The 72089-nt window shown below is 39.1% G+C and overlaps 1 protein-coding gene and 1 long non-coding RNA gene across 3 annotated transcripts; one reads left to right on the plus strand and one right to left on the minus strand.

Annotated features, from left to right (window-relative positions):
* Window positions 1–13115: 13115 nt before the first annotated feature.
* SRD5A2 (steroid 5 alpha-reductase 2) lies at window positions 13116–51984 on the minus strand. The gene is made up of 5 exons (NM_001287064.1): window positions 51704–51984; window positions 23284–23447; window positions 18575–18676; window positions 16053–16203; window positions 13116–13569 (listed from the first exon to the last, which is right to left on the minus strand). The coding sequence occupies exons 1-5, from the start codon at window positions 51982–51984 to the stop codon at window positions 13503–13505; spliced, it is 765 nt and encodes a 254-aa protein (NP_001273993.1). The 3' UTR covers window positions 13116–13502.
* LOC102156534 lies at window positions 38877–45487 on the plus strand. 2 transcript variants are annotated; one of them, XR_005372284.1, is made up of 4 exons: window positions 38877–39094; window positions 39412–40254; window positions 44292–44328; window positions 45305–45487. It is a non-coding gene; the product is annotated as an uncharacterized LOC102156534 (long non-coding RNA). The 2 variants fall into 2 exon arrangements; XR_005372283.1 differs by lacking the exon at window positions 38877–39094 and having other exon boundaries at window positions 39288–40254.
* Window positions 51985–72089: the final 20105 nt, after the last annotated feature.

Below are 72089 nucleotides of genomic sequence, written 5' to 3' on the forward strand. Positions count from 1 at the left end.
AATAATAATAATAATAACAACTCAGGATGGATTGTAGACCAAAACTAAAAAACATAAAGCTATAAAAATATCTGTCTAAAAGAAAACATAGAGAAAAAAAAGTCTTTGTAACCTTGGTTTAAGTTCTTTAGTATACCAGTATACCATATGCCAGAAGTATGCTCCATAAATCAAATCTATCAAAGCTAAAATTTTTTATCTATTAAAGGCACTTTAAAAAGGATAAAACGACAAGTCACAAACTGTGAGAAAGTATTTTCAATACATATATTTGACAAACATTTGTATTCTAAATATATAAATAACTCTCAAAACTAACTCTCAAGCTAGAACAACCCAAATTCTTTTAAATGCAAACGATTCAGGCATTCAAATTGGCAAAGAAGAAGTCAAACTCTCTCTCTTCACCGATGACATGATACTCTACATAGAAAACCCAAAAGTCTCCACCTCAAGATTGCTAGAACTCATACAGCAATTCGGTAGCGTGGCAGGATACAAAATCAGTGCCCAGAAATCAGTGGCATTTCTATACACTAACAATGAGACTGAAGAAAGAGAAATTAAGGAGTCAATCCCATTTACAATTGCACCCAAAAGCATAAGATACCTAGGAATAAACCTAACCAAAGAGGTAAAGGATCTATAACCTCAAAACTATAGAACACTTCTGAAAGAAATTGAGGAAGACACAAAGAGATGGAAAAATATTCCATGCTCATGGATTGGAAGAATTAATATTGTGAAAATGTCAATGTTACCCAGGGCAATATACTCGTTTAATGCAATCCCTATCAAAATACCATGGACTTTTTTCAGAGAGTTAGAACAAATTATTTTAAGATTTGTGTGGAATCAGAAAAGACCCCGAATAGCCAGGGGAATTTTAAAAAAGAAAACCATATCTGGGGGCATCACAATGCCAGATTTCAGGTTGTACTACAAAGCTGTGGTCATCAAGACAGTGTGGTACTGGCACAAAAACAGACACATAGATCAATGGAACAGAATAGAGATCCCAGAAGTGGACCCTGAACTTTATGGTCAACTAATATGGTCAACTAATATAAAGGAGGAAAGACTATCCATTGGAAGAAAGACAGTCTCTTCAATAAATGGTGCTGGGACAATTGGACATCCACATGCAGAAGAATGAAACCAGACCACTCTCTTTCACCATACACAAAGATAAACTCAAAATGGATGAAAGATCTAAATGTGAGACAAGATTCCATCAAAATCCTAGGGAAGAACACAGGCAACACCCTTTTTGAACTCAGGCCATAGTAACTTCTTGCAAGATACATCCACGAAGGCAAAAGAAACAAAAGCAAAAATGAACTATTGGGACTTCATCAAGATAAGAAGCTTCTGCACAGCAAAGGATACAGTCAACAAAACTCAAAGACAACCTACAGAATGGGAGAAGATATTTGCAAATGACATATCAGATAAAGGGCTAGTTCCAAGATCTATAAAGAACTTATTAAACTCAACACCAAAGAAACAAACAATCCAATCATGAAATGGGCAAAAGACATGAAGAGAAATCTCACAGAGGAAGACATAGACATGGCCAACATGCACATGAGAAAATGCTCTGCATCACTTGCCATCAGGGAAATACAAATCAAAACCACAATGAAATACCCCCTCACACCAGTGAGAATGGGGAAAATTAACAAGGCAGGAAACCACAAATGTTGGAGAGGATGCGGAGAAAAGGGAACCCTCTTACCCTGTTGGTGGGAATGTGAACTGGTGCAGCCACTCTGGAAAACTGTGTGGAGGTTCCTCAAAGAGTTAAAAATAGAGCTACCCTATGACCCAGCAATTGCACTGTTGGGGATTTACCCCAAAGATACAGATGCAGTGAAACGCCGGGACACCTGCACCCCGATGTTTATAGCGGCAATGGCCACGATAGCCAAACTGTGGAAGGAGCCTCGGTGTCCATCGAAAGATGAATGGATAAAGAAGATGTGGTCTATGTATACAATGGAATATTACTCAGCCATTAGAAACGACAAATACCCACCATTTGCTTCAACGTGGATGGAACTGGAGGGTATTATGCTGAGTGAAGTAAGTCAGTCGGTGAAGGACAAACATTATATGTTCTCATTCATGTGGGGAATATAAATAACAGTAAAAGGGAATATAAGGGAAGGGAGAAGAAATGTGTGGGAAATATCAGAAAGGGAGACAGAACGTAAAGACTGCTAACTCTGGGAAACGAACTAGGGGTGGTAGAAGGGGAGGAGGGCGGGGGGTGGGAGTGATTGGGTGATGGGCACTGGGGTTATTCTGTATGTTGGTAAATTGAACACCAATAAAAAAATAAAATAAATGCAAACGATTCAAAAACTTCACCAATAAAGAATACAGATGACAAGCATATGAAAAGATAACACCATTAGTCATTAAGAAAATGCAATTATAAAAACATTTTAAAAATTACTGTTATATACCTATTAGAATTGGTTTCTTTAACAATATCAAGTGCTGGGGAAGATGCAGAACTGGAACTTGTAATACGTTGTTGTAAAATGATGTAGCCACTTTGAAAAAAACCAGTTTGGCAGTTTCTTATAAACATCTACAGAGCATAATCCAGCACCCCACTCTTAGGTATTTACCCAAGGGAAAGGAAACTTACGTTCACACATAAATCTGTACACAACTGTTTATAGCTGCTTTATTTATAATTGTCAAAAACTAGAAACAGCCTAAATATCTGTCACTGTGTGAAACGGTAAATAAAATGTGACGTACTCGGCAAATTTAATGCAATTACTTGGCAATAATAAGGAATGGAGTGATCACACAGATGTATCCCAGGACTGTTATGCTGAACCCCATACAATAGAGTACGTCTGTATGATTCCATTTAGGTAAAATGCAAACTAACCCACAGTGAAAAAAAGGCCTATCAATGATTGTCTGTGATGAGGAGCGGAGGGAAGAATGCACTGCAAAGAAGCATAAGGAATCTTCTGGGAATGAGGCAATATTCTGTATCTTGATTGGTGGGCTGGTTTCACAGGTATATGTAACTGTCAAACTTACAGAATTTACGCTTAAAATAGATACAGTTTATTGTAAATAAATTATTTACCATCAAGTTGATATGGAAAAGACATCTCTAATAGTCATTTTACCTTCTTGTATTGTTCTTCTTTCTCCTAAAAATGAATAACACATAAAAATTTTTTTCTAGTAAAGTGATTTGCATAATCAAGTCACTAATATACCATCTTTCTAGAGTCTCTTCTCATCTATCACAGTTTTCCCATCTTTTTTTCTTCACCAGCTTCCTTGAGCTCAAGTAGCATACATGTTCTGGAGCACTAATCCCACTTCTCTAGACAGAAGTTCTGTAGCTAAATTCTTTTCCCCAGAATTTGGTGCTCAGAATGATTTTGTTTTCCCTTGAATTGAACTAAACTTCTTCGATTCTGCATTTTTCCATCTACTCATGACCAGGCTCAGTCTCAGAGCTCAGTGCAACTGAATTATGGTTGCCTGGGGAGATCCTATTCCAATTCTTATATAGAAGCCAGATTGGCTCAGAAAAACTTGTCAACCAGGAATGGTGTCTTCAGTGCCTAGCTCTCAGAGTCCACAAACTCAGACAGGGGCTTGGAGAACACTAGTCCAGTCCCTGGCTTCCATTCCACCTGACCCTCACCACCAAGGCATCTTCTAGCCTTTTCTTGAACACTCCGGTGATGAGGAGCTCACAGCCAGGTTTATTGTCTTCCTTATGATTAATCAAGTCTCTCTCCTTAAAGTTTATTCCTTGTTTCCTTTCTGGCCTTTCTCCCCACTTTCTGGGGTGCGCAGAGTTCTCATCTCACCTTCCAATTGCCCAGAGCCCCTTCTGCACATCTAGGCAGTTCCCAGCAGAGGGCACTCCAAGCACTGCTCGTTACCTCCTCTGCAGACTCTGCCTCTGTTTCCATTTCTTTATCCTCTGCCCTGTGACAAGGTGTCAGCCCAACTCATCCCTGCCAAGAGATACTTAGTTGTCATTTCAGATTACTTAGTGCTTTAAAACCAAGAAAAAGTAGACAGATACCTAAAAGTAGAATTGCTGGATTATATGGTAACCCTATATTTTAACATTTTCAGGACTACCAAACTGTTTTCCAAAGGCATTGCACCATTTTATACTCCCACTAACAATGTATGGGGTTCTGATTTCTTCCTATCCTCTTCAACCCTTGTGATTGTCTGTCTTTTTAAATTGTAGCTATTCTGTTAAGTGTGAAATGGTATCTTTTTTTTTTATTTTTTTTTTTTTTGGTTTTACCAAGAAATCTCACAGGTACTATATTTATTCATTTCAGAAAACAGATGTCAACTTAAATATTGTTACTTGAGTAGTAAATTGTTAAATAGACAACCAGTCAGAGTTGCAGCTTTTCTAAAATCATTCTATTTTACAGTCTCTAGTGTGGGTATTTTAAGATTCCTATGTTTACATAACACTTGTTTTTTGGGGGGGGGGGTTTATGAAGCAATTATTTTTATTGTTTTTTTAAATTTTTTATTGGAGTTCAATTTGCCAACATTTAGCATAACACCCAGTGCTCATCCCGCCAAGTGCCCCCCTAAGAGCCCATCACCCAGTTACCCTAACCCCCCCAACACCTCCCCTTCCACTACCCCCTGTTCATTTCCCAGAGTTAGGTGTCTCTCATGTTTTGCCACCCTCACTGATAAGTGAAATGATATCTTACTGTGGGTTTTTTTTTAATTTATTTATTCATAGAGACACACACACAGAGAGAGAGAGAGAGAGAGGCAGAGGGAGCAGCAGGCTCCATGCAGGAAGCCTGACGTGGGACTTGATTCCGGGTCTCCAGGATCATTCCCTGAGCTGACCGCAGCGCTAAACCGCTGCGCCGCCGGGGCTGCCCTTATTGTGGTTTTGATTTGCATTTCCTTGATGATTAATGATGTCGAACATACTTTATGTCCTTATTCATTTCTATGCCTCCTGTGAAGAAATGTCTATTCAAATCTTTTATCCTTTTTTAATAGAGTTATTTATTTATTATTAAGTTGTAAGCGTTCTTTATATATTCTGGATAAAAGTCCCTTATCAGATATATGATTTGCAAATATTTCTTCTCAGTCTGTTGGTTTACTTTCTTGGTGGTGTCCTTTGAAGTAAAAGTTTTTGATTTGGATAAAATCCCACTTGCCAATCTTCTCTTTTATTGCTTGTGCTTTGGGTGGCATATCTAAGAAATCATTGCCTCGCCCAACATCATAAAGATTATTCCTATGTTTGTTTCTATACCTTTTTATATTTTCGCTCTTACATTTACCTTCATAATTCACTTTGACTTAATTTTTTTTGTTTATTGTTTGAGATAGGGGTTCAAGTCCATGCTCCTGCATGTGGATATCCAGTTGTCTCAATATAGATTTGTTGAATGAATGAATGAAAAGTTTGATATGACTTGTCTTTAGAGATCACCAAGCTTCTAGGTTTTTACTATAGTTCTTATAGGCTAAGGGAAAATAATGAATCTAGTAAACTGGTGCCGGATGGAACAAATCTCCCTAACATATTTCTAGGGCTTTTAGAATGAAGAAGAGAGTGCATGAGAACTATTGATAAGATGTGATGGCACTTCAGCCACCTTAGGCTCTGCTGATAATTCTGCTAGTAGCCAAGTTGGGAATGGAAAGGGTTAGAGTATTTATAGCACTTGTGAATTTGGGAAGACAAATGCCTTGTTTATGGGGGAAAAGTAGACCTCAGCTCAGTTGAGAAGACCAGATAAAGATTACATGGAGCCCCTAGAGTCCAAATGACTACTGTATATAAGACAACAGGCCTTATTTTCATCCTTAAAATTTTCTATCCCAATTTTCAATTAAATATATGGGGAATTTTATCCATCTTTTTTTAAAAAGATTTTATTTGTTTATTCATGAGAGACACAGAGAGAGAGAGGCAGAGACATAGGCAGAGGGAGGAAGCAGGATCCCTGAGGGGACCCCAGTGCGGGACTCAATCCCAGGGCCCAGGGATCATAACCTGAGCCAAAGGCAGATCTCAACCACTGAGCCCCCCAGGTGCCCTGGGATATTTATCCATCTTTAAAATTCATTTCTAGTTTCATTACGGCCATAAGGAGGACCTAGTCTGTGTGCATTTTCTGTGAATGCTTCCCAGACTCTTCTAGATAACTCTGCCCTCATTATTCCATCTACCCTGGCTTTCCCAAATCCTCAACTCTGTCCTCCAACTCACTGAGACCATCAGCCTCTGTTTGGATTTCCCTTCCCTGTGCTGTGGCTTGGAAGCTTTCTTTAATCAATAATCAAGGAAATTGTGGGCTCACCTTGTTTGTTTCCCTTTGCTCAGTAACCACTGTCATGCACTATTGTTCAACATTTGAACATTGTTTCATATATTTTTCTAGTATTCTAGTTATAAATACAGTCCTGATTTTGATGTCATGATCATTTGTGGATGTCATGTGTCACAAATTTCAACATGTCATATTTTTCATTTTCATTTTTTTTTTCTTTTTTCTTTTCTTTCTCATTTTCATTTTTATTCAGAATATTCTTTTTTTAAGATTTTATTTTTAAAGTAATTTCTACACCCAACATGGGGCTCAAACTCACAACTCTGAGATCAAGAGTTACATGCTCTATGGACTGAGCTAGCCAGGCATTGCTGATTCAAAACTTTTAATTTATTGTGCAATTTCTCCTTTGACATATAGGTTATTTGAAAGAGTATGGATAATGTCCACAGAGAGGTGTGTTGAAATTTGACTGCAATTATGGATTTATTTCTCCCTCCAGTTATATAAGTTTTTGCCTATATATTTTGAAGCTGTTATTTGATGCATACAAGTTTAGGCTTGTCTTTTTAATAAATTGATTTCTTTATCATGATGCAACGTCTTTCTTTGTCACTTATAATATTCCTTGCTCTAAAGCCCAAATGTCCATTGATAGATGAATGGATTGAATGGATAAAGAACATGGTGTGTGTGTGTGTGTGTGTGTGTGTGTGTAACATTACTCAGCCATTAAAAAAAGAATAAAATCTTGCCATTTGCACATGTATGGATCTAGAGGGTATAATGCTAAGTAAAATTCATCAATCAGATAAAGACAAATACCATATGATTTCACTCATATGTGGAATTTAAGAAATAAAACAAAAAAACAAGGAAAGAAAGAGATAAAGTAAAAAAAAAAAAAAATAGAAGAGAACAAACTAATGGTTACCAGAGTGGAGGGATAGGTGAAATAGATTAAGGAGATTAAAAGTACACTTATCATGAGCACAAAGTCATGTATAGAACTGTTGAATCACTATACTGTACACCTGAAAGTAATATAACACTGTAAAGTATGCTAGAATTAAATTTTTACAATATTTTATCTAAATTCAATTTGCAAACGTTTAGTCTTGGCCAACACCCAGTGTTCATCTTGTCAAGTGCCCTCCTTAATTTTAAATTTTTAAAAAAATACATTCCTTTCTCTAAAATCTATTTGATCTGATATTAAAATAGCCACTCCAGATTTATTTTAATTAATGTTTTCAGAGTATATATTTTTCCATCCACTTACTTTTAACCTGAATATTTGTATTTCTAGCAGGTTTCTTGTATCTGGTATATAGTTGGACCTTGCTTTTTTATCTAGTCTGAAAATTTCTACCTTTTAATTGGAATGTTTATACCATTTACATTTCATGTAATTACTGATATGATTAAGTTTAAATTTACCATCTCACTGTTTTCTACTTTCTCCATCTGTTTTATGTTCATTTATTTTCTGCTTTCCGTACATTATTTTGGAATAATGTTTTCCTTTTCCACTATTAGTTTATTACCTACTATCTCTTTTTTGAGTCATTGCTCCAGAGTCTATACAATATACATCTTTAACTTAACACAGTTTACATTCAGATTTATACCTCTCTATACATAGTATAGGAATCTTACATTAATGAATGCATTAAGTGCATTAATGAATCAATTAATGAAATTTAATTGATTTGATAACATTTGCTTTCTAGTCAATGCTGAAAAAAAGTGCATCCTCATAAGGAAGGATCCTTTCTTTGGGGCCTCTAGAGTAAAGGAAAACAAAGACCATGGGGCACCTGGGTGGCTCAGTCGATTAAGCATCTACCTGCACCTCAGGTTATGATCTCAGGATCCTGGGATGGAGCCCTGCCCTCCATCCAGCTCACTACTCAGCAGGGGGTCAGCTCAGTCCTCTCCCTCTCCTTCTGACCCTCCCCTCTCTCTCTCAAATAAATAAGTAAAATCTTTTTTTTTTTTTAAAGGGAAAATAAAGATGATAAAAAGGGCAAAACCTCTGGGTGCTTACTCCTCTGGAGGCTCTCATCTCCCTACCGGCCTCACCGAACTTGAATGCAGCCACACACTTCTCAGAACAATTCCTTCACCTCTTTCTCACAAGTGTCACTGCTGCTCAGACTTAAAACCATCTTTATGAGGTGAGTGGACAGAAATACAACTAAATTCTTTACTGTGAGGCACAACCATATGGCTTGTGTTTAAAGAAACTCAGCATCTTTCCTTGTGAAAAAGGAACTCTAAGAAGAGCTTATTCTCTCTTCCAGGGGGATTCTTTCCCTGGGAGGATAAAGAAGGGATCCGACTTATGCAGAGGGAAGACAGGGAAGAGAAAGAAGCTCCCTATCAGGAGAGGCCCACTCTTCCAAGGCCCTTTTCCTGACCTCATTGCTACCCTTCAAATGCCTCCAGCCCTGCTTCTGCATAACTCCCCACCCTCCTCTACTTCTCTATTCTCCCTCTGCTTCCAGCCAGCCTGCCATATGGGACAGGTCTTGGATGTCCCTCACTTAGCCTCTGTCTACGTTGAGCAAAGCCAAACCCTGAAGCCACGGAGGTTGGGACAAAAGGAACTGAGGTTAGTACATATTTAACCTTCTTCAACAATGTATTTCACTCATCCAAATCTTAAGCTGTGGTTGGTGAGAAAAAATGAGACACAGTACAAATAACATGGAACCTTTTAAGATCACAGCTTAATGGACTTACAGAGAGAATGACCAAATCTCTTACTCAGAAATTAAATCCACTCAGTGGCTATTAAATCATCCAAGCACCCACATTACCATCTGGCACCATGCCTCTTTCTTTTATCATGGGATAGTATAGATGCTATAAAACAATCAGCAGCCTTTTCTAGAAGGTTTTGCTTAACATTTATTGCTACCCTCGCCTATTTGCCATGCCTGGACCTCAGCCCACTGTCTATTAGAGAATCAAAAGTCCAGGCAAGAAAGGAAATGACTTTTCATGAGTCCATTCCTTCATGTGCCAAGAGCTTTATCCTTTGATTCTTGGTGAGATTACCATAAGGTTACCACAAAAAGTCATGACAGTTATTGGAAAACTGCAAGGCAGTAAAATCATAGGTTTATTTATTTGTTCCTGAAAGGGTTAGACCACCTAAATCACTATTTAATTGCAAATTTTGCATCAGAGGTCTCTTTTTTTCCTTTTCAAATTCAGGACAGCCAATGATCCTTAGGAAGACAAACGTTGGGGGTCGGGGGAATTTGTGACTTGTTTTTCCAGATTGAACACAAATGCCATCTGTTCTACACCACGATCTTTACTACACCTTCATTTTATGAAATAGGTTCGTGATAAGGCGTAGCCCGATCCTCTCCAGAGTGGAGTGCAGATTCCACAAAATGGATGTGACAATCTGTACATTCCTGAATCATTGCACCCCTCTGAAGCTCTGGCTAATTTTCTCCTGCCTGAGTGCCTCAGAAATCTAAATGGCAGTTCTTAAAGGGCAAAAATCATGTCTGACTCAATGATATCCTCCCACCTATTACCATTTTCCATATTTTAAATAATAAATGATTGCAGTGTGAATGAGTGTGTTCAGGCCTTAAATTCACACCCATTTATGTAGGTTGTGCTGGGTCTGTCTTATAAAAGCCTGCCATGCCCTAAGAAGAAAGACTGACTTCTGATCCTTAAAGGGACAAGAGAAGATGACCGCTCTGATCAGCTATGTGGCCCTGGGAAGCTTTTTAATACTACAGGTCTCAGTGTCTCCATCTCTTACGTGAAGGGGTGGGACTAGTGGATGTCTTAGATGTGCTTCAGCTCTTTAATTCTGAAAACAGAACACTACAACGTCTTCTACAAGGTCAGTAGGAAAACATCCTTCCGTGACAGTTTCAGCAAGAGCGAGATCGACTATCTATTTAGCTAAGCCACCATCATATTTTATCCCCTGGTTTCAAAACCCACTCCACAGAAACCTAAATTAACCATATTTTTGTAGCACTCTAGTTTTAGGAAAAAGGGGAAATACATTTAGGGATGAGCACAGCTTCCCTTTTATTGTATTCAATCTGCATACATATTCCAGCCCTAGACAGAGAAAATTGGTTGAAAGAAATGGTCCTAGAGCACTGAGAATACTTCAGCTATCAAGGGGAGAGTTAAGATTATGTGAAGTTGATTCCACACTATGTTTAAATTAAGAAGGTCCACATTCAGGGCACCTTGCTGGCTCATTTGGTAGAACATGGTAGTCTTAATCTTGGGGTTGTGAGTTTGAGCCCCACCTTGGGTATAGAGATTACTAAAACATAATTTATTTTTATTTTTATTTTTATTTTTTTTCATACATTTTTTTAAAGTTCATAATCATGTTAACTTGAAACGACAATTTCCAAATATGTAAATTAACTTGTTACATCAGAGTTGGCCTAAAAGTTCTAGAGAGCATTCTCTTATGCCCCCTACCCCCCCAAATAAGTATGCTGAATGTCAGTTTTGCCCAGAGATTGTTTTTTTTTAATAAATTTTTATTTATTTATGATAGTCACAGAGAGAGAGAGAGAGAGAGGCAGAGACACAGGCAGAGGGAGAAGCAGGCTCCATGCACCGGGAGCCCGACATGGGATTCGATCCTGGGTCTTCAGGATCGCGCCCTGGGCCAAAGGCAGGCGCCAAACCGCTGTGCCACCCAGGGATCCCTTGCCCAGAGATTGTACCTACTGGGGAAAAAAAAGGAGCTGCCATTCATTGAGCACTTATCACATTTCAAGGACTGGCCCAACTGTTCTATATAATAGTAAAATAAAGGTTTTAATAGTCAATTTTCAATGCCATGGAGAGAACTGAAAGCCTCTTATTTCACAGAGCCCAAGCTATACCTTAAGATTTATTTCTTTTATTTTTAAAGATTTTATTTATTTATTCATAGAGACACACAGAGAGAGGGGGGCAGAGGAACAGGCAGAGGGAGAAGCAGGCTCCATGCAGGGAGCCCGATGTGGGACTCGATCCAGGGTCCCCAGGATCACACCCCAGGCTGCAGGCGGCGCTAAACTGCTGTGCCACCAGGGTTGCCCAAGATTTATTTCACTCAGAATTTTTTCCCATCTTTCCTGAACATCTGGGGTGGCATCTAGCCTTAGCACATCCTCCAGTACCTTTCCTGCACCTTCTTACAGTTCTGAACCGTGGCTGAAAAACCCTATGAGTTATATTTCTCTTTTGTTTTCAACTCAGAGCCCTTGATTTCAAGTTGATAAATGAAGAGAGATAAGCAAAAAAGGAAGCTATACTTTTTTAAAGAAGAAAAAAAGTAAAAAGAAGGGTGAACAACAACAGAAAAAAAAAATCACATACTTCAACACCTTATAAGCATCTTCATGAGCTCAGGAATCTTTTAATTCAAACAAAATTATTTAACATCCATGATTTGAGAGGCATTTAATAAACATAAAAACATTTATATGATTACAATTTGTATTTTTCAGTAATATACATCATCCTCGGACCTTTCTAGTATACTATTTCTTATACAGTAAATTCCTCTACTTAGCACCTCACCTGATAAAATTGATGTTCATTTCTCAAAAGGGCTTGCTAAATTTTCCTAAGACTTGCCACAAACCTGGACCCGAGGAAACAAATATTTTCCTACATTCTAATTATGAGTATTCAGCCCCTCCCTCAGCCCAGTGTCTAAGCATCCACACTAGGATGACCCTTCCACTGAGGCTGCAAATTCTAACGCATACTCGCTGATCAGTCCCCATTCTTAGCAGGCTCTGTGGGCCCACAGCCTCCTACTGTTGCAAGGAAACTGGAATGTAGAGACCTAATTTTGAAATTTTGGAAACATCCAATGTGAAAGAAAGAAGAAAGAAAGAAAGAAAGAAAGAAAGAAAGAAAGAAAGAAAGAAAGAAAGGAAGGAAGGAAGGAAGGAAGGAAGGAAGGAAGGAAGGAAGGAAGGAAGGAAGGGAGAAAGAAAGAGAAAGAAAGAAAGAAAGAAAGAAAGAAAGAAAGAAAGAAAGAAAGAAAGAAAGAAAGAAAGAAAAGAAAGTCAAACTATGTGTGAATCCCTGTCTGAGCCAAACAAAACAGGTTTTCTGCTCAGCCCACACCTCTGGTGGCAGCTTTCAGCCTGTGCCCTCAGGAACTTGGAGGACTGATGTTCAGGTTGCCCCTAGGAAGTGTCTTTCTGAGCAGATCCCGAGGACCGCCACGAAGAAATTCCAGAAAAGTTGCCAAGTGCTTCCAGAAATGCTTCAGTGTCATTGCAAATGTTGTGTCCAGGCGAGCAACTTATGATCTTGCTCAGTTATTTCCCTTTGATACTCTCTCGTTATTCGGCTATTTCCACAGGTTTCTGAGAATATCAGAGTGGGCAGCGTCTACTGTAAAACACTTTTTTACTCTCTCAGTAGCCAACCAGAGTCATGTCTTTCTCTTTGTGGTCATGAAAACCCAACCTTCAGTAAACCCCACACCAGTTTTCTGGGATATCTGACAGGGATTCTGGAACTTTCAGGAAGCCAGAGGAGCTGAGACAGTGCACAAATATGAAATGGGATTAATGCCTCCTTGTGACTTCGGTAATATGAAGAGAGGGCTCCTCTATTAAAAGTCCACTTGATCATCTCATATCTTTCATAATTAACAGAGGAAAAGAAAAGTGTGACTGGGTTTTAAGGAGTAGACTTACTCGGGGTCCATGCAGCTTCAGAATTTCAAGATCTGCTGATCTGTATGATTTGTATGGACCTAAGTAAAACACGTACCTTTAATAAATTCTCTAAGCACTGCCCTCGACTGAAAACTTTCCCAACTGCAGAGCTGTCGGACATTGATCACCCAAAGAAGAAAATATATAGGGAATTTCTGCACTTTCTAGAAGGAATAGATAAGTTGCAGACAGATGCCTCTGTATGGAGAAGAGCCTTGTGGAAGCTTCAACAGGAGATCAGGAAAGAGACTCTGGGAGGGTAGAGTACAAAATAAGTAGCTGCCTCACAGCATCTCCAGGCCAGCTGTCAAAACACAAGTGGTCTCCAGTTACATATACACGGTGGAACTTTAAAAGTTACAGGCTCAGCAGCTTGATGGTGTTCAACAGTCATGTGGGAGCTTTGCTCCCTTTTTATCTGGTTTCTTTAAAAGAGAAATGGAATGAGGGCCTTCCGAGATTTGGGGTAGTCCTCAAACATCTTGAGGTAGAACCTAAAAGACAAGACAGGAATAATTAGAACAAGCAGCAGTCAACAGTTGTGGTTTGCTGGGTCTGAAATTCTTGTTCCAAACCAACCTACAGTTACTCAGGGCCTCACTCTCGCAGAAGATGCCCATTTGCCCACCTCCTTTCTCCCTCCCGCATCCTCTCCTATAAATGTTGAAGCTTCTTATGATGGGAAATAACAAATAATAGCCAGAGGACACTGGCGGTGGTTGCACAGCTTTATGGATGTACCTAATGCCACTGAATGGTAGACTGAAAATGGCCGAGACAGAAGATTTTAAGTTATGTGTATTTTACCACAATATAAAAGGGGAAAAGCCAGAAAAAACTGCTCAATGAATTCAATTGGGAAATAAGGGACCAGAGACCCCAAAGACCGTGGGCAAAGTTAATCCTAGAGAACTGGTAATGTTCCCAGGAAAATGTCCCCTCATGAGGCCTGGGAATGCCAAGAAAATATAACCTCATATTCTGGGTTGAATTATGATCCCCCCACCCCCAATATATGATTGGAGTCTTAATCTGGAGGACTTACCTGGATATAGGGTCATGGCAGATATAATTTAAGGCAAGACAAGGAGTAGGAAAGGCCCTTAATCCAATTTGGCTGAAGGGGACAGGAGACCCCAGGACTGAGACAGACAGGGGAAGAGGCCATGTGGAGAGGAAGGCAGACACTGGGGACGGAGCTACAGACCATGGAACACCTCGGATTGCAGGTGCAATCAGAAGCCGAGAAGAGGCAAAGGAAGGATCCTCACCAAGAACCTTCAGAGAGAACGTGGCCCTACATACACTTTGATTTCACACTTCTGCCTCAGGACCCGTGAGAGAATATACTTCTATTGTTTAAGCCACTCAGTTTGTGGTCATCTGCTTTGGCAGGCCTGGAAGATTCATATGTGTTGTGAAATGGCTTTCGCCTTCAGTGGCCAGGCTGCCCTAGCTAGTTGAAGCTAGTAGCTCTCAAGTTTCTGTTAAAGTACCTTAATTTGAACTGGGGGACAAACAGTAATAGTACGTGACAAGAGGTGGCCGGGTTTGCGTGCTATGATTAGAGAGGTCTGATGAGTAGCTTCTCACAGAGCCCAGTTAGGCCTGTGGAAAGCTGCCCTCTGGCCCTCCCTCGGGAGCAGTCTGACCCAACAGGACAGGGCCAGGCTCCGGATTTTGTTGTCACACCAGCTGGAAACCTCTGGTGGAGATGCTACCCCTCCCCTGAGCACTAGTTGATGCCCTCTCTGCCTCTCTCTCTTTCCGCCCCCAGTGGGCGACAGACTGGGCCTCAAGACAGGAAGGAGAATGTGGACTGTCTTACAGGCTGGAGACTCTGCAGTCCGTCCCCACCAAGTCTAGGCAGTCACGAGGACAGCAACTGTTTCATTCACCTCTGACACATCTGCATGAATTCCACACTGTGGAAAATAACCCATTCTCGGTTTAACCTTCAAAACTACAAAATTAATCATTAGCCCAAATAAAACACCCATGCAGGAGCTAAAGGGGTCCCCCAGGTCCCGGTTCCAAGGCTGTTCCCCCTTTAGTTATCCCTCCTTCTCTCTGTGTCTCTCCAGCTGCAAATGCCATTTTAGAGAAAGGATCTGAAGTTCAAGTTCAAAGCCCAATAACAACTTAGAACAGTTCCCCTTGCAGGGATACCTGTAGTTACTGCTTTTGTCCCCACCCAACCCAGCGACAGGGTTTGGGAGGGAGGTGGAAGTTAGTAAGGCTTTAGGCTAGACCTACAGAGGAGAGGCTCTAAACCCCTACAATTCCTGGCATTCCCCAGGTGAGGGGACAGTCCTGAAATCACACCACATTAGGATTCACTCATCCTACCTTCCCAAGAAGCCAGCAATGACCTTGGCTATGATTTATGGAGGGTTGGAGTAGGGGACAAAGGGGAGTACCAAAATAAGCCCTGGTAGTACACAGATTCTAGGAAAATAATCCTGGAGTGTCCAGGGCTCTCCGATTACCTGAACTATTAGCACCAAACCTAGAATTAGAGATAATAGCCATACTAGACTAGACCAGGGGCTAGGCTTTTCCCTCGTTGTACTGTCTCCTGGCTGACCTCAGGATTATCTGTGAAGCAGTGGAAAGTGCTCCCCATGGAACACACTTTGAGAAATCTGGCAGAAGTGTCACCCAGCTAAATTCCAAGTTCAGTGAAAGCCTTCTTTGGTAAGGTGGCAGGTGGCTTCCCAAGTCACCTCAGGCACGCCTCTCCCTACATGGGTTTTGTTTTGCTCATAGGAAAAAAAAATGTCTATAATACCTATACCCAGCTAAATCCCAAGTTCAGTGAAAGCCCAGGAAGTCAGAATTTACCAGTGTGGATTACTGTATCAACCTTCCCTTATAAAAATACATGTCTTAGGTTTCCATATCTGACTCCAAGAGCTAAAAAACTGTTTGAAGAAAAAAGCTACTTGACTGCTGCCATCCTAATTGGAAAGTTTACCTATGGTGGTGAAAAGCTCGCAGCCCCAGGAAGCAAAGTGAGAAAAACGCAAATGCAAGTGCTGGGAGGGACCAAGTAGCCAGGGCATAGCCGATCCATTCAATGATCTCACCAAGGAAATTGGCTCCAGAAACATACGTAAACAAGCCACCTGTGTGCAGAAGAATGAAAAAGTCAATTTTCGGAACTGGATCACTGCCACATTAAAACTCCTCTGTTTTGTTCCAAAATACATAAAGGCAGTTATGACAAATAACTGTTAAGGAAAAGGGAAAAAGTGACAACAGCCTGTTGCCCTCAGAACATCCTGGAATCATGAGTAGCACCCACTGCTGCTTGACAGGCTCCAGCCAATCTCTAGCAACTGCTGTACCACTGGCTCCGGACAAGTCCAAGATGAGGGGCAGTAGACCTGGTTTTGGTTTCGTTCTATTAAATAATGTTTCCAAGCCATCCCTCACCTCCTCATTTCTCCCCTGGAACACCCATACAGCCTATTCCATGTTGGCACTCAGACAAAATAAAAAACACACTATGTAGCAATAATAAATATCTGAGTTGATGATAGAAGTTATAAGATTTTCCTTTGCCATTTGCCCTCCCACACCTGCAAAGGAGTGTGTATACTCTGTTCAACTTTAAAGAAGTGAGTGGGAGCTGTGAGAGCTGGTGAGATCTGCTTCTGCTGATTTTCAAGATTTACTTTTCTATCGAAACATATATGTCTGATATCAAACCTATAAGTAGAAATCAACATATATCCAATGATAGTAAATATATCCACTTTCTGCCCCACACTCAACTAAATTATTTCTTTCCATACTTATATAAAGAATATGTTGTTTTTAAATTTTTTTTTAATTTTTATTTATTTATGATAGTCACAGAGAGACAGAGAGAGAGAGGCAGAGACACAGGCAGAGGGAGAAGCAGGCTCCATGCACCGGGAGCCCGATGTGGGATTCGATCCCGGGTCCCCAGGATCGCGCCCTGGGCCAAAGGCAGGCGCCAAACCGCTGCGCCACCCAGGGATCCCGAATATGTTGTTTTTAAATCATTCTGTAACCTATCTTAATAGTTGGAAATTAGCTTTGACAATCTAGCTTTTAAGAGAATTCTCCACTCTTTTTGTTTAGCTAGTTATTGAGTGAATATTTAAAATCCCAAAGCCCCTTAAAGTTATATTCCTTAAAGATGACACTGCCTCAGCAGTTCTAGACCTGTGATTTGCCAGGCCCTGGGAGAAACCAGGGCCTGAACTCCCGCAGAGGGTCTATAAATTGCCTGTGGTATATAGGTCTATAATTGCAAATGGTATATCTTAATATATGCTATTATTTTTGGTTGATGTAGACACCAAGAGGATGTCAGCAACATTTAAATTCATTTAAATGTGTTACTGAGTTCATTGTAGCTCTGCTTTATTAATAAATAAATACTAATACCATATTGTAATTTAGAAACAATTTTGATGCAAATAATAGGTTCCATTTACATCAAAAAGGATGAGAGCCATTAGCCTACACAAATACCACCTAAAATAGCAAAGGATTACTTGGACTAATTCACTCTCACCTCATGTTTGTCAACTTCACACCCTGGTTTCCTGGGAACAGTTAGGGTTTCAAATATGTAGTTATGGCAGGAAATATACACAGAACTGCCTGAGTGCTCACTAGATAAATCCAGGTCAACTGGAGAAGACAAGTCATACACAAATCAGCTTTATTGGATAACTCGAGAAGGACCAACACTCTGCACACATGATGCAATTTTCTTTGTTAACCTGACTGGGCTATAGTATGCCTTAGATATTTGATGAAACATTATTTCTGGGTATGTCCCTGAAGGTGTTCCAGGATAAGATTAATATGTGAATCTACTCACTGACTAAGACAGATTACCCTCCCTGAAGTGGGTGGGCCTCATCCAATCCACTAAAGGCCTAGATAGAACAAAGAGGCCAGGTAAAGGATAATTCACTCTCTCTGCCGGACTGTCTTTAAGCTAGGACATCAGTCCTCTCCTGCACACAGACTAGAACTTATACCACCCACTCACTCCCCTGGGTCTTGCTGATGACAGACCATGGGATTTCTCAGCTTCCATAATCATGTGAGCCAACTCCTCAGAATAAATCTCTTTATGAATCCGTATCTGTGTCTGTATCTATAGCCTATTGGTTCTGTTTCTCTAGAGAAGCCTAATACAGCACATGATAACCTTACCTACTGTAACGAGGTGGCAGTCTATTTCCACCTTACCCCAAACCTCGCACTCCCCCATCTTTAAGGCATTATGATGTCACAATCTCCTGAGGGTGGCTCTATCTTCCTTGAACTTCTAGGTTCAGATCAGGAACGCAAAGGTATTGTGGGGTGAGAAGGGATATGAAGGAGAAGTCAGGGGCAAATTGGGATATACTGTGTCATTTTTGCCCCTTCTCCATTTACTATTTATAACATAATCTAGGACAGGCTCTCAAGGAAGAGTGGAAATCTGAAGGGCAGGGGAGATATTACCTTGTGGAATCCTATAGATGACTTCTCCAGGCTTCCTGAGCTGGCGCAATATATAGTCACTATGAATGTTGATTCCCATTCCCAAAATAAATAAGAAGATACCTTGGCAAAGAAGACAGAGGGAAGAAGTTAAAAATATATCCGGGTTTTGGTGCTTTTTTCTCACAAGCTAAGTTTTTTTTTTTTCTAAAAATAAAGAGAAACGCATTTTATTTCAAATTCTGAGAATGCTACGAAGATATGACAAAGGGAGACCAATTAGCCATTGTCCCAAATTTGGGTAGAGAGGCCACAGTGTTTCATAGACCAAAAGACTGACAATATACAGTGTCACATGATGGAGGTAGGTGGGAGAAAAGAGAAAGGGACTAACACCATTGTCCAATACTTGAATGAATGAATGAATGAATGAACGAATGAATGAACGAATGAATAAATAAATAGCAAACTTTTGGCTCATTCATAAATAATTGTGGTTGGCAAACTCAACTGCTAATTCTAAACCCTTCTCCTTTGCTTTCCCCACTAAAGAGGCTGGAAGTCTGAAAAGTGGTCATGTGACCTATTTCTGCCACAAGGATATAAAGGGAAATGAATGTTCTTGGGGTTTCCTTGGAAATTGTTTTGCTTTTCTGATAAAAGGGCGGATGGGACCAGTGTCTCCACTTCCTCCCTCCTCTTTCATTGCCAGATGTGATGCCTTGAGCTATAGTAATGGTCTTGCTTGTAATCACGAAGTGGATTTGATTAGGATGACAGGTAAACATGTTAAGAACAGTGGAACAGAAAGTATAGAAAGTTCCTGGGAACTTAATATCTATAAGCAATTAAAGGAATGCAGAAGCTGTCTACCTTTGGACATCTTGTTATATAAGAAATATAAAATTCTTATTTAAGTCTCCATGAACTGGTTTTCTGTGACTCACTGCTGAGAGCATTCCCAATTAATATACTCATTCTCATGAAAGTAACAGGAGCCAGATTGGGGAGCTTGGCACCTCGCAAACTGGTTTCCACCACTGCCAGTTCATACACACATTCTTGTTCTTCCATTCATTGGTTCAGAAAGAAGCCCTGGTCTGAAGTGAGGAGAGCCAGGATTAGGGATGCTAGGGCTTGTACCTCAACGGGCACCTTATAGTCCAGAAACCCTCACTGTTCTGCATAGATGCCCAACTTCACCTCTCAACAATGTTGTTTGTGCTGATCAAAATACAGGAGGCAAAAAGCAAGAAAACTTGAATTAAAAACAGATCTACTCTCACATCATTTGCTGTAATAGGAAAAAAACAATGATTTGCAATCTTGTCTAGTCCAAAGATCATTGGCCATTTATGGTGACAGATGCTGACTACACTTATCTTGGTCTGCACTGAATAATATATAGAATTGTTGAATCACTACGTTATGCATCTGAAATTAATATTCAACCATACTTCAATAGTAAATTTTTAAAAATTATTGTTCTGGAAGAAAGGGAAACTGGAGAAAGACCCCAATGGCAGGAGGTTGAAAGAAGGAGGAGAGAGAGCGTGCACCGATGTGGACAAAGTGGAAACCTTGGACTCATTGTCTGTGTGTCCTCAGCAAGTCACTGGCCTTCCCTCAGCCTCAGTTTTCTCATCTGTAAAATGTGGATTTGAATAATACCTATTTCACAAGGATGAGACAAGACTCACTCATGTGTTCATTCATTCATTCATTCAACTAACATTTATGGAGAGCTTACAATAGACCAAGCAATATCCTAAACACCAAGGATACAGTTATGGGAAAACAGTCAAGGTCTGTCCTCATAGACCTTATATTTTATTTTATTTATTTATTTTTTTTTTTTAGACCTTATATTTTAGCAGAAGAAGACAGATGAATTCAAATAATTAAAACATTTTAAATCATCGAATGTCACTGCAAAGCAGAAAATCATAGGATCATGAGATAGAGAGTGAGCTGGGGAGGAGAGGAGGTGTCTCTACTTTAGATGAGGTGGATAGGGAAAACTTTTCTGAAGATTTGGCATTTTGTCCTGTGATTTGAATAATAAGAACTCACAGATCTGAGGGAGAGCAATCTGGTATAGGAATTAGCAGGTGCAAAGGCCCTAAGGCTAGAATAGGTTTACTACATCTAAAAATGGAAGGAAGGCTGGTGCAGTTGAAACTTTGAGGGAAAAGTGAGAAAATGTGGACAGAATGATAACTACAAAAACACACTAAGCATTATAAGCCTTGGTGAGAAATTTGGATTGGTAAGTGCAAGAAAAAGCTACTGGCATGTCTGAAGCAGGAGAGAAATAGGAACTGATTTCCATTTATGATTGTTATGAAAGAAATATGTTATGTGGATTAGAAAAAATAAGGAAACCAAGACAGCTTATACCCAACACCCAGAAATCACAACCATTAAGCACCTTAATGCATACTCCTCCAGATTTTCATTCTATGTAATTATCTAGGCCATATTTCAAATTCCCCAGATAGCCTAAAAATGCTTCTTACAGCTAATTTGTGAAAACCAAAGTCCAGGATAGGACCACACCTGGCATCTGGTCATTATCTCTTTTCAGGCCATTTTAATCTTGCCCAAACCCTTTTTTTTTTTAAGATTTATTTACTTATTTTGGGGGTGGGGGATGCACTTGTGTACACAGGGTAGGGGGGCAGAGGGAGAGAATCTTCGAGCAGACTCCTCACTGAGTGTAGAGCCCAACGCTGGGCTACATCTCATGACCTGTGCAATCATGACCTGAGCCAAAACCAAGAGTCATATGCTCAACCAACTGAGCCACCCAGGCGTCCAATCCTTACCTTTTAAAAAATTGTTCAGAGCACTGACTTCTTGAAAAGACCAGACAGTTGTACCTCAGAATGTCCCCCTTTCTAGATAAGACTGGCTCACTTTCTGAGAGTGGCATTCAATTTATTTCTTCATTCTCTTTATTTCCTGTAAACTGGCATAAATCATTTCCCATAAATCATTTCCAACAGGAAATGATGTTGAAATGATGTTGAAATGATTCAACATACAGTTAGGTACATTTCTTTGTTTGTTCTCAATGTTAGGGAAGTTTCTTCTATTTAGATTTTTTTTAAAGTTTTATTTATTTCATCTCTACACCCAACCTGGGGCTCAAACTCAGGATCCCAAGAGCAAGAGTTGCTCACTCCACCAACTGAGCCAGCCAGGGTCCCCCATTTAGATTTTTTTTTCTAACTAAATTATAAATTTTCATGATTTAAAGGGCAAAACTATATTGAAAGAAAAGCTCTGCCTCCCATCCCATTCTTTTTCCCCCAGACCCTACATGTCACCTTTTTAAAATTAGTTTCTATATTTTAAAAAAAGATTTTATTTATTTATTTGACAGAGAGAGAGAGAACACAAGCAGGGGGAGTGGCAGAGGGAGAGAGAGAAACAGGTTCCGACCTGAGCAGGGAGCCCGATGAGGGGCTCGACTCCAGAACCCTGGGAGCATGACCTGAGCCCCCCAAGCACTCCAATTAGTTTCTTTTTTTTATCAACCCAATATTCCTTTTTCCAGTTTTACACACACACACACACACACACACACACACACACTTCCTTTCCTCATTTTTACATGAAAAGTAGCATACTAGATACACTGTTCACACTTTTTTTTTTTTATTTAACCACATAGTCTAGAGATGTCTCATAGGAGCACACAAAGATCTTCCTTGGTTTGGTTTGGTTTGGTTTGGTTTGGTTTGGTTTGGTTTGTTTCTGTGGCTCCAGAACACTCTGTGTGTGCATGGATCAGCATTCATACAACCAATCCTCCAGTCGTTTGTATTTTCAGACATTCACTGGGACTGCTGTATGGAGCAAGGACTATATCAAAGGCCAGGGCCAGTGGCAGGAAGCTGCAAAGGTCACTGTGGCAGTCCCAGCAAGTCCCAGCAGTCCCATGATGGTTCAGACCAGGACGATGTCAGAGCAATAAGGGAGAAGGAAGAAGGGAATTCAGTCGGCACATGTTATGGAGCTAGATGCAGCTGTACTAAGCTGATAGATAAAACTTGATGTGTGATGTAAAAGAGTTAAGAATTAAGGCTAATCCCTGCATTTTGGTTTAAGCCAAAATAATGTGCAAACAATTGAACCTTTCTGACTTGAGTTCCTCTTGCAGATAATAAAAAAGAAAATTCAACAGTGTTTTCCACTATTTTAGATAAAATGGTCAGGAAAAGTCTCTTTGAGGAGGTACAAATTGATAGAGACCTAAATAAAGTGAGGGACCAACCTCCATGAGTATATGTGGACAGAACATTCTAGACAGAGGGAACAGTCTGTGTAAAAGCTCTGAGGCAGGACCAGCTTGACTGTTTCAGGCCTAGCAGGAAAGCCACTGAGGCTCCAGCATAGTAATTGGATGAAGGTAGGAAATGCGGTCGGGAAATCAAAGTGGGACCAACAACATTTGGGCGTCACAGGCTCAGGCAGTATAAGGAATTTGTATTTTGTTCCAAGAGTAACAGAAGTGCTCTAAAGGATTCTCAGGTGCGGAGTGACATGTTTTTCAAAGAGCTCTCTGGCTGCTTTATAGAACAAAGACCCAGGTGGCAGGAGGAAAGAGGAGAATGGAATTCACTAGGGGGTTATTGCAGTAGGGTGAGGAAAGGTGATGGGGTTTAGGCTGTGGGAAGTGGTATTCACTGCGGTGTGGGTAAGAAGTGGCCAGGTTTACTCACCCAGGCTAAACCGTACGTCCATGTACCACTCAGCAGGGTACTCAGCGCAGTAAATCAGATAGTAGCCTTGGAGAAGTCCATTTCCTGCGCAGAAGATAAATCCTCTGACCACGAACACAACTGGAAAAGGCCTCCCTCTAGTGAGCAATGAGTAAATAAATGTCCTGGAGACAGGAAAGAACGGTCAGGATACAGAGTTTAAAAAAAAAAAAAAAATCAAACAATGAGATGAAACAACAGACAATTGCATCAAACCCATTTTAAAAAATAATTTTCCCTTGAACTTATGCAAAAAAGAACATTATTATTCCATTCTAGAGCACTTATGCTATTTGTCTTGCTTCATTAAAATCCTTAGTAGTCACCATTTATTACCTTATTTTATTCTCCAACCAGCCTTGAAAGGTAAATTTCATCTCCATTCACTAGTTAATAAATTCAATCCTATGAGCCCAGGATTGGAGCTCGGCTTTATATCAATCTACAAACGAAACCCAGATGACAAAGGAGAAAGAGAGCGCCTGGCTTGCCCCTGCAGCAGTGAGATGACATTTTGATAGCAGCCATTCAATCATACGGCTTTCTATTTGTTGCGCTGATATGATTTAATTACCAATATTGTAGCATTTCCTAGGAAGTGGACCACAGAATCTCTCGAGAAAAGAGATTCCTCTAATTGTTAGGAAGCATGAATCTAAAGGAATCCAGGAAAATGGGATTAAAAATATATAAACCGCCTCAAAATAAGAATTTGCCCAAGATATAATGCTAAATACTAGACATCAACTACATCTTCTTTATCATTTTTCTTCTTTTATGGTACAATATAATAATCATACAGGTGAGTTCATAAACCTATGTGAATAGTTGAATGCATAACTATTAATTAAGCACCTACATAGTCACTAAACAAGTTAAGAAATAGAACATCCCTTCACCCTGAAGCCTCCCTCCCTATTCACCACACCACCAACACCCAAGAAGTAACCACCATCCTGATTTTTGTAATAATCTCTTCCTTTTGCTTCTTTACAATTTTACCACGTTTGGATGCATCCCTAAAAATGTATTTTGTTTATTTTTAATTCCATATTAATGGAGTCATATTCTGATTCTTAGAGTATCTATTAATGTCTTACTTCTATAATTTATCCTATTTCTCAGACTTAAGCATGTTGTTGTATATAAGCTATAGTTCATATATTTTCATTGTTATGTATGAATATACCCATGTGTTTATCTATTTTATTTTAATGGATTTTGGGTTGCTTCCAAAGTCTTATAAGCACTCAGAGCTGTTTTCCCATTATTTAATGATTTTACATTTTCTGTTTAAACCTTTGATACATCTGGAATTTCTTTTGTTGCAAGAAGTTAGACAGGAATCAAACTCAATGTCTTTCCTAATGCTTGTAAATTTATTAAATTCTTTTCTTTCATTGACATGCACTCCCATTGGTATTATATACTACATCATCATAAAAATTGATTCTTTTTCTGGACATTTGATTCTGTTCCATTGATCTGTTTATTGCCAATACTAGACTGTTTTAATAATTATACTTTTAATATATGTCAATACTAGGTGGGGCTACTTTTTTAAGCAAATTTTACTCCCAACGTCGGGTTCTAACTCATGACCCCAAGATCAAGAGCTGCATGCCCTACTGACTGAGCCAGCCAGACCTGGGAGGGTGGGGAAGGGGCTATTCTTATGTAATTACTGTTTTTCAGGATTTTCAACTTAGTCTTAATTATTTATCTCTTCATGTGAACTTTAAAACTAACTCATGGAACGCCCCCTCCCAAATTTTAGAAATACTCTTAAATGTAAAAGTTAATTAAAGTAGTGAAATAGCAAGAGGACCTCCAAGAGCTCACACCTCCATAAAAGCAAAGAAAAAACTGGCAAAAAATATATATATCTATCAGAAATATATATATGTGTATCAGAATATACATATACATGTATATATATGTATACACATATATATTGTGTGCATATATACATATATATAGTATACTATATATGTATGCATCTGATATATATGAAACAACCCAAAAAATGAAACAACCCAAAAAATGAAACAACCCAAACGTTCCTCGGTTGATGAATGGATAAACAAAATGTTGAATATCTGTACACACACATATTATTACACCACAAGAAGGAATAAAGTAGTGACATATGCAACAACATGGATGAATCTTAAAAACAACACCGTACACAAAAGAAGCCAGTCACAAAAGTCTATGTCTTATATGACTCCATCCATATAAAGTGTCCTGAATAGGCAAATCCTTAGAGGCAGAAAGTGGAAGGTGGCTGCGAGGGGCTGGGGGTTGAGGGATGGGAAACTGACTGCTACCAGGCACAGGATCTCTTTCCAGGCTGATGAAAGTTTTCCAGAATCCGATAACAGTGAAGGTTGCACAATTTTCTGGATCTACTAAAAACCACTTAATTCTACTCTTTAGAATGGTATGAGTTTTACGGTATGTGACTTATACCTCAATATTTAAGTTAATTAAAAGAAAATTCCAGCCATGGTGCACTCTGTGGTTAAGTTGTGGGGCTTCTTCCCCTGACTAGCTGTATGGCCCTGGCACCTAACCTCACTCACTATGTCTATCTCTTCATCCACCCGTCTCGTACGGTTGTGAGGATGAAGTGAGCCAAAATATGCAAAGTTCTTAGAATGGAATAAATAATAAGGGCTCAGTAAATGTACTGTTTTTGATAATAATATGTTTATTAGACATTACCTTTCTATTCAGGTACGAGTGGTCCCTTTGTACTCACTCAGGTCTTTTTTTGTACTCTCAGTACATTTTTAAGTTTCTTCACATAGATTTTGTACAGTTTTTGCTATGTTTCATCCCCAATTTTTTAAATCTCTTTTTGTGTGACTATAAATGGTATTTTCCACTTACCTCTACTAACTGGTTGTTTTACATATAGAAGAAAGCCTTCGATTTTTCTAATATTAATATGTTAATTTTGTTCCCAACCACATCCCAAATTCCTTACTATTTATAATAGTTTTTCAGTTTATTTTCCAAGATGTCCCAGGTATATCAGCATCTGCAAATAATGTTAGATTCCTGTCTTTAAAGGACCCTGGAAGCCTTTTCTCTCTCTCTCTCTCTCCTCCTCCTCCTCCTCCTCCTCCTCCTCCTCCTCAAAAAGGTGGGGAGCACTTGCGTGGCTCAGTTAAGCTTCCAACTCTAACTATTGATTTTGGCTCAGGTCATGATCTCAGGGTTGTGAGGTCAAGTCCCGCATCAGGCTCTGTGCTCAGTGCAGAGTCTGCTTGAAATTCTCTCCCTCTGGCCTTCTCCTGGCTTGTGCTCTTTCTCTCTCTCTTTCTCTAAAATAGATCAATAAAGTAAAAAAAAAAAAAAAAGATTAAGATTTTCAGTGTAAAAGAAAAGGATACAAATATAAAATCAAAGAAAATGTAATGTTAAATTTGAATTGGAAATAGGAATATGAATTCATGACTTTTAATACGGACCCACTCAAAGACCTAGGAGTAATGACACACCAGTAGCAATAAGCACCAGGTCTTCATTTGTAAGTAGTCTTCTCCAAAGGAAGCAGGCCACCAAGGAGAAATAGCTCAATCCATGTCAGAGGCAGGAAAAGTACAAGGTGAGACATTTTGTGGTGTTGGAAAGTAAGGAAATAATCCAAGATTAAAAGGGGGGGATAAGGAGGGGCCCCCAGGTGGCTCAGTAAGTTAAGCGACTGACTCTTGCTTTTGGCTCAGGTCATGATCTCAGAGTCCTGGGATTGAGCCCCACATCAGGCACCGTGCTCAGTGTGGAGTCTGCTTGTCTCTCTCCCTCCTTTTCTCTCCCTATCCACCCCTGCACTCTCTCTCTCATAAATAAATAAAATCTTTAAAAATAAATAAGTAAATAATAAAAAGGGAGGACGGAGGTTGTCAAAATTACATAGGTGCCAACTGGGTATCAAATTTGTGACAAACTGGGTATCAAAAAGAATCATGACAACAGTTGATTGTAAACATCTGTAAACTGCTGGTAAAGGTTAACCTTTAATATCTCATTAGATTCCTGTAAAAATTAAATATGATTATGCAAGGAAAAGTGCCAGACACAGGATAGTTGCTAGATAATTTGTTTCTCTTTCCATTCACAACCTATGAAACCTTGAGGAATGGAAGGTGGCTTAAGTTCCTATAGGGAAAGGGTCCTGGAAGGCTACAGAAAGGCTATTTTTAAAATGGTGTTTGCGTCCCAGTGTGGCCTTGTCAGTGCCAACAATGCCCCCAAACTGGTCCTTACATGAAACCACAATTCCAAATCAAATTGTGTATCTGCCCTACCCCTAACTTCTGGACTTTTCAAGTCTAAGGCACAGGCTAATCCAAAAGAGTGTGTAATAATCAGAATAGGCTCACGGCTACAATAAACATCTCTAAAGTATCAGAGTTTTCAAAAAATAAAAGTTCATTTCTTGCTCATGCCACAGCGCAATGCTGTTCAGGAGAGGTGCTCTGCTCCACAATCATGCAGGACCCAGACTCTTCCAGGGCAACTTCCTCCTCTGATCTGCAGACAGAGAGAGTGTGGAGAAGTGTGTGCAGGTTTTCCCAAGGGCCAGGCCACAGGCTGGAAATTGAATATATTACTTCCACCCTCACTCCTCTACCCACCCACCCCACCCACCCACCACCAGCTGCAAGGGAGGCTGGGAAACATAGCCTCGCTGGATTTTCCAGCAGGAAAAGGAAAAGAGAGTTGGTGAAACAGAGCACATGCAATAGGCTCTGGAAAGCCAGGAGCCCTGGAGAACAAATAAAATCCTTCTGATCGGAATGACTATGCTGCTAGAAAGCTGGAAACATCTCAAAAAAAAAAAATTCAATGTAGAAAGTGATAAGAACAATGAAGAGAAAAGAAAAGAGAGTCAAATGGCCCAAGAGGTTGACGAACAGTGCCATGGAGGGTTGCTGGTGAGTCTCACTTTCAGATCGCACAAAAGCCCTAAGACTCAGTTTCCTTGGTTTGGGACACTTTGCTTTAATTCCCTCCTCCACTGCTAACAACGTTTTCATTCTTCTGTGTTTGTTCTGATACAGAGACTGATAAGTACTCTGTAAATACAAAGTTTTCTATCACTGCTAAGTAAATATTCATTTGGGGGGACTCTTATTGGAAAGGGTTAACTGAAATTGCAAATCCAAATTAAACTAAAGAAACAACCTTTAAAATTACACATCTTCCACAGGCCAACTCATATTTAACTAAGTCTTCTTCAAATATAAATGCTATTGCTAAGATTATCAAGCCTATTGAAGACTTTTCACTAAATGAAATTTTAGATTTCATTGTCAATCAAAATAAATTCAAACTCTATATATAAATACAAGGTTCTCATGCGTATATTTACTTGTTATGTGTAGTAACGACTCCTTCCTCTACCCATGTCCCCCTTCACCCACCACCCCATTGTTTTGCTTTTCTTTACAGCAAAACTCCTCCCAAGAGTTATCTATACTTGCCAACTCTTTGTCTTCTCCCCTTTCTTCCCTTTCCTACCATAGAAACTGATCCTGGTGAGACCACCAGAAATCTCTACACTTCCAGATCTGAGAGTCAATTTTCAGTTCTCTTCTTATTTAACAAGTTAATCACTCCATTCTTCTGGAAACACCTCCTTCTCTCAGCTCCTAGCACACCACTTTCTCTTGGTTCTTCTTCTACTTTACTGATTTCTTGTCATTTTCCTTTGCTGATTTCTCTTTATCTCCCTAGCCTCTAAATATTGAAGTACACCATTGCTCGGGACTCTTTTATTTACAATCCATTGTAGATGTGACCATACTAGCCTCATATCTTTAAAAATCATATCCAGAATGACAACTCCCAAATCTATGTCTCCAGACAAGATATCTGCAGTCCTTGAACTCAGACTTATATAGTCAATGTCCCCCTAGACGTCTAGTTTAAAGGATATCTCAAACTTAAAATATCCAAACCCAAACCCCTGATCCCCCATCCTTCCCCAAACCTGCACCTCTCTAATCTCAGTAAATGGCAAGTTCATTCTTCCAATTGCTCAGACTGAGGACCTTGAACCACAGTTGACTTCTCTCTCTCTCTCTCTCTCTCTCCTCTCTCCGGCTCTCTCTGTCTCTGTCTCTCTCTCATACTCCACATTAAATCTATTAACAGATCTTGTCAGCTCTACCCTCAAAATATTTCCAGGATTTGACTGCTTCTCTCCCAACTCTATCCAACAGAAAGGTAACAAGACAGAAAGATAACAAAGTTCCAAAACTTGGGAACTTAACAGCATACTTCTAAATAATTTATGGTTCAAAGAGGAAGCTTCAAATGAAATCAAAAACTATATTGAACTCAATTAAAATGAAAATTACAATATTTTAAAATTTGTGGGACACAGCTAAATCAGTGCTGAGAGGGACGTTTGTTCCACTAAGTGCAACAATAGAAAATAGGAAAGGTTTCAAAGATCCCACCTTAAGAAACCAGGGGAGAAAAAAGAGCATAAAAATCCAAAGAAGGCAGAAGAATGGCAATAATAAAGATAAAAGCAGAAATTGTTGAAATCCAAAACATTAAAACTAACTAAAATGAATAAGACAAAGAGCTATTCTTTGAAAAGATCAATGGAATTAACATACCTCTGAAAGACTAATAAAGAAAAAGAAAAAAAAGAATAAGAGACACCATCAGGAATGAAACAGGGACTATTATTACAGAACCTGCAAACACAAGGATAATAAAGAAATACTAGGAACAACTCTACATGCACAAATTTGCCAATTTAGATAAAATGAACCAAATCCTTGAAAAACACAGCGATCATAGCTCACTTTAATGAACAGCCCTGTAACTATTGAGAAAAGCCCTGGAACTATTTAAGTCATAATTTTAAAACTCCCCCCTCAAAAAATCTCTAGGTCCAGATGACTTCACTGGAGAATTCTACAAATATTTAAAGAATTAACACCAATTTTACATAATCACTTCATTTTATAAAGCTAGTATTACCCTGATACAAAAACCAGACCAAGACAGTACAAACAAGACGCCAAACTACAGACCATTAATTCTCATAAATATGAACACAGAAATATTTAACAAGTTGTTAACAAACAGAATTCAGCCGTATATATAAACAATTATATAGCACTAGTAAATAGGGTTTATTCCAGGGATGCAAGACTGGTTCAAAATTCAAAAACCAATCAATGAAATCAACCACATTAGCAAAATTAAAAAAGAAATATTGTGGTCATATCAGTCACTGTAAAACAAACAAACATTTGATGAATTTTAACACCTAGTAATGATAAAAATGCAGAAAATAAGAATACAGTAAATCTTCTTCCTGAACTTGATAAAGCATATCTACAGGTAACATTACACTGAATGGTCAATGACTGAATGCTTTCCCTCTGAGATCATGAACAAGACAAAGATGTCTAATCTCACCACTCTTACTCAACAAAGTGTTGAAAATTCTAGTCAGTGCAGTAAGACAAGAAAAAAAGAAGCAAACATAACAGAAGGGAAGAAACAATACTGTCCCTCTTTGCAAATGACATGATTGTCTCTATAGAAAAATCCTAAAAAATATACCAAAAATACCCCAACTTCCTAATAAGTGAATTCAGCAAGTTTGCAGGATACACCATGTTCAATTATATTTCTACACGCTTTTAATGAACATATGGACACTGAAATTAGAAATATAAAGTAACATTTACAATAGTTCAAAAATAAAATACTTAGGTGCAAATCCAAACAAATATGTACAGGACTTATATGATGAAAACTACAAAGCATTAATGACAGAAATCAAAGATTTAAATAAATGGAGACATACTCTGTTTATGGGTTGAAAGATTCACCATAGTTAAGATGTCAATTCTCCCCAAATTGATAATGAAATTCCTATTAAATTCTAACAAGATTTTTTTATAAATATAGACAACATAATTCAAAAATTTATATTGAAAAGCAAAAGAGTTTTGATAGCTAAAACTATTCTGAAAAGAAGAATAAAGTGGGAGGAATTTATCTACCAGATTTTAAGATCTATTATATAACTACATGAAACTGCAATGGTATTGGTGAAAGGATATACACATAAATCAATGTAACAGAGAACACAGAAACACACCTAAACAAATAGGCCCAACTTATTTTTTATAAAGGTACAAAAGCAATTAAATGAACAAAACATAGCCTTCCAACCAGAAAATTCTCAGAATATAAGGCTAAGCAATGAGGTCTTAGGTTTGACACAAAAGCATCACCCATAAGAGGAGAAAAATCATAAATTGGACTTTATCAAACCTTGTTAAACTTTTGCTCTTCATAAGAGCGAAAAAGGATGAAAAGGAAAGCTACGTGATGGGAAAAATATTTGCAAACCACGTATTTTACAAAAGACTAGAATTTACAACACTAGAATTTAGAAGAACTCTCCAAACTCAACATTAAAAGCAAAAAAATTCAATTAGAAAGTGGGCAAAAAACACGATGAGTCACTTTACCTATAAGTACATAAAGATTTCAAAAATGCACATGAAACAATGTTCAACGTTGTTAGCCTTTAGGAAATACACATTAAAACCATAATAGATATTATTGCACACCTATCAGAATGGCTAAACTAAAAACTGACAACACCAAATATTGGCAAAGATATGAAAAAAATTGGATCATTTTGTACATTGCTGGTGTGAATGTATAGCCACTCTATACAGTTTCTTCAAAACCTAAACGTGAATCTGCCATATTACCCAGAAATTGCTTTTCTGGGCATTTATCACAGAGAAATTAAAACATGTTTTCCAAAATTCATATACAAATGTTTATAGCAACTTTATTCATAACAATCAAAGACAGGAAACTCAGATGTCCTTCAATTTGTGGATTATTAAACAAGTACATCCATACCATGGAATACTACTCAGCAGTAACAGAAAGAATTAACAATACACATGAGAACCTCGATGAATCTCCAGATAGTTACACCAAGTGAAAAAGAAAAAGCTAATTTCAAAAGGTTACATGCTATATTCTGCCATTTATATGACATTGTTGAAGTCATAAAATATAAAAATGAAGAACAAATTAATGGTTGCCAGGGATTTAGGTGGTGGTGGGAATAGGAGGAAAAGTGAATGTTTAAACACTAGGAATCACCCTGGTGATGGAAGTGTTCTGTCTCTTGACTATACAAAAATGCCAATATTCTGGTTGTGATACTACAGTATAGTATTTTGAGATAACTGGAGTAAAGGTGACACAGGATATCTATGTATTATTTCTAACAATTACATGTGCATCTATAATTATCTTAATAAATACGTAATATCCTATGTATATATGCCATGATGAATGGTGGCTGACTTGGAGAATCAGTTTTTAACCATGGATGTCTATAGAGATACTTTCTTTGGTTTAAAAGACAGCCCTTAACTTCTGTTGGTCAGTGGCAGATATGGTTGAGTATTAAAGCTACCTTACCTACTAAATTAAACTCTTTTAGAGATTTATGAAAGCTCTTTGGAAGATTTTGATGCCACCAGTCATGCACTCACCCACAGATCAGTTCTAAGAGCTCAGTTGTATGAAAGGTAACCCAGAACCTAGAATAATTCTTCAGGAAAAAAAATTACTCAGTAAATAAGTACTCAAGAAATATAAAAAGTACTCAGTAAATGAGTATAGATTACTTCAAGTTTTATCCATCATCTTTGTATTTGGTTGTTTCTATTTGGGTAGCTGTGGCAAAGTGAAAATGGATGGTGGATACACCACTTCCAAAATACATGACTGTGTTCATTATTTTTTTATTACTGCACAATACACCACCCTAAAACTTAATGGTTAAAAACATCAACAAACATGTGTTTTCACTCATGACATTGTGGCAGGCTTCCCCCAGAACGAGCAATCTAAGATATAGGGCCAATAGTAGCTCCCTTTTTGGACCTAGTCTCAAAAGTCACATACCATCACTTTGCCACGTTGTATTGGTCAGAAGCAAGTCACAAATTCTGGCCCCCATTCAAGAAGATGGTAATTGGGTACCATATTTTCAAGGAAATTGTGTCAAAATAATTCATGGGCATATTTTTAAGCTACCACAATGACCTTGGTAACTTAACTCCTCCAAACCTCAGTTTTCCATTGATGAACAGAGGATAATAAGGATGCCACCCTCAGAAGGTAATTAAAAGGATTAAATGGTATAATTGAATATAACTGGTACATATTAGAACTTAACAACTCTTTCTTTCCCCAGCCAAGGGAATATATCCTTTATAAAGCTGAGGGCCAGCACAAGACCAACAGTGAAGCTGGTCTTTGTGCCCTAGTCATTGTGCCTGTTCACATCACATCTATGAGCCTCTCTCCTACTGATTCCCTTTTATCTCAGGTTCTCAAGATCCTGAGACTCACTCATTTCCAATTGGAAAAACAAATTGTAATCGACATATACAATTGGAAAAAAAATCCCACATGCCCTTCTAAAGAATCCAGGTTTGGTTTTTAGACATGTTAACCCAAAGATCTATTGCATCTGTTGTATTTGCCCCCAATACTCATTCTTCCTTCTTAGAGTACCTAGCTTGGATCAGCTTCCTATCCTAGCCTGTGAGAGGGTGCATCCTTGTCAGGCTCCTGGGCCAATCAAAACTGGGATAGTCTTATCACACTGGTTGTTTCAGAGATCAGCATGTGACCCAATAAACCCCAATAAGGTTTTGCTTACATTTTTTTGAGAACTGTTCTCCATGTATCCTGGGTCAAAGAGGATATAAGTTCTTAGATCCTACAGTTGTCTTGCCACCACTTATGGACAGCCTTTCTGAGAACAGAACCCGTAAAGGAAGAGCCAAGAGCTGGAGAGAGAAACTGAGTCCTAATGGGATCGTTGGAACCACTGCATCAATCTGGATCTGATGCAGCAATTGTTCAGTCATAAGAGTTAATAAATTCAGGTCCTAACTTCAGCATATTTGAATTGACTTCTCTGTCACTTGGAACTGAAAGAGTCCTGATTAAAGCACCACCACACTGTTCTCTTTTGAAATAAGCATAAAACTTTTCCAAATATAAAGCCAGAATTGGTGAGGGTTTTGGGTTGCATTTAATAATAAAATAGAGTTTCCCCCAAATTATTCTCTTTGGAACAGAACCCACCAAGAGGTTCTTTCCTTGTTGGAGCCTCTCTGTATACCAAAGGCATGGGGCCAACTGGTCCTCTGAGCCCTTGGCTCACTTTCCTCTGTCCTTCCCAAGAAATAACAAACACTGACAATGAATAGTCACTTGTCCATATATACAAAGATGATACCTGTTATTGTAAATAATAGTTTTGGATATATCAGAGAGTGGGATGTGAAGGCCAAACGCAAAGACAACTAAACACAGAATGAGTCAGTAATACATCCCATCCAAGCTTACATTTTTTATGGACCTTGTGTAGTGTGTTGAATGGTGGCCCCCTAGAAAAGACATATCCATGCCCTAAATCCCTAGAATTTGTGAATATTACTTTATAGCAAAAGAGTGAATATTGTGTTATATGACAAAATATGTGCTTAATTAAGCTTTTTGAAATGATTTTATTTATTTATTTGAGAGAGAGAGAGAGAGAGAACAGAAGCAGAGGGAGAGGGAGAAGCAGACTTCCCGCTGAGCAGGGAGCCTGAGGTAGGACTTGATCCCGGGATTCTCAGATTATGATCTGAGCCCAAGGCAGATGTTTTAACAACTGAGCCACCCAGATGCCCCATAAATTAAGCATCTTGAGAAGAGGAAATTATCCTGGATGTACCCTAAATGCAATCACATTTATCCTCATATAAAAAAGGGCAGAAAAAGAGAAGACAGATACACAGACAAAAGGCAATGTGAAGACAGAGAACAGAGTTGTGACCACAAGCCAGGGAATGCTGACAGCCACCAGAAGATGGAAGAGGCAAGGAATGGATTTTCCTTTAGAGTTTATTCAGGGAGCATAGCCCTGCTGACACCATGATTTCAGACTTCTGGCCTCCAGAATGGTGAGAGAAAAAATTTACGTTATTCAAGCCACCCACTTTGTGGTATTCCCTGTAGCAGCTACAGGGAACACCTTGCTAGAGTACTATTAGGCCATTGAATTTAATTTCAGTTCAGACATTTGGTAGAGAAATACCAGTGAAGGTCGACAGACAGCTAATATTTATATAGTGCTTACTCTGTTCTTCGCACACATGAACTCATTTAATCCCTGGAGATAGCTATTATTATAGTTACCCGAGGAGATAGGTATTATTATAATTATCCCATTTTATACATTAGGAAACAGGCACAGTGAGGTTAAGCTAGCCCAAGGTCACACAGCTATGAAGCATCAGAGGTGGGATTTGGTGGAGCTAGCTCCACTAGGTGGAGCTAGTTCCAGAGTTTATGCTCTTGAGCACTCTGCTCTATAGCAGTTACTATGTGGAAAAAGAATCAGTCACATGGGCATTTGTGAGAACATCTGAGATTCTCACTTCTGGTTGCACTTTCAAATCACCCGAGGGGCTTTAGGAACACTATAAAGAAGAAGCACACTGAAGACAAATTATTCGGAATCTTCAGTATAGAATCTTGAACACCAGCAGTTCTTAAGAGTTCCCTCAGATGATTCTAATGTGCAGCCAGGACTAAAAAACACTGATACAATAACCTCCAGTTGCAGATTTAACTAATTTTTTCAAGTTGGCATCGACCAGATGTTTGGCTTCTCCAAAGGCTATGTCTACGCAGAGAAATTAGATTGCCAAACCTAGTAAAATGCCCAGTTCAATAAGACCACATTGTTTTTTCCTGCATGGAGTAGCTGACCATTTCCTATCAAGGGCTGCACCAGGGGAACAATTCGATGTGAGGTTTCCCCCTGGGATCCTGCAACTTCTTCTCATCTTGCTCCAACATCCTACAAGTGAGGATAGTCAGGTCCCATGGTCAACCCCCAGCAGATGTCATCTGGTTTGAATTGTCTAGTGGTCAAGATCCAGTAGATCCTTTTTAATTATGAAAAACATTGAGATGATTAGCTCATGAAAACCTAAAATGCAGTAAGCCATTTTTAAGTTTTCTATATATGTGTTTTTATATCTTCATATTTATGTCCTGGTAGTTCTGGGAAACCCTGAAACTGCTCACTCACTCACTTCTCTTTCTTTCCACTACTATGTCAATATAGAAGTTCAATCTGAACATATACTGAATTGCCAAACTTTTGAGGAACTTTGAGAGTTGCCTCTGAGTGATAGAAAGATAACCATTACTGCGGCACAACCTCTTACAAGAGACATATTACTACTGACCACTATTTATGCCCTCAAAGGTGAGAATCTGAGTATACAAAGAGAATCAGATCAAACTCTTGGTATGAGTAATTAATCGATTAATTCAAGTAACTAGTCTAACTTTTCTTTTTCTTTAAGTTGATAAATTTGAGGTGGATTTTGGCATTGTGTAGGCATGCCTGCTCAGCCACTCATGCTTACTGCTCATGACCAAATAAATAAATTGTAAATGGAAACATGGGGTGGTTTCCAGCTTGAAGCACAAAGTTCAGCAAGCCTATTATTGTAGGCTCAGGACAAGACATGTTCACTGTTGGACACAAACACATCATTTCTGTAAGCGCAATTTTGCATCCTTTATTTGTCATTGTTTTCAAAAAGAAATTTCTCGTTTTCTAATTCCAGCTGTTCGGCTTCATACTGCAGCTTAGATTTATAGGGCTTCTCATGTGGTTTGCAAACTGTTTTATATAGCCATGTGGCAATGAGGCCTATATAGTGCCATCATTCTGAGAATCTCTGAGAGGTTTCTACCTTCTTTTAAATATTGTCCTGGGACTCAGTAGCCCTGATCAAAGGGCACAACTTTCAAAGATAGATCTGCCTCAGTGCATCTCCCTCCTACATCTTCATTCCATCGTTCATGCCGATGAAAAAAGAAAAAGCCTTTTCTGAGGTCTCTGTGGCAGAATTTACCATGTGAAAGTTTCAGATATGTCACTCGTAAGCATCTGCTGATATCTCCCACACTATTCTCCATCTTATACTTTTAAGGCCACCTTGCCAGCAATAGCTACATGGAGCCACACAACTCCTACAAAAGAAACCACCAGGGATCCCTGGGTGGCGCAGCGGTTTGGCGCCTGCCTTTGGCCCAGGGCGTGATCCTGGAGACCCGGGATCGAATCCCACATCGGGCTCCCTGTGCATGGAGCCTGCTTCTCCCTCTGCCTATGTCTCTGCCTCTCTCTCTCTCTCTCTCTGTGTGACTATCATAAATAAATAAAAAATTAAAACAAACAAACAAACAAAAGAAACCACCATTCTCCTATCACGCTGAGCTCTCCACAAGTTCAAGAATTTATAACATGGGACCTAAAGGTCATTGCACATTAAGCCTGAGAATGGTAAAAGCAATAGGGTCATAATGAAAAAAAGGAAACTGTTATGCACTGAATATTTGTGTCCCTCAAAATTTCATATCTTGAAATCTAACCTAAATCTAATACAATGTGATGGTATTTGGAGGTGGGGCCTTTGGAGGTAATTAGGTAATAAAGGTTGAACTTTTGTGAACAGGATTAGTGCCCTTATAAAATGAGGCCAGAGAGCTAACTCACCCTATTCCCACCATGTGAGGATACAACAAGAAGTCAGCCACCTTCAACCCAGAAAAGAACTATCACCTAAACTGGACCTTGCTAGCACCATGATCTTAGACTTCCAGCTTCCAGAATTGTGAGAAATAAATTTCTGTTTTTGATCAGAAATTTGATCAGATCTGTTTTTAACCACCCCCAGGTTATGGTGTTTTGCTATAGCAACCTGAACTGAGACAGAAACACTCTGAACAAATTGGTGGAAAGTTTAGAAACACAAACCAATGAGCTTTGGTATAATAACACTGAGTGCAAGCAGAAGCCATTAAAACCAGCAAGTCAACAAGCACTGAAAATGATCAAATTAGCAAAGATAAATGTTAAACCCCATTGGAAGGACTTCTGCTTCCAGTCAAGATGAAGTGACAAGGATTAGACTTACCCTCCAGGCTGAATAACAAAAATACAAAACAACAAGACAAATTATATGAAATAATGATTTACAAAACGTTGAACATCAGGCAATGAAAGACAAGGATCCCTGAGAGACACACACAAAGATGATGTGAGCCTTATAATTGATCCAGGTTATTTCTTCGAGAGAATTTTCCTTCTCTGAGAAGGGAATCTCAGACAGAGGTTTGAAGACTTGCTGCACTGAGGAAACACAACTGAGATTCCAGATCAATACATCTAGAAGTCGCAGGACAAAGTAATGAAGATGCAAGAGATACAAAGAGACCTGCAGAGAATATTTAAGTATTCAGCAAAGCCTTAATTAACATAGTTATGTAAGGAAAGGATCACTCAAAAGGACTAAAGGGAACAATGCCCAGTGCTCACACATGATCAACCAGACAGACAGAGAAAGTCATAATACATGGAACATTGGGTAGAGTGTTCATAAAGGCCTTACCTCAGAGGAGAGAATTAATTAGCCTTGTCACTAGCACTCTTCTAGAACCACTGAAAAAAAATTAGATCAAGACCTGAAAGGATCAAATTATTTCCAAGTAATTCAACTGCATCCCAGAGTAGAGCTCAAGAATATTTATAGGAATACAAAAGTATTTAACACCCAAGAAGCTACATCTGACCATCCAATCAAAGACTGAAGACTGCCAGGTATGCAAAGACACAGGAAAACACCCATATTTTGAAGAATAATCAATCAAAACTGACATAGAAATGACTCAGATGTTAGAATTAGCAGACAATGACATTAAAATAGCTATTATAATTGTCCCAGTTATGGAATGAATAAGTCATGGGGATAAAAGGTATATAGTCAATGGTATTGTAAAGCATTGTATGGTGACAGATGGTAGCTGCACTATGGTGAGCACAGCATAATGTATAAACTGGTTAAATCACTATGTTGTACACCTGAAACTAATATAACATTGTGTGCCAACTGTACTTCAATTTTTTAAAAAAAACAGCTATTATAACTGCATTCCACATGTTCACAAGATTAAGTAGAAGCATAGAAGATAGCAGAAAGACGAAAATCACACTTCTAGTGATTAAAACTACCATGTCTGAGTTGAAAATATCCCAGATGGGATTAAGAAGATAAGACAACGCAAAAGAAGAGACTATGAATTGAAGACATACCAATGGAAACTACTCAAAATGAAATAACTGAAAAAAAAAAGAATAAAAAAAAAAAAGAAAGGAGTATCAGTGAGCTCTGGGATGGTTTTATACATGCATAGGTCTCATAGATATGTAATTGCAGTTTCTGAGCAACAGGAGAAAGAAGCAGGGAGATGAAGAATAATGCATAAAAATGGTCCAAATTTGATGAAAACCTTGTCTATGGATTTAAGGAGTTTAAAGAAACCGAACATTAAGTCATGAAGAAAACAAAACAAAACAAAACAAAAAAAAAAATGTCATGAAGAAAACTACACCAAAGAATTTAATTGCTCTAAACCAATGATAAGGAAAAAACAATAAATGTAGACAGAGATAAAAAGACACAGGTATAGAGGAACAAAGATATGAAGGACAGCCAATTTCTTTTTATAAGATTGCAAGCAAGATGACAGAGGAGTAACATCTTTAAAGTACTGAAAGGACAGCTGTCATTCTAGAATGCTATATCCTAGAAATATATATCTTCAGGAAAAAAAGGAGACATAAAGATATTTTCAAATATTCAATCTAAAAGAACTGTTCTAAAAGAAATAAAGTTCTTTAGGTGAAATAAAAAATAATCCCAGATATAAATATGGACCAATCCCCAAAAGTGAAGAACATCAGAAGTGGCAACTATGCAGGTAAATATATAAGTTTTTTATTATTTAAATCCCTTTAAAAGATAACTGACTACTTAAAAAATAATAGCAATATGGTGGAGCTTTTTAAAGCATGTATATAAGTAAAACAAATAATGACAATCACATACATTTCAAGAGAAAAAAATGGAAGTATTTATTTCATATTCTTATACTGTACATGAAGTGGTATAATAATACTTGAAGACAGGATGCCTGGGTGGCTCAGTTGCTTAAGTATCTGCCTTCAGCTCTCAGGTTATGATCCCAGAGTCCCACATCAAGCTCCGCACCAGGAGCCTGCTTCTTCCTCTGCCTATGTCTCTGCCTCTCTCTGTGTGTCTCTCATGAATAAATAAATAAATAAATATTAAAAAAAAGAAATTCATAGCAATAAATGCCTATATTAGAAAAAGGAGGTCTCAATCTGCCTTAAGAAACTAGAAAAAGGAGAACAATTAAACCCAAAGCAGAAGGAAGCTAAATATAAATATCAAAACAGCAAACAAATGAAAACAGAAAAGTTAACATAGAAACTCAATGAAACTAAAATCTGGTTTTTTGAGAAGATTAATAAAACTGATAAAGCTCTAACTAGAAGATGGGGAGGTAGTGAGGAGACATAAATTACTATTATTAAGAATGAGAGTGGTGACATCCCTCTAGATTCTACAGATATTAAAAGGATATTTGTGTGTTGACAATTTGCCAAGTAACATGATTACATTCTAAGGGATCTTCAACATCCTAACTCAAAGTATCATTAGGAGAGGTGACAATGTCAGGAGCTAGTGATGTCATAGTGGCTCAGTAAAACAGAATTTACACATAAATGGTGACTTTCCTCAAAGCAGTGCCTACTTGTAGGAGTGTCTTGATCTCTATGGACATTTAATTCCCTGGTCAGTTTGGAAGGTACTTCTTAAAATCTTATAATATCAGTCTTACTTCTTCTATTAAGTTTAGTAGGACTTAAACCACTAAACACTGAAAATATTATAAGAAAAATGCAAATGCAGGGTGCCTGGGTGGCTCAGTTGGATGACATCTGACTCTTTATTTCAGTTCAGGTCATGATCTCTGCTCAGGTCATGATTTCACGGTAATGAGGTCAAGTGAGGAGTTGCTTGAGATTCTTTCTCCCTCTGCCTCTCCCCCCACTCTCTCTCTCTCTCTAATAAATAAATAAATCCTTTAAAAAAAGAAAAAATGCAAACCTGAAGTATCAGCTATTTACATCATTTTGTACTCCAATCCTTATCAATTTTAATTCATATATGTTGATGTAGATTTTTCAGAATGCAGGTCTATTTTTTTTTTACTAAATGAGTTATATATTTATTCTCATCGTGTAATCCAAAAACTAATATTTTTAAGTATACATGATATTCAATCCTATTGATTATAATCAGCACTCAATTATAGAGCATTTAAGTAAATTTTAGTGTTTCACAGTTGTGAATAGTAACACCGTAACTTTATATAAATCGATTTCTTTCTTTTCAATTATGTCCCTTCAATATTTCCCCTAAATGAAATTCCTGGGGGGGAAAAACACACAAAAAAATGAAAAAAAGTGAACAGTTTTTCAGCTATTATTAAACATTGTCAGATTAGCCTCACAGAAACTTAGAGCAATTCTCAGGGTCACACATATATATAATTTTCTCATGGGTCCATCTACAGTTTTTTTAAAAATCTTTATTGAGGTATAATTAAGAACCAACTGCACATATTTAAAGTATGTAATCTGATAAATTCAGAAACTATCATGATATCAAATCCTAAACGCATCCATCACCACCAAAAGTTTGCTCATACCCTTGCTCATAATCCCACCTCCTATCCCTCTTTTTTCCCTAGGAAACCACTGATACTTTATATACTCTAGATTAGTTTCAATCTCATAGAATTTTATACGTATGGACTCATAAGACACTTTTTTTCGCTTGGTTTCTTTTACCCAGAATAATTATTTTGCATTTCATCCCATGTTGTAGCTCTTATCAAATAGTTCATTCCTTTTATTTTTATTGTGAGTAGTCTATTTTATGGATACAACACAGTTTATTTGCTTTTTCGCCGGTTGATGGACATGTGGGTTGTTTCCAGGTTTTGGCTACCACAACTAAAGTTGCTACAAATATTTGCATACAAATCTTTGTATAAATATGTGCTTTAAAAAAATGTGCTTTTATTTTTATTGGGAAAATAGCTAGCAATGGAATGGCTAGGTCATATGGTAGGTTTATGTTTATCTTCTTAAAAGACTGCCAAAATGTTACTCAAAATGACTGCTGTTGTAATTCCCATCAACAATGTAGATGAATTAGTATGGTCAGTCTTTTTAGTTTTTAGCCATTCTAGTGGATGCATAGTGGTATCCCATTTTGCTTTAACTTACGTTTCCCTACCAACTAATGATGTTGAGCATCTTTTCATGGTTTTTTTTTTAAAGATTGTTATTTATTTATTTATTTATTTATTTATTTATTTATTTATTTATTATAGAGAGAGAGAGGAAGGGAGGGAGGGAGGCAGAGACACAGGCAGAGGGAGAAGCAGGCTCCATGCAGGGAGCCTGACATGGGACTCGATCCTGGGTCCCCAGGATCAGGCCCTGGGCTGAAGGTGGCGCTAAACCACTTAGCCACCCGGGCTGCCCATCTTTTCATGTTTTTATTTGCCTTTATGTTTTCTTTAGCAAAGTATCTGCTCATATCACACGATGCAAATGCAATTCATTAAGGAAAGAACAGTATTTTCAATGAATGATGCCGAAACAATTGGATACACATACACAAAGAAAGAACTTTGATTCATACTTCTTACATTAACAAAAAAAAAAAAAAAAAATTAACTCAGGGCACCTGGGTGGCTCAGTTGGTTAGGCATCGAACTCTTGATTTCAGCTCAGGTCATGATCTCAGGATTGTGAGATTGAGCCCTACATCAGTCTCAGCACTCGGCATGGAGCCTGCTTAAGATTCTCTCCCTTTCCCTTTGCCCCTCCTCCACCTAAAAAAATTAACTCTAGGGATCCCTGGGTGGAGCAGTGGTTTGGCACCTGCCTTTGGCCCAGGGCGCGATCCTGGAGACCCGGGATCGAATCCCACGTCGGGTTCCCGGTGCATGGAGCCTGCTTCTCCCTCTGCCTATGTCTCTGCCTCTCTCTCTCTCTATGTGTGTGACTATCATAAATAAATAAAAATTTAAAAAAATAAAAAAAATAATAAAAATTTTAAAAAATTAACTCTAGATGGATCATATACTTAAATGTAAAACCCAAAACTATAAACCTTTTATAAGGAAACATAAGAGAAAACTCTGTGACCTGAGATTAGGCAAAAATTGCTTAGCTCTGACATTAAAAGCACACACACACACACACACACACACACAAAAAAAAAAAAAACAGAAAAATTGGATGGCATTTAAATTTTAAACTTCTGATTTCCAAAAGACATGGTCAAGAGAATGAAAAATAAAAGCTACACAGACTGGGAGAAAATACTTGCAAAGCATGTATCTGGTAAAAGATTTGTATCTGGAATATATAAGGAACTTTCAAAACTTGATAATGTGAAAGAAAGGACCCAATACTCTAATATTTAGATTTATCAGATTTGGGCAAGTAAAGAACATTTACTGGGAGACTGAGGGAGGCCTTATACTGTTGTTACAGAGAGCAGACAGGGGCAGGAGAGAGAAATAGACACCAAACACAGAAAAGGATCAAGGGATGTTTCACAGTCAGATAGGAAAAAATGTCAAAAGCTTGTTGCCTGTTTTCTTCACAGCAACTTCTAGGATCAGCCTTGACAACATGGCCCAAGTATAATAGAAGGGTTTTGAAAAGAGCTTGGAGCCTGATTAAGGTTTGGATAGTAGAACTAGATATTATGGCATATATTCAAATGATATTTGGTATCAAAAAGAGGAGAGGCATTCCAAGTCAGAGTATATGAAGCCCTGGGCAATTTTAAGTCATAGATCCTCAGGTCCCTTTTCCTGACTGAGCATCACCTTCTCACCCACAGATCTGGGAAGAGACCATCCTTTGCAGGACCAGCTCAGGTGCGTGCCCATCACTCCCACTCACCCTCACCAGTCACTGCAATCAGATGGAGCGCAGTCATTTGCGAAATAGCATTAATGATAGTGATTGTCTCAAAGACAAAATGAGATAACCAATGTAAATCATGTAACATAATTCCTGGAACACCCATAGCTCAATAAATATTGGTTCCCCCTTCCATTTCCCTCATCTCTAACCAAATGGAAGGCAAATTGCACTGCTGGCCCCAGTTCATAGGGTTTTTAAATTTAGAGCTCCTAGGCTGAGCTCTTATTAAAGGATCCTGGGTTAAGCACGGAGACTTTTTAAACAACTTGATTCCAGATTTTGATGGCCTCATTGCCATATGTGGCAGGGAGTGAAAAAGCAGAATGAGAGGTGCTGCAGGCTCCAGAACCAAGTTGCCAGGCTCTGGCAAAAATCAATAGGTAGACAACTTTTCTATTCTATCTAGAAACAGAAAAGCATTCATGACCACCCCCCACCCCCCACGCTGGCTGAGGGCCCATCATGAGATTATCCCGCCTGGCCTTTCCACTGTCCCTCGCTTACTCCTTCTTAGCGAAAAAGTGAATTGCCTGCTTGGTGAACTTAAAAGCAGCACCTCTCCAGAGGTGTGTACAGCTCAGCCCATTTCTCACTCTAATGTCTTTTCAGAACAGGCTCCACTGGGAAAAGCCTGTGGTTGTTCAGCTGTGAGCATTGCTGGATATTTTTTGAGGTACAGTGTTAGCAGGCCCACATGATCTAAAATGCAAGCCATATTGCCCCAAATCAGCTTTAATTAACTCTAATAAGGGTGGTCATTTTTGCTTAATTCCTAGGTTTATCTCCCAGTTGGTTCTGAACTTGGGTGGGGGAGAGAACCCTCTATTCTGTGCAAACTCAAGCACAAACACCAGAGACAGCACATTCAGTGGCATGACTGGGTCTCCCCTAGGTCTCCCTCAATTTGCATTTTCCCACCTGCTCTAGGCCTCTCAGACTGACATCACCACCACCCACTTTCACACCAGAAAGAATGATAGACACATGGGATACCTGGGTGGCTCAGCGGTCACGTGTCTGCCTTCGGCTCAGGTCTTGATCTCAGGATCCTGGGATCAAGTCCCGCATCAGGCTCCTCGCAGAGAGTCTGCTTCTCCCTCTGCCTATGTCTCTGTCTCTCTCTGTCTCTCATGAATAAAGGAATTTTAGAAAAATGATAGACATATAACGACTCTTTCTTGCATTCCTTCCAGAGGGCAAGCACCAGATGTAGTATTTCTGTGTCTCTCACAAGACCTAGCATGGTTCTGAGCATGTGGAGCTCTGATAAAGAATCAGAACACTGGGTTCAAGCCCCACTTCACCCCTTCCTAGCCATGTGATTTTATATACATTACTTAACCAATTTGGATCACTGTTTGCTCATTGTATATGTTCTTTTTAAGTGACATTACGTTAGAATGAGCTTTTCTTCAATGTGGCAAAAATGAAACAGTCAAGATCTTTAAAGCTGGTTTACATTTTTGGCAAACAGTTCTGCATTTTTCAGATGTGCTTATGACATCATCTCATTTAAAATGTAAACCCCAAGACTCCTACTATTTCCCACAAGTGTTCAGATAAAGGACTTGGAACCTAGGAATTCTTAGAAAAAGATATTACTACCAAATTCCTATTTAAATGTACCAGAAATATTCTAAAATTTGCCCACTGCTTTGCTACAGGATTTAACAAAATTTAATCATAGTATTACCAGGAATACAATCAATTAACTGATTGTAAAGCTATGCCATTCATGGTTTTCTTAAGGAGGAGCTGGCGAGAACTGGGGCCCACAGGCCAAATACTGCCCACTCCTTGGTTTTGTAAATAAAGTTTTATTGGTACACAACCACACTCATTTGTGTACATATTATCTGTGGCTGCTTTCACGCTACAACAGCAGCATACAATAGTTATAACAGAAACTGTATGCTTGTGAAGCCTAAAAGAGTTACAATCTGGCTTTTCTACAGAAAAAGTTTGCTAACCCTCATTCTAAAGAATCTTTCTTTAAATTAAAAAAAATATATATATATATATATGTGCGTGTGTGTGTATACATAAAAATCCCCCCAAATCTATATATATAGATTTTATGTATATGTACATATATACATTTTAAATATATACACACGTTTAAATATATATATGTGTGTGTGTGTGTGTATATATATATATATATATATATATATAAAGTACCCCCCCAAAAAATCTTTCAGCTAATCTTACTTGATCAAATTATGTCTCAGGAATGTCCTTAACACATGATTAAGTGACTACAAGAATATGGCTTGCCCTGCATGGGCCTTTCTTCTCAATCTGCAAGAGAAGAAATTTGTCTAGGTGGTTTCCAGTGTGGGCATCAATCAATACTCTGACTCTCAGCCAATGAGTAATTTCCTTCATGAGGTTTTTGGAGAGTTTTCTTGAGTTTTTATTATTTTGTTTTATATTTAAAGACACATTTCTCAGGCACCTGGGTGGCTCAGTCAGGTAAGTGTCTGCTTTGAGCTCTGGTTGTGATCTTGGAGTCCTGGGATCAAGCCTCACACATGCTCCCTGCTCAGCTGGGAGCCTGGTTCCTTCTTCCTCTGTCCCCTGCCCCCCACCTCATGCTCCCTCTCTGCCTCTCTCTCTCTCAAATAAATAACTAAAATCTTTTTTTAAAAAAGACATATTTCTCTTTTTTTTTAATTGAAATGTTGACACACTATGTTACATTAGTTTCAGGTGTACAACATTGTGCTTTGACTACTTTATATATTATGCTATGTTCATCACTAGTAGAGCTACAGTCTGTCACCATACAACACTATTATAATACCACTGACTGTATTCCATGTGTTGTACCTCTCATCCCAGTGACTCATTCATTCCATTACTGAAAGTCTGTATTTCCCATTCCCCTTCACTCATTTTGCTCATTCTCCACCCCCCTCTTCTTGGGCAGTCATCAGTTTGTTTCCTTCATGAGGTTTGATTACTTCTGAATATTTGAGACATCTGCATCTCTTACGAGATTGGAGAAGTATTGGCAAGGTTCATCAGGAGACTCAAATTCCAGCCGCCTCTGCCGCTCATTGACTAAACCTCTTGGTGCTTTACTTCTATAAAATGAGGATGCTGGACAGATGAGGATGAAGTTTCCTTAAAGCAGATAATTATGGTCAGGTGTGTGTAGTGCATCATAGAAGGCCACACTGGCTGTTATGAAAAGGGACTTTACAGGGAAGGGACTCAGAGAAGGCTTCTTAGAGGAAGCAATCCTGATTTGAGTTTTGAAGAACAGGAAAGAACTCATGCTGTTGGAAGAATGAACTGACAAGTAAAGCAAAAATGCATCTTATAGAAGCCATCATTTTATTTGGATAACTAGGAAATGTCATCTGTTTCAACATCTAAGCCTCAGGAATGATCGAAGTTCAAACAGACTCTAATGAGTCTGTTACACCTTGTTTCTGGATACTCATCATGAAAAGTCACTCTGCAAGCAACTTTTCACAATGTAGTCCTCTTTTTTGTGAAAAGATATTTCTTTTCCTTCTTCAGCTAAATATCAAATCTTGAAAAAGATATCAACTGCCACAGACATAGGTGGTATGATGATCATTGCATGGGATACAAAGGCTTCTTGGGAAAATGAAGATCAATCAGAGAGTATGAGCAAAGAAAGGATCATTCCAGGGCTATAGACAAGGTCAACGAAAGATAACTGACTTCACACAATTTTGGCAGTGGATTAGACAATATGCTTACACAGCAATCATTTTCATGTGGCTAGACCATCCAAACATTCACAACAATAGATTCTGAAAGGAGGAGAATTATCTCAGTTGACCTAGCCATGCAATCTCAGCAGTGATTTCTAAGTAGTCACTGGCTCTCCCACAATCCTCATCACCTGCACCAATGTCAGAGGTAGAACTCATTCATGCATTCAACAAATTTAGTGAGTACCAACTATGTAATACCAGCACTTTTCTATACACTAGGGACATAGTCATGAACAGATGAGACAAAAACCCTTGACCTTGTGGAAGTTAAATTCTAGTGTGTGATTTTTGGATGGAGAAACGTACAAAGAGTTTTAACTTCTAACCAAAAAGACGTATTGCTGTTCTGCACAGTCCTAAAGGAACATTTTGTAAAAGAGTCCAAGCTACCCGTGAGCCAGCCTTCCTCCTGATCCCTTGTCCCTTCATCTCAGTCTCTGTGTCACAGCAATTTACAGAATACAGTAAAGTCAAGGCAGTCTGATGCTTTTTTCTTAACGCACCCTCATTATCAAGCCACATGACTCCTAAAGCCTCAAAACAAAAATGTTCATAGGCCTTGAACCACTTCTGGAAATCTTGGCTGAGAAAACACTCCCAGCTTCTGAAAAGAATTCAGGTTGCAAAAATGTGCATCACTTTAAACTACCTTCCCTCCTGCAAAATAATGGGGTGGATTAAATGCCCAACTATAAATTAATGGATAGGTAAATTATTGCTTTTACATAAGATGACATCACATGCAGCCATTAAGATTATATTTACAAAGATCCTATGATAATGTGGGAAAACACTTATTATAAAATATTAAGTAACCAAGCAGAACAAAACTATATATCTTCAATACAACAAGCATGTGTAAAAATCAACTAAGAAAAATAAAAGCCTTGATGGAAATGTTCCAAAACATTAACTATTGATGTACTTAGGTGTTGAAATTATGGGTGTTTTCTACTTTTTTTGTATTTTCCTTTTGTTCTTTAGTGAATATTTCTTATCATCAGAATTTTAAAAATAATAATTCAAGTATAGAAGAGCTTATCATGGTAGCTAAGAGCCTGAGATCTGATTCAGACTCCCTGTATCTGAACTATGTGTGGCTCCTCAAATTACTGTGAGACCTTGGGCAAATTATTTAAACTTTTCTCCTCCTTAGTTTTTCACCTGCAAAATGGAGGTGAAAATAGTGCCTCTCTACACAGGTTGGTGTGAGGATTAGTAGATAATTCATGAAGAGTGCTCAGCAGAGTATAACATCTCATAAGCACTCTAAATAACAGATTCAAGACTCCAGTGGCCTCAAAGAAAGAGCTCACACAAGAGAGAAGGTGGACACACATTACATTTTCACATCAGGAACAACTAACCCAGAGCTGTGTTTTCAGTGGATAATTCTCCCTCAGTCAGAATCAATCCCCAAATCTTTGACGTATAGTTTAAATTTTCTCTTGAAGAAGATGGACAGTATGTCCATACTTATTTTGTGGGTAATTACTTCCTTGGTCTTTGTTTCTTTTTTAATGTACTGGTCATCATTTATTGTGCACAGTAACTTTTATTTTCAAAAAAAAGTCTGAAAATAAAAATAAATAAAAACAAAATTAAATTAAAAATTAAAAAACAAGTCTGAAATTATGTTAATAGGACTATCAGAAAATACTAATCATTACTTTAAGATGAAATGACCTCATAAAAATACTGTTTATGGTGCTGACAGTTGTTAATTTCAAGATAAAAGCAATTGTCTGATTGAATCATATTTTTTGTCAAATGTTGGTTCCAAAAACAGTGAAGTGAAAAGCTAGCCTCTTAACTCCTGCACTCAACGTCCTTTTTTTTTTTTCTGTACAAATTAAACCATTTAAATATGAGTAAGATAATGTGGTTGTTCATTAAACCTGCACCTTGTCCACAACAGACTTTTAGTAAATATTTGCCGAAAGGACACCCATTTCTGAAATTTTAGTTCTTATGGCTAATCTTATGGCTAATACTCATCTTTTTAAAAGAATGAGAACTCAGTTCAGATTGCATAAATGTTCCTTGTCTGAGGAAAGCATCTGCATCCTACAGACCAACTGGAAAGCCAAGGCTCTGGGTGAAAGCAGTAACCTCTGCCTCTAGACTTCTTCCAGCCTACTGCTACCTACAGGTCCAGGTCCTGGGCCTGAGCCGTGGCCTCCAGCCCAGTCATCTCTGCTGCAGACAGGCTGCCCCACAGCTCATTCTCCTGCCTAAAGGGCATTTGTGCAACTCAGAGTTTTTCCATAAACTGACCTTTGTATTATTAGAGCCTTTAGGAGATTTTTGTTAGAAACCAGAGACCTCCCTTCAGCCCCTAAACAAGTTTTTCCCTCTATTCCAACTACTTTTCTAACTTACTCAGTAAATTTGTGGATGGCTTCACCCCCTTTACTATCTTACCTTCTTAGTTCTATGTTAGCTTTACATCTCAGCAATGGTGAAATGTGCACCGGCCCAATAAAATAATGAAATAACAAAACAAACCAAAAAAAGATCGCAGAAATATTAAATCCTGACCGATAAAAGAGATCCAGAGGATAAGACAGGTTAAAATGCGTTTCTTTACAACTCCTCGTCTCGAAATGAGGCATCCTTATGAAAAAAAAAAAAAAGAGTTGTGCCTTTCAGCTTCCCGCATTCTTTACCCTAATTTCCAATCTAGACTTCCTTGATCTTTGACCCTAGAAATTCTCAATTCAAAAATAAGGCCGTGCGTCTGGTCGTTCTTGGTTTGGTTTGGCAACTTCCCCGTCGTGGAGTCTTCTCGCGCGGAGCTTGTCTGCGTAACGCGGAGGGAACGTCCTGCGCGGCGGAGAGCCCCGGGGGAGACCCAACCTCGCGGGGCGCCGGCTGCATCGTCTCCAGGAAGCCCCTCGCCCCGCTCAGCCCCGGCTTCTGGGTCTCGCAAGCGGGCACGCCAAACGCGGAGCTCGCAAGGGGACAGTGGCCGCTGGGGACCACGGAGAGGGAAGGAGTGTGCGCGCCGGGCACCTTGCTCGGGGCTCCCCCTCCCCGCCCCCGGGGTCCGCAGGCCTTCTCCAGGCTCTCCTTATAGACCAGGAGGCAAAATCGCCCCCAATTCTGGGATTCCTAACTCGGAAGACCGTTTGGGCCGCGCAGCACCGCGACTCTTCCTCGCCTGCGTCCCGGGGAGCTGTCCAGGTAGAGGGGCGGGTGGCGCTCTCGCTGCGGCCGGCGGGCCCCCATCGCATCCCCCCTCGCACCGGCCCAGGCCCGCGAACACCCAGTCGGCCGCCCTCGGGGCCGGGTTTCCTTCGGGAGAGGCGGCCCCGTAGACTCCCTCCGGATCCCAGCCGCAGCCCGCCCCCGCCCCCGCCCCGCCAAGGAGAGGTGTCGGAAGCTGGAGCGGGGAGAGGGGCCGAGGCGCCCCGGGCGACGGCGGCCCGCGCGGCTGCGGAGGGAGCAGTCGGCGCCAGCGGCTCGAGCTCCCGCCCCGCCGCAGCCGGCGGATCTGCCCCGCGACGGCTGCTCGCTCCTGGACGCCGAGCGCCGGGCCGCCGCCGCGCCCGCAGGGGGCAACCGCTACCTGTGGAAGTAATGCGCGCAGAAGAGGCCCAGGAGCACCGTCGCAGGCTGGCCGAGGAGAGCGCGCGGCTGCCGGGCGAGGATCCCCGCGGGCACCGCGAAGGAGGGCAGCTCCTGCAGCAACCAGGCGGCGCGCGCGGGCAGGCGGGGGGCGGCGGGCGTCAGGCCCTCCGAGTACTTCCCGTAGCCCGAGGGCTTGGCCAGGTACAGGAACAGTGCCCCCATGGCCGCCAAAGCGGCGCTGCCTGCCAGCACCGGGCTCTGCTGGCAGCGAATGGGCATCGCGCCGCGCTCCCCGCCGGTGCCGGTGCCGGTGCAGGTGCAGGTGCCGGTGCCGGTGCCGCCGCCCGCGCACAGGCGAGCGCGGTCTTCACGGCCCCTTTATGGGGCGCTAGACGCCACCCTGCGTCCGCCCCTTCGGCCTTGGCTCCCGCCCTTCCATCCTGCCCGCGGCCCCGCGCGGCCAGCCCTCGCTCGGCTCAGCGTCGATGCCCCTGTCGCAGCGCTGGCGCCAGGGCAGGACCGAGGGTCCTGGGGGCCCCCGCCGGCGCGCCCACCTCGCCACCGCCTTGCGCCGGCGCCCCCTTGAGCTGCCCCTCGAAGACCCGCTCCTCACCCCTCGCCCCCTGCGGCTGCAGCTCCTAGGACTAGGAACTCAGGAGAGAAAGCCACGGGGCGATTGAGCCCTGGGCCGCTGTCTGTGCCGCCGCCCCGCAGCCTCCAGGTCCCCTCCGAGCCCTCCCTGCCCCCCGCTCCCACCCGACCCCGGGCTCGGCCTGCAGCGCCGAGGGGCTGCCCAGGGGCTCGGTGCTCCTTCGCCACGCTCAGTCGGTGGCCCCTCTGCCCCATCCTCCGCGGTCGGCCTCTGTCGTGCTGGGTGCGCCCTGGGCCGCCCGCCTCCGTCCACGAGGCGCGTCCCCAGCGCGGGGGCACCAGCCAAGCTTGCGGCCCCGAGTAGTGAGGCGTCGGTCCGCCCTGGCCTCCCCGCCGCCCCCGGATCCCTGCAGCCGCAGGACCCAGGCTAACGTCCACGGCTCCGGCCGCAGGACGCCCTCTCCGCGCTCGTCGCGTGAGTGAGTCGGGTCCCACACCGTGGTGGCTGGAGATGCTACTGTGCTCTGAACATCCAGACGTGGTTCTTCCATCTATTTCCCACCCTCTTCTCATCCCTCACCCCCTTGTTCACTATCTATTTCTTCCTCCCTCCTCCGATTCACTACGCAGACGCCCTTGGCTGCCCTCCTGCTATGTTTCATGCCCCTTTTAATCTCTTGCGTCTCACTTTGACCTGGTTTCCTCCTCTACGTTGGCCTTCTCTTCCCGAGTGCTGCTCACATCACTCTTCATCTTCTCGTCCCATCTCTAATAGGCATTACTTTATCCCTATTATTGTTCTCCTCTGGTCCCTACTTCAGGCTCCACTCTAGCCCTCCCTCTTTCCTTGGCTCTTTCTTTATCCTTTTCTCTTAACTCCAACTCACTACCTCTCAGGAGCACCGCTCAGTATCTCCCCATCACCCCTGCCCTGTCCTACTGGCTGTACCAAGGAAAGGCACACTCTCCCATCTGCCCAGTTTGAGGGTGCTTCCTGATACCTGTGACATTTTCCGAATTTCCTGAGAATCCCATCTTACAGATCTAAGAACCTTGGTAAACCCCAAGCAAAATAAACACACACCCCTAACACACTCAGCAATCACAAATTTGATGGCTTGAAAAGCAGAAGTTTATTGCCACACAGTTCTGGAGGCCAGAAGTCTAAGATCAAGGTTTCAGAAAAGTGAGTTCTTCTGAGGGCATTGGAGGATAATCTGTTCCATGACTCTCCTCTAGCTTCTGGTAATTTGCTTGAAATCTTTGGCATTCCTTGGCATGTAGAAGCTTCATTACCATTTTGTCTGAATCTTCACATAGCCTTTAATCTGTGTGTATATATCTGTGTCCAAATTTTTCCTTTTTATAAGGACATCAGTCATATTGGATTAAGGGCCCACTCTGCTCCAGTATGATCTCCTCTTAACTAACTATATCTTCCATAATCCTATATCCAAATAAGATCACATTCTTACATGTTTGGGGTTAGAACTTCAACATAGAAGTTTTGAGGGAGAGGGACACCTGAGTGGCTCAGTCGGCTACAAGTTGTACTCTTGGTTTTAGCTCAGGTCATGATCTCAGGGTTCTGGGATGAAGCTCCCCATTGGGTTCCATGCTGAGTGTGGAGCTTGTTTAGGATTCTCCCTCTCCCTCTCCCTCTGCACCCCCACTCATGTTCTCTCTCCAAAAAGAAGAGGAAGAAGAAGAAAAAGAAAGAAGAAGAAGAAAGAAGAAGAAGAAGAAGAAGAAGAAGAAGAAGAAGAAGAAGAAGAAGAAGAAATTTTGAGGGAGACACAATTTAATCAGCAGCAATGATTAACCTCAGTAAACTATAAAACAAAATATGCTTTCAATGCCTGAAATCACAGTATAGAAATGGGAAATGGTGAGATATCAAAGTGATTTTTTTAAGATGGAAATTCTAACTAATAATACACTATATGTTAATTAATTTTTAAATGAAAGAAAGGAAGAAGGAAAGAGAGAGAGAGAAAGAAAAGAAAGAAAGTTCTAGAACCAAAAAATCCAATTTGTGAAATAAAAATTTATGGGATAGACATACAACTGACCAAAGAATATGGAAGAAAGTGAACTTCAAGATAATTTGATAAAAGGCAGAAATTTACAAATTCAAATTATTCAGTGAGAAATAAGCAGAAAAATACAAAGTCCATGCTGAAGCAAGCCCTATTTAAGTTATTGAAGGTCAAAGATAAAGGACAAATCTTAAAGACAGCAATAGAAAAACAACATATTATATTTAGGAGGACAATAATCTGATTAACAGCTAACTTCTAAAAAAATTTTAAGAAAATAAAGAAAAAGCTAACTTCTTATCAGAAGAGAATGTAAATCAGAAGAGAGTGGAACATCTTTAAAATGCTGAAAGAAAAAAACTCTCTACCCAGAATTCTACCTATATCCAGAAAAAGTATTATTCAATAATGAAGGTGAAATATGAATATTTTCAGTTAAACAAAAACTATGAGTATTCATAACCTCAGTACAATAAGCAGTAAAGTTCTTGTGACTGAAGGGAAAAGATAAAAAATATAAAGGATGGGGGGATCCCTGGGTGGCTCAGTGGTTTGGCGCTTGCCTTTGGCTTGGGGCGCCATCCTGGAGTCCCGGGATCGAGTCCCGGGATCGAGTCCCACATTGGGCTCCCGGCGTGGAGCCTACTTCTCCCTCCTCCTGTGTCTCTGCCTCTCTCTCTCTCTCTCTATGTCTATCGTGAATAAATAAATAAATAAATCTTTAAAAAATATATAAAGGATGGTGAGATACAAGTTTATAAGGTTGCAAGATTTCTATTTTTTTTTAAGTGAAGCAGTATATCGCAACTGTAACTGCATTGTGACAGTTACGATGGATGTTGAAATCTATAGGACAACCCTATAAAAAATTTAGTAAAAGATAACTACTATGTGTAAGGTTCAATGTTAACTAGACTTATTGTGATCATTTCACAATATATACAAACATTGAATCATTATGTTGTACACCTAAAACTAATATAATATGTAAATTATACCTCAATTAAAAAAAAAGAATAATTACAAATTCAATAGTAAAATTAAAATAAAAATATTTTAAAAATCAAATAATCAGAATGAGGGGACAGGAAGAGAACAATAAGAACAAAACACAGAAGAGATAAATGGTTGGAACAGCTTGGAAAGGAAGAAGTGAAATTATATCTTCACAAATGATATGATTTTATATGTAAAGCACTAAGGAATCTACTAAAAAACTACTAGCACAAATAAGGAAGTGCACCAAGGTTACAAGATATAGGATCAAATATCCATTGAAACTAGCAATGAGGATCTGACGTGAAATTACAGAAACGATCCATTTACAATAGTATCAAAAGTCATAAGAGACTCTTAATCACAGGAAACTGAGGGTTGCTGGAGGGGAATGGAGTGGGGGGATGGAATAACTGGGTGATGGAGGGCATGTGATGTAATGAGCATTGGGTATTATATATAAGACTGATGAATCATTACACTCTACCTCTAAAACTAATAATACACTATATGTTAATTGAATCAAATAAACAAACAAATAAATAAAAATAATAGCACCAAAATACTTAGGGATAAGTTTAACAAAAAAGGAATGAGACTTATATACTGAAAACTACAAAACATTGTTGAAAGAAATTAATGAACAGTTAAATAAATGGGAAGATATCCCATGTTCATGGATTAGAAGCCTTAATATTGTTAAGATGTCATACTTCCTGCTATAGACTCAATTGTGTTCCCCTAAAATTCATATGTTGAAGCCCGAACCCCTAATGTGACTGTATCTGTATCTGAAAATAGGGTCTTCAGGACATAATTAAGGTCAAATGAGATCATAAGCATGGGGCTCTAATTAGATGTAGAACTGTGGTCTTATGAGAAGAAAAAGATCTATCTCTCTGTCTCTCTCTCCCCCATGTGTAGAAACAGTGAGAAGGCAGCCATCTGAAGCCCAAGAAGAAAACTCTTACCAGATACCAACTCTGCTAGTACTGTGATCTTGGATTTCTAGTCTCCAGAATTGTGAAAATAAATTTAAGTTTAGGCCATTCAATCTATGGTATTTTGTTATGGTAGTCTAAGACATGCCAAACTGGTTTCCATAGTCAATTCAATTCCTATCAGATCAGAATCCCAGCTGACTTTTCAAAAATGGAAAAGCTGATCGTAAAATTCACATGCAAACGCAAAGGGCCAAGAATAGACGAAACAATCTTTTAAAAGAAGGAAAAATTGTAGGACTTATATATACATCTTGATTTCCAAACTTACTACAAAGAAACACTAATCAAGACAGTGTGGTACCAGCTAAGAATATACATATAGATGGAATAGAACTTAGAGTTCAGATAAAAATTCATACATCTCTGGTAAACTGATTTTCAACAAGAGTACCAAGATCATTCAATGGAGAAAGAATAGCCTTTTCAAAAAATGATGTTTGTACCATAGCTGGGGGCATCACAATGTCAGATTTCAGGTTGTACTACCAAGCTGTGGTCATCAAGACAGTGTGGTACTGGCACAAAAACAGACACATAGATCAATGGAACAGAATAGAGAATCCAGAAGTGGGCCCTCAACTTTATGGTGAACTAATATTCGACAAAGCAGGAAAGACTATCCACTGGAAAAAAGACAGTCTCTTCAATAAATGGTGCTGGGAAAATTGGACATCCACATGCAGAAGAATGAAACTAGACCACTCTCTTGCACCAGACACAAAGATAAACTCAAAATGGATGAAAGATCTAAATGTGAGACAAGATTCCATCAAAATCCTAGAGGAGAACACAGGCAACACCCTTTTTGAACTTGGCCACAGTAACTTCTTGCAAGATACATCCACGAAGGCAAAAGAAAAAAAAGCAAAAATGATCTATTGGGATTTCATCAAGATAAGAAGCTTTTGCACAGTAAAGGATAGAGTCAACAAAACTAAAAGACAACCTACAGAATGGGAGAAGATATTTGCAAATGACGTATCAGATAAAGGGCTAGTTTCCCAGATCTATAAAGAACTTCTTAAACTCAACACCAAAGAAACAAACAATCCAATCATGAAATGGGCAAAAGACATGAAGAGAAATCTCACAGAGGAAGACATAGACATGGCCAACATGCACATGAGAAAGTGCTCCGCATCACTTGCCATTAGGGAAATACAAATCAAAACCACAATGAGATACCACCTCACACCAGTGAGAATGGGGAAAATTAACAAAGCAGGAAACCACAAATGTTGGAGAGGATGTGGAGAAAGGGGAACCCTCTTACACTGTTGGTGGGAATGTGAACTGGTGCAGCCACTCTGGAAAACTGTATGGAGGTTCCTCAAAGAGTTAAAAATAAATCTGCCCTAGACCCAGCCATTGCACTGCTGGGGATTTACCCCAAAGATACAGATGCAATGAAATGCCGGGACACCTGCACCCCGATGTTTATAGCAGCAATGTCCACAATAGATAGCCAAACTGTGGAAGGAGCCTCGGAGTCCATCAAAAGATGAATGGATAAAGAAGATGTGGTCTATGTATACAATGGAATATTCCTCAGCCATTAGAAATGACAAATACCCACCATTTGCTTCAACGTGGATGGAACTGGAGGGTATTATGCTGAGTGAAATAAGTTAGTCGGAGAAGGACAAACATTATATGGTCTCATTATTTTGGGAATATAAAAAATAGTGAAAGGGAATAAAGGGGAAAGGAAAAAAAACGAGTGGGAAATATCAGAAAGGGAGACAGAACATGAAAGACTCCTAACTCTGGGAAACGAACTAGGGGTGGTGGAAGGGGAGGTGGGCAAGGGGTGGGGGTGACTGGGTGATGGGCACTGAAGTGGGCACTTGACGGGATGAGCACTGGGTGTTATTCTATATGTTGCCAAATTGAACACCAATAAAAAATAAATTTATACATAAAAAATTATGTTTGTATAAATGAACAGTCCCATGCAAAGGAATGAAATCTGACCCCTAATTCACTCAAAATAGATCAAACACATAAATGTGAGTTAGAACTATAAAACTCTTAGAAGAAAACAGAGGTGTAAATCTTTATGGCTGTAAGTGAGGCAATGGTTTACTAGATATAACACAAGTAACAAAAGGGGAAAAAAGATAAATTAGTCTTCATTAATACTAAAAACTTTTCTCCAAGTAATACCATCAAGAAAGTGAAAAATCCCTATTAGATTTCCAGAACTTACTTATCTAGTAGTTGCAACTTTGTACCTTTTAACACCATCTCTCCAGTTGTACTACCTCCCAGCTCCTGGTCACCACAATTCTACTCTTTGTTCCTGAGTTTGGCTTTTTCAATTTCACATATAAGTAATACCATACAATATTTGTCTTTCCCTGTCTGGCTCAGCTCACTTAGCATAATATCTTCAAGGTCCATCCATATTGTACAAATGTCGGGATTTCCTTCTTTCTCATAATAGAATAATATTAGTGGGATTGCTGGATCATATGGTAGTTCTATTTTTAATTTTTTGAGGAACCTCCATAGTTTTCCATAGTGGCTGAACTAACTTATATTCCAACCAACAGTACGTAGGATTTCCTTTTTCTCCACATACTCACTGACACTTGTTATCTCTTATCTTCTTGATGATGGCCGTTCTGATGAGATGATATCTCTTTGTGGTTGGGATTTGAAATTCCATGTGGTTAATGATATTGAGCATTTTCCCATGTACTATTAGCTATTTGCATGTCTTCCTTGGAAAAATGTCTATTCAGTTCCTTTGCCCACTTTTCATCAGATTTTTAAAATTTTTGCTATTTAAGAACCTAGAATATATAGGTTCTTTATATATTTTGAACATTAACCTCTTATCTGATATATGGTTTGCAAACATTTCCTTCCATTCCATGGGTTGCCTTCATTTTGTTGATTGCCTCTTTTGCTGTGTAACAGCTTCTACTTTTGGTGTAGTCCTACTTGTTTATTTTTCTTTTGTTGCTTGTGCTTTGATGTCATAGCAAAAAAAAGAAAAAAGAAAAAATCATTACCAAGACTGATGCTAAGATTTTTCCCTATGTTTTCTTCTAGATATTTGATGCCATCAGATCTTATGTTTAAGTCTTTAATCAATTGCAAGTTAATTTTTGTGAGTGATATCATACGGTTCCAACTTTATTCTTCTGCATGCGGTTATTCAGTTTTCCCAGCACCATTTATTGAAGAGACTATCCTTTCCACATTGAGTGTTCTGGTTCCCTTGTCAAATATTAGATAACTGTGTATACAGGGGTTTATTTCTGGTCTTTATATTCTGTTCCATTGATCTATTTGTCTATTTTAATGCCAGTACCATACCATTTTAATCGCTATAAATGTGTAGTGTAATTTGATTTTCAACAAGTTACCAAAGCTATCCAATGGAGAAAAACGGTGCTAGAACAATTGGATCTGTCTTTGTAAAAAATGAACTTCAACTCTTCCTTCACATCACATACAAAATTAACTGAAAATACATTATAGATTTAATTGTATGAATTAAAACTATTAAAATTCTAGAAGGAAACATAGCATAAAATCTTTGTGACATTGGGGTAGGTCAAGATTTCTTTAAAAAGACACTCCAAAGAAGAAGGTATAAAAATATTGATAAATATCAGGGCACCTGGGTGGCTCAGTCGGTTAGGTGTCTTCCACTTCGGTCATGATCCCAGGGTTCTAGTATTGAGCCCCACATCAGGCTCCCTGCTCAGCAAGGAATCTACTTCTCCCTCTTCCTCTGCCCCTCCCCCTTCCTCATGCTCTCTCTCTCTCTTTCTCTCTCTCAAAACAAATAAACAAAATCTTTAAATTTTTGCCATACATATATTCAACAAAAGAATTATATCTGGAATATACAAATAACTCTCATAATTCAATAAATAGAAGACAAGCAACCCAATTAAAATGAGCAAAATATTTTAACAGCTATTTCACAAAGATCTACAACAGCCAAAGACACATGAAGATATGTTCAACATAGTCATCAGAAAAATGCAAATTAGAGCACAATGAGATACTACTACATACCCACAACAGTGATTAAAATTAACAACTTAAAATCTCATATATTGCTAATAGGGATGCAAAATAGTACAGTGAGTTTGAAAAACAGTATGCACTAATTTGTAAACATTTACCATGTGACTCAGTAGTTCCACTCATTTGAGTATTTACTCAAAAAGCAAAGAAACTTATATCCACATAAAGCATGTATCTGAATGTTCAAAGCAACATTATTCATAATAGCCAGAAGTTGGAAGCATCCCAAGTGTTCAATAAACAGGTGAATAGGTAAAAAAACATATATATAGTATAACCAAGTAATGGACCACTACTCAGCAATACAAAGAAACAGAATACACATGCAATAACATGGATGAATCTTAAAAATATTATGCTATGCTATGAAGTCAAAATATTAGGCAATACATATCAACATACACACTCCCAGTTGTAACAACAAAAATATGTCCAGAGAGTGCCAAATGTCCCCCAGGGAGGCAAAATTTCCCTAGCTGAAGATCACATATTTGAGTTTCTTGTACTTAACATATATATAAACACCTAATATTGTTCTATAAGCTTGCTCCATTTAACTAGGAAGTTAGGGTTTCATTAACAATGAAATCTGACTATTTAATTCCCTTTGCTGAGAGAAAATTTATACCAATTTATTTTCAGATGGAAGAAAAATATAAAAAGAGAGAGAAAAGAAAGAAGAAAGAAAGAAAGAAAGAAAGAAAGAAGAAAGAAAAAGAGAAAGAAAGAGAAAGAAAGAAAGAAAAAGAAAGAAGAAAGAAAGAAAGAAAGAAAGAAAGAAAGAAAGAAAGAAAGAAAGAAAGAAAGAGGGAGTGAGGGAGGGAGGGAGGGAAGGAGAGTGTTTCTTTGTTTCACTCCATAAAATAGAAAAATCTAGGAAGTATAGAGACCTCCATTCCTCTCCTTTCACTCATTCTCCCTAAATAAGAGGTGCATAAAGGGGGTGGGGCTGATATATCTGATGAGGAGATGTGGAGAAAGGTGACTGTATACATAAGCCAGGCTCCCCTCTCTCTTGTTTTCTGAGCAGCACTCCTTGTGACACAAGTAGTCTTCTTTCTTCCAACTGTTGCTTATAGAAATGGCCTCTGGCCAGGTGGTTGGGAGAAAAGCCCTGAGTTGTCTTAGTTCCTCCACCTCAGTTTGGGTAAACTAATACAAGAGAAAAATCCTAGGAAGTATAATCAGAGCCATGGGTCAAAGCTGTGTTCTCCAAGGATGCCTGGGTGGCTCAGTGGTTGAGCATCTATCTGCCTTTGGCTCAGGGCATGATCCTGGGGTTCCAGGATCTCTTCCACATGGGGCTCCCATGCAGGGAGCCTGCTTCTCCCTCTGCCTATGTTTGTGCCTCTCTCTGTGTTTCTTATGAATAAATAAATAAAATCTTTAAAAAAAAAAAGCTGTCTTCTCCAAAGCAACTTTACAAATAGAACTGATATTTTGATGTTGTTGTTATTGTTTTTTTTGTTTTGTTTTGTCTGAGAACAACTTTTTAAAGGTTGATTCCAAATAAATAAAGAAAAAAATTCCACTGATAGATGAATGCTATAAATATTTAAATTTTTAGATTCGGGTATCCCTGGGTGGCTCAGCAGTTGAGCGTCTGCCTTTGGCCCAGGGTGTGATCCTGGAGTCCCAGGATCGAGTCTCACATCGGGCTCCCTGCATGGAGCCTGCTTCTCCCTCTGCCTGTGTCTCTGCCTCGCTCTCTCTGTGTCTCTCGTGAATAAATAAATAAAATCTTTAAAAATAAATAAATAAAATTTTAGATTCAAAGGCTCTTATTATATAACACCAAAACTTATCTGCTTACCTGCTTGGAAAACTCCTAATCATCTTCAAAACCCAGCTCAAATTTACCACTCCTATAAAGCTTTTCCAGGAAGACTTAATTATTCCCTGTTCTATAGTTTCATGGTACTTTTTGCATGTCTTACTATATCACTTGTCACAGTTTTCACAAATTTCTTTTTTTTTACTTGAAAGAAGATTTATTTTCTTTTCTTTCTCCAAATTTTTATTTAAATTCTAGTTAGTTAACAGTTAATAACTAGCTACCAGTGTAATAGTAGTTTCAGATGTAGAATTTAGTGATTCATCATTTATATACAACACTCAACGTTCATCACAAGTGCACTCCTTAATATCCATCACCCAGATAGCCCATTCCCCTGCCCACCTCCCCTCAAGCAACCTTCAGTTTGTCTCTATAGTTAAGAGTCCTATCCTGGTTTTTTTGTTCATCTGTTTTGTTTCTTAAATTCCATATAGGAGTGAAAACATATGGTCTTTGTCCTTTTCTGACTTTTTTTCACTTAGCTTAATAGTCTCTAGCTCCATCCACGTTTTTGCAAGTGGCGAGATTCATTCTTTTTGATGGCTGAGTAATATCCCATTGTATATTTATACCACATCTTCTTTATCCATTCATCAGTCGATGGGCATTTGGGCTCTTTCCATAATTGGCTATTGTTGATAATGCTGCTATAAACATCAAGGTACATGTACCCCTTTGAATTGGTATTTTTGTATTCTTGGAGTAAATACGTAGTAGTGCAGTTGCTGGATTGTAGGGTAATTCTATTTTTAACTTTTTTGAGGAACCTCCAAACTGTTCCCCAGAGTGGCTGCACCAGTTTGCATTCCCATCGACAGTGTTAAGAGGTTTCCCCTTCTCTGCATCCTCACCAACACCTGTTGTTTCCTGTGTTAATTTTAGCCACTCTGACAGGTGTGAGGTGATATCTCATTATAGTTTTGATTTGTATTTCCCCCATGATGAATGATGTTGAGCATCTTTTCTTGTGTCTGTTAGCCATCTGGATGTCTTCATTGAAAAATGTCTATTCATGTCTTCTACCCATTTTTAAACTGGATTAATTGTTTTGGGGAATGATGAGTTTGATAAGTTCTTTATATATTTTGGATACTAAGCCTCTATCCTCTCCCATTCTGAAGGTTGCCTTTTAGTTTTGTTGATTGTTTCCTCCACTGTGCAGAAGCTTTGTATTTGATGTAGTCCCAATAGTTTATTTTTGCTTTTGTTTCCCTTGCCTCAGGAGAGTATCTAGTAAGAAGGTGCTACAGCTGACGTCAAAGAGGTTGCTGCCTGTGTTCTCCTCTAGGATTTTGATGGTTTCCTATCTCACATTTAGGTCTTTCACCCATTTTGAATTTATTTTTGTGTATGGTGTAAAAAAGTGGTCCAGTTTCACTCTTTTGCAAGCCAATCTACACATCTACTGCAATCCCTATGAAAATACCACCAGCATTTTTCACAAAGGTAGAACAAATAATCCTAAAATTTGTATAGAACCACAAAAGATCCTGAATAGCCCAAGCAATCTTGAAAAAGAGAAGCAAAGCTGGAGGCATCACAATTCTGGACTTTAAGTTATATTACAAAGCTATAAGGATCAAGACAGTATGGTATTGGCATAAAAACAGACACAAAGATCAATGGAACAGAACAGAAAACCCAGAAATGAATCCACAACTATATGGTAACTAATCTTTGACAAAAACAGGAAAGAATATTGAATGGAAAAAAAGATAGTCTTGGGGTGCCTGGGTGGCTCAGTCAGTTGAGCATCCAACTCTTGGTTTCAGCTTAGGTCATGATCTCATGGTCATGAGATGGAGCCCAGCACCAGGCTCCCTGCTCAGAGGGAAGTCAGCTTGGAGATTCTCTCCCTCTGCCCCTCCCTCCTCTCTCTCTCTCTCTCTCCCTCTCTCCCTCTCCCTCTCCCTCTCTCTCAAGTAAATAAATAAATCTTTTTTAAAAAATCTCTTCAACAAATGATTTGGGAAAACTGTATAGCAACATGCAAGAGTTTTCACAAGTTTCTGTTTACATGGCTGTTTCCCCTGAAGAATGTGAGCCCCTTGAGGGCAGTATTGCATAAGTGTTAAGATAATCAGCTTGAACTCAAATTTTGACTCTTTTGTCTACTATAAAGAGCTGTAAAACCCTAAGCATCAGACTTAAACTCTCTGACACTGACTTTCTACATCAATAAAATGGGTATAATAATACTATAATGAACAGTAGTTTTTAAGATATAAAGTGACAGAAATCTAACTCAAAATATCTTAGCCAAAAAACAAAACAGAACTCTGTGTGTGTGTATTCATAAGTAGAAAGTTCAGGAAGGGGCTACAAGGAAAGACTGGGCCCAGGGATCCAAACATTGTCACTAGACTCTCCTACCCATCATCTATTAACTCTAATTTCTTCTGCTTCTTTTTCAGGAAGGGTTTTCTAGCAGCTCCAGAATCAGCCAGGCCTTAGTTCTTGCAATCTAAGTAGATTCCTCTATGAAGAAATCATTCCCCTGGGAGGGTTCTACCCCTGCTTAGGTCATATTCCTGGAAGAGGTACAGGCCACTCTTAATGGGGTACATTTTGTGCCTATCTTATGGCCAGGAGGCCTCTATTGATAATCCCATGAAACCTAAAATTCACATGGTTGTGTATATAAGATATGTGTTCATGTGTATATGTGTGTGTACATATATGTACACACACCCAGGGGTGGGAGTTAGTCACAGTTTAGTGCAAAAACCAACAGTACTCAAACTGCTTCAACGCAGAAAGGCCTGTCTTGCAAGGGATTACAGAATTGTTGGACAGGGCTCCAAGAGCTAAAGTCAAGACACTGCTGCTGGGCTTCAAATTCACCTCACCATGGACTTCATAGTCACACTATTACCATTGATGTTCAGAGGTCATTCTTAATGTGTCCCATGAATTTGAGGGACATATACTGGAAAGTGCGGTCTGGCAACTGCAAAGACTCACTTGTGTAAAACATTCTGAAAGCCACCATCAGGACAAATAGGCTGACCTTCACCTCCCTTTCACATTCTAAGCCTCGTGGGAGTACATTCATTAGCAGGAACTAAATCACGTCTAGAACCCAACTGAAAGGGAGTGTTAGTCAGACTACTCCTTCTAATACATCCAGATCACAGGAGGGAGGGTCATAGATACTGACTACCAATAAGCAACACTGAATACTGGCAACCAAAAGTAAAGATAACTAGTTTTCAATATTTCTTTTAATGCACACCTCACAGTTTTACAGAGGAGCAATTGACACATATGAACTATAATTGCTAAATTTTTTCCATGTGTAATTCTAAATACTGTGTTTTCTTTCAATTTGGGGGAAGAGTTCACATCTTAGTTCCTGTGATTATAGTTATATAGTCACTAAAAACGGTTATAAATGAAAATATCAGAATCTCTATTTGTCACCTAACAACTTTAATTCATTCATGAAAAATGCGCTATGTAACAAGATGTTAAATGGGTAAAAATTCCATTAATTTCAACAAGAAAAATCAAGATGAATTCCAAACCAAGATTCACCAAAAAAGTCAACTGAACACTGAAGTAACTTCATATACATAATACACCGCAATTTTTAAATGAATAAGTAAAGTTTGGACATAAAGTGAAATTTAAGGAAAGTTTATTGTACTCAGTAAAGAAAGTAAACCTGATAAGAGATGGTAATCGATGTAGGAGGGGGCTACAACAGAGGAATTTTTTGGAAGGCACATTTTTCTATCTGCATCATTTTGTTCATAAATATTTCAACCTTTGGAGGCTATGGTTATCTTATATTCAAAATGCACTTCATGTAAAGAAAAACAAATAGAACAAAATAAAAGCTAAACATAAGCACATTTTGAAATGCATGGAGTCATGTACACATACATGAGACTGAAAAACCACACCATTTCTTCACCCTTCTTGCTTAGCATATACACTAAAAGCAAAATGTCTGGGGCTCATCCAAACATGTAAAATTCAAATCTGTTCTGCATTCTATTTCCTGACTAGAAACTGTCGTCAAGTACATTGATGAATCTTTGCCTAAAATCATAATATTGAAATATTACTTCTCAGCATTTACTTAGTGTGCCTCATGATGGAAATGTATACAAAAAATTATCCAAAAAGTAGTCTGTGTTTTCAACAGTATCCCAAGGTCCTTAAATGAAAATTGTGTAAGCTAAGTCTATCCTTGAAAAATCCAAATTAAAAGCCTTACTGGTGGAGGCGCCTGCTAACTCAGTTGGTCAAGCATCTGCCTTCCACTCATGTCATGATCCCAGGGTCCTGGGATGGAGCCCTGAGTCAGGTCCCTGCTCAGCAGGGAGTCTACTTGTCCCTCTCCCTCTGCCCCTCCCCCCTGCTTTGTGCTCTCCTCCCTCCTCCTCCACACACACATTCTCTCTTTCTCTCTCTCAAATAAATAAAATCTTTAAAAATAAATAGATAAAAATAAAAAATATAAGCCTTACTGGTGAAACTATTTACACTAGACTGGTTTGGGGGCAGGACAACAGAAAACACTACCTCAACGCCAATCTAGCAAACACTGAATTATAAGTAATAGCAGTCTACCAAATGGGGAAAGGGCAACAGTGTAGACATATAGAAAAAGCAAGAATCTGAGACTGGATCAGAAGCATTGGTATAAACTTACCCACATCTTAGCCCTCATCCAACACACAGGGTAACACAGAGGAATTTGAAAACAGTGATACAGTAAAGGTAACCATAGCAGCAACAATAGCCAAGCCTCATTTTCTGAATAAAATGACTCAACTCACAAACATGAACAGCCAAGCAGAATAAGATATGTTCTCATTTCCAGGCATAAATGTTATTTACCTCAGATTCTAGTGTTCTCCATACAATGTCAAACATTCAACCAAGAAATCTGAGATACAAAAAAAGGAAGAAATAAACAACCCCTGAGAAGACATAGTGCAATCAACAGAGACAGACACAGGGATAACTCAGATGTTGACTGTATCAGGCAGACAAGTTAGTGTAAGTATAATTAATATGCTAGTCTATAGTGGAAAAGGTGAACAGTACAAATGAACAGGAAATTTTCAGAAGAGTCATGGAAACTACAAGAAGTTAAATGGAATGCTACAAATAAAACATATGAAAATAGAAATGAAGAACTATTTTGATAGGCTTATTTGTAGACTGGATTCCAAGAAAAAAAATTATTGAGCTTGGAGATAGGCTTACATAAACATAGTTTTAACAGCCTATTTTAAGCTGATAACAATTTTTCTTCCATCACATACAAAACATACATACACTGTTACTTCTCCTCCTCCCACACTTTATGCTCCTGATGTCACACTTTGTCTTTTTATATTGTGCATCCATTCACAAGTTACTGCAGTTATAGTTACTTTTTATACTATAATATATATATTAGAGATAAATAATACTAGAAAAACAAATATCTAGAGATAAAAGTGATTTACATACCATCAGTACAGTATTAAAGTATTCCAAATTTGACTATATATTTACCTTTACCAGTCAAAGAATTTTACACTTTTATATGTTTTCATGTTGTCACTTAGTGTCCTTTTGCTCCAAATTGAAGAAATCCTTGTAGCATTCCTTGTAAGGCAGGTGTAGTGGCAATGGACTCCCTTAGTTTGTTTGGGAATGTCTTTATTCTTCCATTATTTGTGAAGCACCATTCTATCAGGTACAGTATTCTTGGCTGGCAGGTTTTTTACTTTCAGCACTTTGAATATATCATTCCTTCCCACATGGCCTGCAAGGTTTCTGCAGAGAAATTCATAAATAGCCTTATAGGGGTTCCCTGTATGTGATGAGACATTTTTCTCCTTTTTCAAAATTCTCTGTCTTTGATACATGTTTTTTTTTTAGATTTTATTTATTTATTTTTTTATTTATTTTATTTTTTTATTTATTTCTTTGAGAGAAGAGAGTGTGTGTGAGTAGAGGGAGGAACAAAGGGAGAGACAGAATCCCAAGCAGACTCCAACTCCCCAACTCAGGGCTCAGATCACAATCAGCTGAAATCAAGAGTCGGATGCTCAACCAACTGAGCCACCCAAGCACCCCTGTGTGCTTCGACTTTTAACATTTTTTTATTATAATGTGTCTCAGAGTAATCATCTTTGGGTTGATCTTGCTCAGAGTCCTTTGCATTTCCTGTACCTGGGTAACTCTTCTAAGATTTATGATTTCTCTTCTCTTACTGGGGTTTTCATGATGCAAATGTTCATTTGCTTAATGATGTCCCATAATTAACATAGGCCTTCTTCACTCTTTTTCATTCCTTTTTCTTTTTGTTCTTTTAAGTGGCTATTTTCAAATGATCTGGCTTTGAGCTTGTGAACTTTTTCTTCTGCATGATCAAGTCTGTCACTGAAGCAATCTATTAAATTCTTCAGTCCTATCATTGTATTCTTCAGCTCCAGGATTTCCATTTGATTCATTTTTATGGTTTCTGCTTCATTAAATTTCTAATTTTGTTCATGCATTGTTTTCCTATTTCATTTCATTATCTGTTGTCTTGTATTTCACTGACTTCTTTAAGATTTTTATTTTTAACTATTTGTCAGGAAAATCATATATCTCCATTTCTTTGGAGTAAGTTATTGGAGTTTTATTAATTTCTTCTGTTGGTGTCATATTTATCTGATTCATCATGATCCATGTAGACTTGCATTGATGTCTATATTTGAAGGAGCAAACACCTCTTCCAGTCTTTATTTACTGTCTCCTTTCTATTCCCTAGGCCAATGGGATTGCCTCCAGAATCACAGTCATGCTAGGGTGGAGCCAGTTTTGAGGCTTTCACTGGATCTGCAATGAGGTCTATGGGTGATACGATCATTACAAGGGGCTTGGGGAAGCATGGACTCTGTCTGTCCCTGGGTGAATGAGACTCCCTCCAGTACCTTGTTCAGTAGAGTCGTATTGGGATAAAGGTCCACAATTGGATCCTCACACAGTGGGCCTATTTTTAGGTGCAGACAAGTGTGTTTGCAACCAGGTCCCTAGAATAGCTATTACCTGGTCAATGGATGAGTCCCTGGATGGGAAAGACTGACTCTAAATCAAGGCTGAGAGGAGCTGGAATCAAGCCTTAGGGATGGTTCAGATCTCATAGCCAAAACTGAGGTCTGCAAAACCCAACTCTGGAGGCATGGATAGGTGTGTCTCCCACCAGGTCCCTGGAAAGACTTGACTGCTTGCTCCCTGATCATGGGTGAAGTGGTTGACTTGGATGGAGCTATGTATAGAGATGTTACAGGATCTCATGAGGTACAGACGCAAGTGTCTCCCACTAGGTCCATGCCAGCAGGACTGCTCATGGACTGTGGCTAGGAGCGGCTAGAGCTAAGTATAGGGCTCTTCCACAATCTACAGTCTGACCAAGTTTGGCCGACTGACCTCCAGGGTTTCCCAGACTATGGCCAAGAGGACTAAAGCTGGTTCATGGGCCATTTCAGGATTCATAGCTGGCACCAAGGCCCATACCTATATTACCTGATACACAGTTGGGCATGACTCCTCCCAAGTCCCTAGATCATGGTGCTGGTGCCAGAACCAAAGCCAAATGTGGCCGTAGCTGAGTTCTCAGGGGGTATAGAGGTGTTCTGAATCTGCAGCCAGCACCATCGTTGCCAAGTCAGTCACTTGGGTATGTGCCTGGCTTCTCAAAATTACTCTCCTTAGCCTTAGACTGCCCTGTGGTTTTGTGATCTCCTACCTGGAACCCAAAGCTCCCACAAAGGCATACTTGTCGATGGATGGATGCTAAATTATTTTGTTGAGGGAGAATATGAGTAAGGGACATCTTACTTGGCCATCCTACTAATGTCACTCTAGGATTAGTTCATTCTTTCTAACAAATACATAAGGGTTTATTTTATGGATGTGCCTAATTTTTTATGTACATGAAGACCATTTTTGCCATTTTGCTATTATAAATAACATTGTGTATTAATGTGTACATATTATCTTGCAGAAGTATGAGTGTGTTTGTAGGATAAATTCCCAGAAGTAGAATTCAGCCAAAGAGTGCATGCCTATTTTGTTTTGCTAACAGTACCAAATCATACATGTTACAGGTTTTTAACAATTTACATCCCATTCTCAGCAACATAGGAGGATTGTTCACTGTGAAACTACCATGTAAGGATGGCTGAATTGCCCAATATGTAAATTCAGCATGTGCCAAATGCACCAGCATAGTAAAGGCATTTAAAGGTGAGAAAGAATGTTTTAGAAATTTGCTATGTGGATTTTCAAAAGAAGAATTAAAATAGTCATCTTGGAAAAAATAAAAACCTTACTGATTTTGTGATTTAGGACGGTTTTCTATTTGAATTACATGTATGAGGAGGCATAATATATTTCAATGGTTAAGCCAGTAAAGGTCAGTTTAACCATGTATGTGTGGGTGATTCCCTTAGTAAGTAAGTGACCCTAGTAAGCAACCCAGAAACCACATTTTAATATAGCAATAACATCTACAGTTTGAAGATTGAGCTAGCCAGAATTGGTTTCTGTTGCTCGTTATGGACCTAAATTTCATGCCAGGCCACATTAAAGGTAGTCAGACTCCATTAGTTTCAACCCATTATGTGAGTTCTCTTTAAAACATATATTTGAAAAAATAAAAAATAAAAAAAAATAAAAATAAAAATAAAAAAATAAAAAAATAAAAAAATAAAAATAAAACATATATTTGTCGTTGGACCAACAGTGAGTCCAGAGTCACACCTTCTTAAAAAGAAAAAGACTGGGCAGCCTGGGTAGCTCAGTGGTTTAACGCCACCTTCAGCCCAGGGTGTGATCCTGGAGACTTGGGATCAAGTCCCGTATCAGGCTCCCTGCATGGAGCCTGCTTCTTCCTCTGCCTGTGTCTCTGCTTCTCTCTCTCTCTGTCTCTTATGAATAAATAAATAAATTTTTTTTTAAAAAAGAAAAAGACTGCTCCAGTTCACTTTCCTCAAAAGAGGGCAGCTTAACAACTGGATGCTTTACAGCCATTTTTGGTTTGAACATGTATGAACTTGAACCTAAACATCATTAGGAATATACACTCCTTTCCTATTCCTTCCTGTCCTCATATAAACTTTCCTGAGCTTCAATTCTATTTGGAACTTATAATTTACAATATGAAAATATGCTTCACTCTCTGGGTAGCATTATTGAACATTTATTTGTAATTTTTTAATACAGTTTTACATGTGTCAGTTGACATGGCACCTACATTCTTAGGAAAGACTAGTAGAAAATGAAATGCCCTTGAAGGTTCTCTTAGATATACTTTTCTTTCTCGGGTTTTCCACTTTCACCAGGAACTGGAATTCACAGCCCTCTAAATAAACAGGTGCCTCAATTTCACAGATGGATTGTATACTTATTTCTAGAACTCAACCATCTCTCCACAGCATATTTTCTAGTACACGACATTTCTAATTTGGAATGGATTGTTGTTCAGTGCTTCTATCTCTTTCACAGTTTAATAGGCAGCTTGGCTATTCTATTTCCCTTGACCTTGAACTTAATACTTTAAGACAATGATGACTTTTTTTACTCATGAAAGAGAAAGAATCACAATTAGTTGACTCAATCTGGTTACATACTTTATTGATTAGCTACATTGTAAAGATATGCCATCCATCGACTCCTGACATATTAGACAGATGATTCTTGTGGAGATAAAGTGACATGCTACCGAACAACTGATGGATCAAAGAAGAAAATAAAAGAAAAATAAAAAATACCTTGAGACAATGAAAATAAACATACACCAAAACTTATTTGATGTGGCAAGAGCATCTCTAAGAGGATAATTCATAGTGATTAATGCCAATATCAAGAAAC

Source organism: Canis lupus, chromosome 17 (assembly GCF_011100685.1).
Source record: "Canis lupus familiaris isolate Mischka breed German Shepherd chromosome 17, alternate assembly UU_Cfam_GSD_1.0, whole genome shotgun sequence".
In the NCBI taxonomy this organism is placed as follows: Eukaryota; Metazoa; Chordata; class Mammalia; order Carnivora; family Canidae; genus Canis; species Canis lupus.

Coding starts and splice junctions, on each gene's coding strand:
- SRD5A2 (NM_001287064.1), bottom strand. CDS start 51,984: ATGCCCATTCGCTGCCAGCAGAGCCCGGTGCTGGCAGGCAGCGCCGCT. Junction 23,448..51,703: donor TGCGCGCATTACTTCCACAG/GTAGCGGTTGCC, acceptor TCCTGTCTCCAG/GACATTTATTTACTCATTGC. Junction 18,677..23,283: donor GGACGTACGGTTTAGCCTGG/GTGAGTAAACCT, acceptor TTCTTTGCCAAG/GTATCTTCTTATTTATTTTG.